This window comes from Nicotiana tomentosiformis, chromosome 7 (genome assembly GCF_000390325.3).
Source record: "Nicotiana tomentosiformis chromosome 7, ASM39032v3, whole genome shotgun sequence".
Lineage (NCBI taxonomy): Eukaryota > Viridiplantae > Streptophyta > Magnoliopsida > Solanales > Solanaceae > Nicotiana > Nicotiana tomentosiformis.
The window spans coordinates 30147933-30220021 of NC_090818.1; the positions used below are offsets into that span (position 1 = coordinate 30147933).

At 37.1% G+C, this 72089-nt stretch overlaps 1 protein-coding gene, 1 long non-coding RNA gene and 3 pseudogenes across 2 annotated transcripts; 1 reads left to right on the forward strand and 4 right to left on the reverse strand.

The window, feature by feature from the left end:
• Window positions 1-7008: 7008 nt before the first annotated feature.
• On the reverse strand, window positions 7009-10027 carry LOC104086165 (G-type lectin S-receptor-like serine/threonine-protein kinase SD2-5; annotated as a pseudogene).
• Window positions 10028-10957: 930 nt separating this feature from the next.
• On the reverse strand, window positions 10958-14242 carry LOC108943373 (G-type lectin S-receptor-like serine/threonine-protein kinase SD2-5; annotated as a pseudogene).
• Window positions 14243-21420: 7178 nt separating this feature from the next.
• Window positions 21421-23662, forward strand: LOC104100247 (splicing factor Cactin-like; annotated as a pseudogene).
• Window positions 23663-23852: 190 nt separating this feature from the next.
• On the reverse strand, window positions 23853-26728 carry LOC104100246 (G-type lectin S-receptor-like serine/threonine-protein kinase SD2-5). The gene has a single exon (XM_009607434.4). The coding sequence runs from the start codon at window positions 26551-26553 to the stop codon at window positions 24070-24072; it is 2484 nt and encodes an 827-aa protein (XP_009605729.1). The 5' UTR covers window positions 26554-26728; the 3' UTR covers window positions 23853-24069.
• Window positions 26729-52237: 25509 nt separating this feature from the next.
• On the reverse strand, window positions 52238-54444 carry LOC138895128 (uncharacterized). Its single transcript, XR_011409330.1, has 2 exons — window positions 54218-54444; window positions 52238-52476 (listed from the first exon to the last, which is right to left on the reverse strand). It is a non-coding gene; the product is annotated as an uncharacterized lncRNA (long non-coding RNA).
• Between the last annotated feature and the right edge of the window lie 17645 nt (window positions 54445-72089).

A 72089-nucleotide genomic window follows, 5' to 3' on the forward strand; every position in this document is an offset into this window, starting at 1 on the left:
GCAAACAATGACTATATGATTTGGAACATTTTTAATGTACACACATTTATCACATTCATTTATCTTAAAACCATTTGACAACATTGTTTGGTCAAATTTCGCATGCCATTGTTTGGGTGCTTGTTTTAGTCCGTAAAGAGACTTAACAAGTCTACATACCTTCTTTTCTTTACCTGGAACCACAAACCCTTCAGGTTGTTCCATGTAAATTTCTTCCTCCAACTCTCCATTTAAGAAGGCCGTCTTAACATCCATTTGATGAATTTCAAGACCATACACTGCAGCTAATGCTACTAACATCCGTATGGACGTAATTCTTGTAACTGGAGAGTATGTATCAAAGTAGTCTAGACCTTCTCGTTGTCTATACCCTTTGACTACGAGTCTTGCCTTGAATTTATCAATAGTGCCATCATTTTTGATTTTTCTCTTAAAAATCCATTTAGAACCCAAAGGTTTATTTCCAGGAGGAAGATCAACCAATTCCCATGTATGGTTGTTCAATATGGATTCTATTTCACTATTGACTGCCTCTTTCCAAAACAATGATTCCGAAGAAGTCATAGCTTCTTTAAATGTTTGAGGCTCATTCTCCAATAAGAAAGTCACAAAATCTGGTCCAAATGAAGTAGACGTTCTTTGACGTTTACTACGTCTTGGATCCTCCTGATTACATGTACTTTCTTTTGTTTCTTCCCGAGCTCGTTTAGATCCTTCACCAAACGACTCACATTCGTTTTTATACGGATATATATTTTCAAAGAACTCAGCATTATCTGATTCTATAACCGTATTATTATGAATGTCGGGATTTTCTGATTTATGAACCAGAAATCGATATGCTTTACTATTTGTCGCATATCCTATGAAAACACAATCAACGATTTTCGGTCCTATCTTTACCCTTTTGGGTTTAGGAACTTGCACTTTTGCCAAACACCCCACACTTTAAAATAATTCAAGTTGGGCTTCCTTCCTTTCCATTTTTCATATGGAATGGATTGTGTTTTGCTATGGGGCACTCGATTTAATATTCGATTAGCCGTAAGAATGGCTTCCCCCACAAGTTCTGTGGCAAACCAGAACTTATCAACAACGCGTTTATCATCTCCTTTAATGTGCGATTCTTTCTTTCCGCAATCCCATTAGATTGGGGCATGTAAGGGGCTGTTGTTTGATGAATAATTCCATATTCTAAACATATTTCTTCAAAAGGAGATTCATATTCACCACCCCTATCACTTCTTATCATTTTTACTTTCTTGTTAAGTTGCGTTTCAACTTCATTTTTATATTGCCTGAATGCGTCTATTGCTTCATCTTTACTATTCAGTAAGTAAACATAGCAATATCGAGTACCATCGTCAATAAAAGTTATGAAATACTTCTTTCCACCGCGAGATGGTATTGACTTCATATCACAAATATCTGTGTGAATTAAGTCTAAAGGATTTGAATTCCTTTCAACTGACTTATAAGGATGTTTAACATACTTAGATTCCACACATGTTTGACATTTTGATTTTTCGCATTCAAACTTAGGCAGTACTTCCAAGTTAATCATTTTCCGCAAGGTTTTATAATTGACATGACCCAAACGTACATGCCATAAATCATTTGACTCAAGTAAGTAAGAAGAAGCTGAAATATTATTATTGTTTTCCACAACCATTACATTCAGATTGAAAAGGCCCTCGGTGAGGTAACCTTTTCCTACAAATATTTCATTCTTACTTATGACAACCTTGTCGGACACAAAAACGCACTTAAACCGTGCTTAACAAGAAGTCCAGGAGAGACTAAATTCTTTCTCATTTTGGGAACATGAAGGACATTGTTCAAAGTCATGACCTTGCCAGAAGTCATTTTCAGAAATATCTTCCCATATCCTTCAACTTTTGCTGTTGAAGCATTTCCCATATAAACTGTCTCTCCGGGTCCAGCAGGAGCATAAGTAGCAAAAGCTTCTCTAACTGCACAAACATGGCGAGTGGCTCCAGAATCAAACCACCACTGTTTAGGATTTCCCACCAAGTTACATTCAGAAAGCATGGCACACAAGTTATCAACATCATCATGCTTTACTACCATGTTTGCTTGACCCTTTTCTTGTCTTTCTTCGGAGCACGATACTCCGTAGATTTGTGTTCGATTTTCCCACAGTTGTAGCAATTTCCACTGAACCGCTTCTTGCTTGGGTTGTATTTCGGAACAGAAGCTTTCTTCCTCTTTTTGTTATCTTCAACAATATTTGCTCCCATTATTGTTGAATTTCCATGGCCTCACCTTTCAGCAGCTTTATTGTCCTCTTCGATTCTCAACCGAACAATGAGATCTTCAAGGGACATTTCCTTTCGTTTGTGTTTCAAATAATTTTTGAAGTCCTTCCACAGCGGAGGCAACTTCTCAATCATTGCTGCTACTTGGAATGCTTCATTGATGACAAGACCTTCAGCAAGTAGATCATGAATAATCACTTGCAATTCCTGGACTTGGGTAATAACAGACTTGCTATCTACCATTTTGTAGTCCAAAAACTTTGCGGCAACGAATTTCTTCATCCCGGCATCTTCAGTTTTATTTTTCTTTTCAAGTGCATTCCACAATTCTTTTGACGTCTCCACGCCACTGTATACATTATACAGATTATCATCCACTCCGCTAAGAATATAATTCTTGCATAAAAAATCAGAATGCTTCCACGCTTCAATCACGACAAAACGTTCATTCTCTGGAGTTTTATCTGGCAGATGAGGAACATCTTCCTTGATGAACTTCTGTAGACATAACGTAGTTAATAGAAGAACATCTTCTGCTGCCAGCGCTTGAAATCAATCCCGGAAAATTTTTCGGGTTTTTCTGTCGGTGCCAACGCCGGTGTTCGGCTTGTCGATGCGTTGGCAGTCACCGTCGGAACAACTTGGTTTTCGCTTTCAGTTGTCATTTTTTCTGTAAAAGAATGACACAAACGTTTAATAAACGTTTTCAAACTGGAATAAAAATCACGTAGATTTTAATCTCCAACAAAACGCCACGAAGGCTTTACTCTCCAAAACGGGAGTGCACAAAACTACAAAGGTTTTAGTTTGCAAAATAATAAGAATAACACAAATACAGAAATAAATATTAAATTCCTTAAGATTGTTAGTCCCGCCAATATTGCTGTATTTGTAAATAATAATTCTGGAAAATATAAGTTATCGTAATGAAACAGTAATTAATTCGAGCCCACTGAATTCACAGTGTTTCCTTAAGGAATTTAATCCCCTCCTAGTGCCCAAGGTTATGGATTATTTCCTCCCAGGATAGAACGAATCACACACTGGTGTAGCGGTACTTCAAACCCCAGTGTTTCAGCGAACACAAAGTTCGGTAGCAAATCACACTTACAGTTGCTTTGTTTGAAGTTAAAACAATGCAGAACAAAGGAGTAGAAACTCAGAAAATCGTATGGAAATGCTGAGAGGAAGGAGTGCAATGTATAGCCAAAGTTGAGCGTTTTCAGTTTGGTTTGTATCTTTCTTCAACAGCTGCTGCACATATTTATAGCAGTCAGCTTTGAAGATGAACGAACCTCCACCCTCGTGGAGCATGCACTAGCTTGTTTGTGGAGCAAGCACTTGGCCATGGTGGGAAGAGCATTAGGCGACTGCTATTGCAGCTGGTGGTCAATACACGGATTGGAACATATCCGTTACAAATGCGGATAATCTTACGTTAATATTTACTATTAACAAATAAATTTGGTCCAAACAATTAATCAATCAATCGATCATTTGACCAAATCCGAAGCCGAAGCCGAAGCCGAGCCGAGCGAGCGACGACGACGGCGGCGCGAGGCTTGCTTTCTTCTTAACTCTTTAAGAGCTACAAGAAGAGCAATTATATATATACCCACCAAAAATCTTTTCCTCTTCCAATATGGGACATTGTCTCATTGTCAAGAGGAGGAAACTTAAAATTTTACTCAAAAATTTCATTTTCCCTCCATTTTCCATTCACCCTCATTTTAAGACTATTTCATCTTAAATAACAAAAACCTCAACAGTATACATACTAAGTACTATAGATGTCATCATAATAGAATACTCTCACAAGGAGGGGTTCAAGTGCCTTTTCGACCGTGGGATTCTGCATTTTAATTATCGTTATTGCCGCTGATGGAACCGAGGTAAGATCATTTTTTCGTACCATGGACTTCAAGGAAGCACAAGTTGTGTTGCCAAAGTTTAGGTTTTCTTGTTATCTAGTTCTTGTTATTCTTCTATTCCTGGTCAATGACGTGAATAATTGTGTAAACTGTGCATAATGTACTACTACGTTGTAAATCAGATTTCTTTTTTTGTGATTAACTTTCCTAATTGTTGAAGTCACTTATAAGAACTTTTAAAAGCTTGTTGTTTGTTTCTTCTTTATCTTCTTTTTTTCCGTCTGTGTATGGTGGTAGCCTCTTGTGAATGATTTTCATACACATTTGATAGTTGGGCATAGGGGTGGCAAGTGGGTCGGTCCGGGCCTTAAACGGGCCAAGTGAGTCGGTCTCGTGGGCCGCGGTCCCGGTCCTTAAATAAACGGGCTTAGCGGTCGTCCTGGGCCTTAAATAAATGGGCTTAGCAGTCCCGGGCTAAACGATCTTTTTGTAGGAACCGGCCCGTGATCGGGCCCACGAACTCATGGTCTTGGGCTAAATGGGTCGGGCCCGCGTGCTAAGTGGGTCCAACGGCTAAGTTGTGATTTGTTTTTAAAAATTAAATAAAAATTAGAGACAAAAAGATGTTAACAAAAATATCTAAGGCAATGCCTTGTAAATTTATTATAGAATTGTGACCTAATTTTTTAATTCAAATTTAAGGACAAAAATATTGTAAAAAGATATTCTTTATAATTTTATTATAGCAATAAAAAACATGGAAATATCTTTCTTAGTCTTCCTCCCCCTATGGAATGAGCACAACAAGGTGCTAATACCACCATTGAGAAGAAAAATGAACTAATCAAGATGTGCCAAAATACAAGTTACATAATACATACTAATTTTTGTTCATACAAGTTACATGCTATCTCTTACAAACTTCATAAATCCTTCAAGGTTCAGAGGAATTTCCGTTGGTGGTGGCGGAAAAGTAGCTTGGTCATTGCCGCTTCCATTGTCGGGCGAAGCAGCATCCTCAGCAAGTTCAGCTAGCATTTCTTAAGGAAGACATCTTAATTAATCAAGTAATAGCAAATAAATAAAACAAACAAAACTATAATATTAAGACTTAAAAGTTAGAACGAGTTTACCGATTTGACGAACAACTTGTTGAAAATTGATTATCGTTGAAGACTTCAATTCACCAACTTCACAAATTTTTCATAAATTGTAACAACCTCAATATTTTTTGACTATTTTTTGGAATAAAGTAAGCAATAGTAGCAAGTATAGAAGAAAATTAGAGAGAGATTGTGATAGATTGATATTGATTTTGTAAGAAAATGAAAGAATGAGGAGGTATTTATAGTTGAAAATAGGAAAAAAGTGTAATTATAAAATGTTTGGGGTTAAAATTAAGTTGGGGTGTTAAATGGCTATTTTTAAATAGCCAACGGCTATTTTTTAAATCCCAACAGCTCTTTTTTTAAATAGCCAAACGGCAAATGTTTTTTAAAAAAAAATATCCGTTAGGCCCGCCAAGGGACCGGTCCGCTCCTGGTCTCTTGGCGGGCCAAACGGGGCCGGTCCTAACGGTTCCTAGGTAAGAACCGGCCCACGAGACCGGCCCAAGCCCACTTCTAGCGGTCCTACCGGTCCCGCCCACTTAGCCCGCGGGCCCGGGCCGGTCCCGAGCCCGGACCGGCCCACTTGCCACCCTTAGTTGGGCAGAAGCCTGGAAAATGTGAAATAAAATTCTTGCTTTTGTTAAGCAGCAAACATGTAATTGCTGAGAGTTCTTTTGCATTGGAGATTTGGAGTGTGAAGAGCATTATAGAGTGGTGAATCATTTTGAAGCTAATCATATGTACAAATTACACCAAGTTGTGATAAGTGGATGGGAAAGGTTGAGGGACTTTGGTAGATTTGAGACATTTTTTAGATAAGTATGCTTTTCATAAATAATAAATAGAACTCTCACTTGGAAGGTTGCAATATTTTAATATTAAGTCATCGTTAAAGAAGTTTTACGAATAAGATGGTTAAGACATCTATTGCATCCAGGAAGTAAGAGTTTGTTGGTGCGAGTTGTCCTACGAGAGATGTACGTATTTATAAGTATGAAAAGGTAAGGTGAATGCAGCGGCAAAGTATTCACACCTCTTATGTCAAGGGTATAACTCGCTTAACATTCGAGGAATGTTATCTGTAATATGGCCATTATTTTGTCAAATGGAGTCCATCTCACATAAGCATAAGCATCTTTGCAAAGTGTAGACTTTGTTGGCAATATTCTTTGGGACCCAAAAATATTGCATTGTGTGTTGGACATCATTTGCATAAGTTGTATCTCTTCTTTTACACCTAAGAGGTCAAGACTTTTTTGCCTATAAAAGGGAAGGCCATTAGTTCATTTTATACACACCAACAAAACTTGTCTTCAATTCTTGTTTCTTCCTTTCTTCCTTTATTAAGAGTGTTTTGTATGAGAGTTAAATGTTGGGAAACACCTGTGTGAACCCTTTCTTTGGAGTGATCTTGTGAGGTTATTCTCTTAAGGTATTTGGGATTAATTAGAGTGTTTACTCTAATTTTGTACTCTCTTTTGTACTCTTATTGTTATAGTAAATTGCTCCTCTCCGCTTGTGGACGTAGGTCACTTTGACCGAACCACGTTAAATTTGTGTCTTCTTTATCTACTTTAGTTGTCGGCGTTATCAACTTCCATTGTCTTTGTTATTGTCATTATACCATTGTTTGGCTAAATTTCGCACTACTCGGGTTCCCGATCCTAACATTATCACTAGTGGGGGAGAATATAATAAATCTAATGTAATTGAGGATCCTCTACATGATAGTAATATGAAGCTCAAAAGTCTAATGCAGAACTTAGGAAAACATTACTTTTCTGAATTATAATGTCATACACCACAAAACATTATGCTAGATTGGAACTTTGCAACATCTGACATTACACAACCATAAATTGGTTCTTCGAAGACTAAAAATCTTAAAACATATTGTTTACCTTGGTCCAGATAAAACTGAAGGCAATTTTGAACTGATAGTGGCTTCCCTCTGTTGGTTGCTTGCCCCAACCTGAGGTACGTTAGTGAAGTTGTAATCCAAGTTGGTCTCAACCGACACCAAACCTTCCAGCGCCTTAACGACCAATGTCATGGAAGGCCTCTTTGTGAAATCTCCCTGTAGACACCACGCAGCAATGCTCATCATTTCTGTCACTGCTTCTCTGTGGAGCTGCATATCCTCGTTGTTTTTGTCAACCATATCCATGAGCTGCTCTTGTTCAGCTTTTCTCCTAAAAACACTAACCAAATGGACATCTTCTTCATCAGCTTGGGACCGATCCAAATTCTTTCTCCCAGAGAGGAGTTCCAAGAGCACAATTCCAAACGCATACACATCAACTTTCTCAGTGATTACTGAGCTCAGCCATTCAGGGGCAAGATACCCTGGTGTTCCTCTCATTCTAGTTACAACTTTGCTTTTGTCTTTCTCAATCAGTTTCGACAAACCAAAATCAGATATTTTAGCATTGAAATGTTGATCTAGAAGGATGTTTTGTGGTTTGATGTCCAAATGAATTATCTTCTGGCTGCATTCCTCATGAAGATAAGATAACCCTTTGGCAATATCTGATATTATCCTTTGCCTTGTAAGCCATGTAAGCCCATTTTCATGGCAAATCCACCTATCCAATGATCCATTTACCATATACTCATAGATTAGAAGCCTGTAACTTTTTTCGGCGCAAAATCCAATGAGTTTTACCAAATTGACATGGTGAATGCCACCAACTGTGTTTACTTCAGTTAAGAATGTATCCTTTACTTGACCTACACCATCCAGATGCTTCACAGCTATTTTGGTTCCATTACTCAGTGTTCCTTCATATACAGAGCCAAATCCTCCTTCCCCAAGCTTTGTGCTGAAATCTTTTGTAATTATTTTCAGCTCATTGTAAGAGAATCGAGTTAGCATTCCAGGTAAGATTGGTTCTATATCCAGAAAATCCCCAGCCTTGTGGGACTTATGTGTCCTCTTTTTGTAAATAACAAAGCAAGTAGTGATACTTAAAATGATACAGAACAAAACTGAAAGAGAAGATCCTATTATCACTTTATAAGGTCTTGATTTCCTTCCTCCAAAAATGATTGCAGACTGATTATGTGCCTTTGAGGAATTCTGCACCTTAAGAAATACTCTCTTGTCCATTCCGTCCTCATTGTCTACGAGAGAGAAGACTTCATTCAGTAACAAACAACTCCCTCTTCGATCTGTACCCCAATCATATTGAAAAGCTGCAGCTTTGCAAGAACAGTTACTCAGACAGGCCCTTTTGCAATCTTCCAACTTTTTCCCCTCAGGCCTAAATATGCTCGAACTTAGTTCATGACTGAACTGAAATGCAAAATATGCGGTATTCTTGAGCTCTACGAGACTATGATACTGTGGAGAATCACAAGAAATGGATGTTAGCTCTGTGCATCCAAGATCCGGTTTCCTCTCAGAAAATGGCCTGAATAAATTTTCCTCTGGCGGACAAGTACATTGCCCGTTATTTGAGCAAATGCTATATCTACCACAGACCATCGGGTACCCACAGTTTCTTATATCTGGCATCAAAATGTCAGATGCCTCTTTCCAATCAGGTTCGTCCCATTGGTATACCCTTAAATGTCCATCAGGCCCAAGCTTCATGAATTGAGCTGTCGATGTAGTAGGGTATTGTAAAGCAGTAAAGGTTTGACTGTCAAAACTGAAGTAAGGACTATAGGAATAAGTTGAAGTGTAGTAAAACTGAGGTGGGTCAGAATCTATGTAAGTGGCCCAGCTTCCATTGAGAACAGTAAGAGAAAGCAAACCTTGACTCCAATTGGATGCTGAAACACTTGCTATGAGCTTCTGCCCGCGAACCAAACTCTGCCCCGGAAGCAAAGAATCCGTTGGATGATCAAAAGACTGCCAAATTGAGCGTTTTCTCTTATCAAAGAGTGCGAGATTTCCTCTTTCTGTCAAGTTTAAGCCTGAAACGGATTTGCCAGTAGTATTAGTGGACTAACAAGACCAAGTTGCCATCTTGTCTTAGTTGCAAGGTTGCATTGGTTTTCACTGGATGGTTTCTGTTAGCTGACCAAACTAATTGGGGGAAATTTATCACATCATTCTGCATGTCGAATCTGTTCTGGAACAAGAGGACACCAAAAATGCATTTTGTAGCATTGTAATTGCAGTAGAAGCCACAGAGGAATTGTGGACTGGCATTTCTTCGCAGAAGTATGGGTGTCAAACGAGAGAAGTCGGTGGTGGAATTAACTAAAAGTGTCGGCCTGTTTGTCCAGAAAGTGGAAAGTCCGGCCGTGGAATTCAAAAGACTGGCATTTTCGTTCCAGGAAATTTGGGATATAGCAAACTGAGACGAACACAAGAGGAAATAAGTGAGGAGGACAGTAATATGTAGACTTTGTTCTGCAATCATTGCTTGTAAACGAAGCCAAATCTAAGAAAAAATTTGGAATCCTCTTTGCTTCATTAATGCCTGCTGTTGTGATTTTCTTTTGATTTACAGCTTCTCGTTGTGTAAAGAAAACTACAATAAAATCCTTACATCTTTGTCTCTGACTGTCTTTGCCCAGTCAACACGGAGAGGGGCCTCACAAAAACTTATTTAATGTCCTATTATCTAATTTATCTTCAAAATAAACTTTTGTGGACTTTTACACTCTTTCCAGCAGCACAGTGTTGACTAAGTATAATATGATAAATGACTTCTCATTTCATTTACCGAACTTTGAAAGAGTCATGCTCCAGATGACTATTACAAGTAAAGCATGATAATTGATTTATTAATTTAAAGAAACTTTGCATCTATTAAACTTCTAAATCCTCAAATTACATTTCTACCACAGATTGTGAACTGCTTAAAGATGTCCAACTTTATGCCAATGGAGTTGTTCTTCAAAGCTAACAAGAGAGTTGTTAAACACTCAGAGCTGCATATTTAGCTTGAAAATGTTTTCTTTTTCAACCTATGATAATTGAACTATAGATATTGCTTTTGGGATATCACTAGATGCCTGTAATTAAAATATTTAAGTTCTGTACCACCCAATAGTTTTAACTACTTGACCCGAGTTAGATCCCTACTAACATCAAACCCTCTTGTTTGCTCAGTCATTCAAATTGACTATTGTATTAGATAAATACTAATCCTATTTCTCATTTTCTCTAGTTCTTATTTCTTACAACATGTAAAAAGAAAAAGGGCCTTGCTTCACCAGAGCTTTGTTTGTTCAATTCATATAATAGTTTTTGCCAGCAAACAACAGGTTTGTAGAAGTATGATGTGACTCATTAGCTTGTTCGATCTCGATAAGAGCCAACTGTTTCTAACTAGTTGAACCGAGTTAGAATATTACTAACATCAAATCCTCATGTTAATTTGTTCAATCTTTTAACTGAGTATTGTATAAAAACAATACTAATCCTAGATTACTTAATTTTCTCTTCTATTGGTTTACATCCTGTAAACGGAAAGAAAAGGAGGGGGCGGGAGGTGGGTTCTTTCCCATGTTTAGCCTATTGAAGTGAGGTATCATGCCTTGCCCTTACGCATTGCACCTATTATTTTCCAGAGATCAATAAATTATTCCACCAAGGACTCCAAGAATCGTTATGATTTTCCAAACTCTGCTATTTCAGCTCACTCAAGATTATGCTGAAGTTTTAAATAATACAAAGAACTTGCTGTTAGTTATACTCTTTTCTCCTAGGAAAGCTTGTTTGCACCATGGTTTAAGAAGAGGCAAAGGTTGCTACTGAAATACATAAAATGGCTTTTGGAAGCAAATAACAAGTAGCTGTTAAAAGTTGTTGATAAATAACAAGTAGCTGTTATACTGAAATACATAAAATAGCTGTTAAAAGTTGATGATAAATACCAGTACTAACAATCACAAATCCGGTCATAAAAATTGAAATTATACTACTTTAACATTACAGATACAGTTTATAACAGAACGAAAAAGCAAGCGATGGAGGAGCTTAACCAGCAATTTACCTAGGTCCTGATAACTCTGATGGAACTGGTAAGCTGATACAAACCGCAGCTTCCCTTTCTTGATTATCTTCGGCAACTCTTCTTCTCAATGGTGGATATGGAAAATTGTAATCCAAGTCGGTTTCAGCAGCCACTAAACCCTGCAACACCTTAACTGCCAACGATATCGAAGGCCTTTTTGTGTAATCACTTTGTAAACACCATGCTGCAATCTTCATCATTTCCACAGCCTCTTCTCTGTGGAGCTGCATATCCTCACTGTTCTTGTCCACCATTTCCAAGAGTTGGGTCTCCTTTGATTTTCTATTGAACAAACTAAGCAAATGCATATCATCTTCATCTTGACGACGATCCAAATTCTTTCGGCCACATATGATCTCCAAGATCACAATCCCAAAGCTATGAACACCCGCTTTCTCAGTAATGACCGAGTTCAACCACTCTGGTGCTAAATAGCCAGGTGTTCCTCTCATTGTTGTAACTATCTTACTTTCATCTTTTCCCACGAGCTTTGATAACCCAAAATCTGATACTTTTGCATTGAAATTATGATCTAGAAGAATGTTCTGAGGCTTAATATCCAAATGAATAATTTTGTTGTTACAATCTTCATGTAAGTAAGCGAGGCCCTTGGCGACGTCTGATATGATTTTTTTCCTGACATCCCATATAAGAGAGTGTTCCTGATTTCCTTGAAAAATCCACCTATCTAAATAGACATTGGCCATGTATTCATAAACCAGAAGCCTGTGTGATTTCTCAGCACAGAATCCAACAAGTGTTACCAGATTGACATGGTGAATGCTACCTATTGTTGCTACCTCAGCTAAGAATGATTTCTTCACATTACCGAAACCTTGGAGACGCTTCACTGCTATTTTAGTGCCATCACTCATTGTTCCGTCAAATACAGAACCAAATCCTCCTTCCCCAAGTTTCTTACTGAAAGTTTCTGTCATAACAGTTACTTCCTCAAAGGAAAATCTGGTAGCATTCCTGGTACATGGTCAAGGAACTCCTCCTCCGCTTCCTCGAGTCCTTTTCTCCTTCTGGAACGAAAGGCAAAGCAAGTTAAAACCATGAAAATCAAACCAAACGAAGCTCCAATGGTGGACCCTACTATCATTCCGACATTTTTTGATTGCTTCTCTGAAGATACAAATGGTGGAGAGGCTTCTAGGTTAGAAGAGTTCTGCACCTTGACAAAAAGAGTGATCTTAGTGAGTGCTCCATCATTGTTCACGAGAGAAAACACTTGATTCGACAATAAGCAATCACCCATCGTGTTATCAGGACCACTAAATCGGAATTGAGCTGCTTTGCAAGAACAGTTGCTCAAGCAAGACCTTTTGCAATTTTCCAACTCTGTTTTGATACCATACTGCAGATTGAGGGGAATATAAGCCGTGTCCTCAAGCTCCATAAGAGCATGATACTTGGAATCTTCACAAGAAATAGGTGTGACAAGGACACACCCCTGGTTTGGCTGTCTGTAATTGATTTGCTGGAGAAAGTTTGTCTGATCAGCTGCAGTTTGAGGACAACTACACTGCACATTTCCACAAACAGCATAATTCCCACACACAGTTGGATACCCGCAGTCACCAATGGAGTCTGTCAATAGATCAGCAGCCTCTGTCCAAGATGATCGTTCCCAGTAATACACCCTTAAATGCCCATCACCTCCGAATTTCATGAATCGGGCATCTCGTTCGCTGTATTTCAAGATCATCCCTTTAGAAACACTCAAATTTACAAACTCGCTTAATCGAAAAAATTCTGAAGATTCATCCGTAACAAGCATTGAGAAATAGGATTGGCGTGGATTTGACTCAATGTATGCAAAAAGACCAACACTTCGAACATCAAATGTGAACAAACCTTCATTCCAGCTTGTTGCTGATATGCTGGATATCAGCTTCTGTCCGAGAGCCATTATTTGTCCAGGAACCAAAGAGCCTGTAGGATGATCAAAAGACTGCCAAATGGTGTCATTACTTTTGCCGAAAAGGACAAGATTTCCCATTTTTGTCAAGTTGAAGCCTGAAACAAGCTTTCCAAATGTTTTTATCTCAAAGTGCCATTTGAGTCCATCAAGAACACTCCATCTTGCCTAAGTTGAAAAGTTGAATCAACTCTAACTGGATTATTCCTATTTGCTGACCAAATTAATCTCGGATTATCCATATAAGGGTAAAGGATACTTGTGAATAAAAGGACACCAAAAACGCAAGCAGTGCCATTGTAATCACATAAGAAGCCACAGACAAACACAGTCCTGTTGCCTTCTTTCGAGAGGATGGGCGTCAGTTTGACTCCATCTGTGGAATTCACTACATAGGAGGGTCTATTGATCCAGGAAATGGAAGAATTTGTAATAAAAGTTTGAGAAGGTTCCCCGCTTATCAAATGTTGTGAAGAAAGGATGAGGAGACTAGCCATGAAAAAAGTGGCACAATACAGGCTATAATCAAGAACCATCAGACTGTTTTTAGAAAGAAGGCTCTGCTCGAGTGAAGTGGAAATCAACTCTTTGAAAGGAAGTCCAAAGATCCACCATTTGGTTCTAATTAATAATTGGAATTACGGAATACTTAAATTGGAAAGATATGGGAGGGCTTCCATTTGGTTCTTATTAACAAATCTATATATAGGCCAGCAAAGAAACAACTTAAGACATGAAAAATTAAACTAATATTATAGGCCGGTAAAGATAGTTAAATAACAAATCTTCTGGGTATTCATGAATCAATCAACATATATTTGTAATACTAAGACTATTGATGGTCAAGGATAAAAAAGGAATTAGTACAAAACTTAAAAGGAAAAGAAATCTAGCACATATACACTTAGTTAGAAGGACTTAAATTCCTTGTCAATGATCTTGTTATGGACTTGTTACACTTGTTCGAGCAGCTGCATCTGACTATAAGAAATGACTTACTCATTTCATTTACTACAACTTGTAAGCAATATCATGTTCACTGATGCCTTTTACAAGTAAGGCATGGAGATATTTTTAGTTCAAGAACGTCACAACCATTCAATTGCTAAATCGTCAATTAGTTACTATTAGCACATTATTTTCGGTTTCTCAATTTGCAGACACGACTAGATTGAAATTTTGCTGTGTCTGATTTTTATGCATGTGAGTTTGAAGGTATGAAAGGTACCTACGGTTTTCGTTTATCCCTAGTACTGAGAACTCCCAACACAGTCCTGGATGCACAATGTTATCAGTTAGTAAAAACGTTTTTTCGTAAATGGGTGCAGCGTACTGATGTTGGGCATATTTCGATATGTGTTGATGTTACTTTACCTATGTTTTAACCACTTTTTGATGTTATTTGACCTTTAAAATGCCCAACATGGTTTAATTATTGGTTTTATGACTAATTGAGTTGTGTGTGATGATTTAGGGTGTTTGGAGTGCAAAAATATGAAGAAAATGTGCTCTAGCTAGAGGAAGAGGGGTTGGATGCGTCGCATCCAATCTAGAAAAAATCAGATTTCGTGCACCCTTAGCAGTGAAGTCAGCCCATAGCATCCGCCTTAGCATCCGCACCTGGGCAAAGCTGAGATGGAGGAACAAAGGGTGGATGTGAAACTAGCATGCGAAGCTGAGAAGTGGAGGACGAGGTGGATGCGACGCATCCACCCCAGCATCAATCCCTAAAGCTGAGTCGGATTAGGAATAGGATAACTTTGGCCCACGACTTTTGTACGCAATATATAAGCCAAAAACGCCTCTTTTAGGTCATCTAACATATTGAGAAGAGGGAAAAAGCCACGACAAAGTTGTGGAGGCCGGAATTCATCAAGTTCCATCTTTCTCCCACCAAACTTAGTAATTTTTATGTTTCTTTGTATGATTTGTAGTTTGGCTACCATGTCTATATGGAGCTAAACTTCACGTTCTAGGGTTGTGGTTCTTTCATGACTATTGTTATTCGGATATTGATTTTGCCTTCTTGATTTATCATATTAGTTTATTTATTCAATCTTGCGCTTAATTATTTAATTGTTTGATCTCCAATTGAATATTATCTACGAATCTAGAATTGAACTCGAAAGTGGGAATTCTATATTGCAGATAGGATTGAGTAGAGCAAGTTCTTGAACTCGGGCATCGGGGAACGGATTCGTAGTTAGGATAGACATATACCTAATTGCCTTGCTTGGTTGATTTACAGGAATTATAAATGTGTTCTTGTTGATTCTAACTCCATAGACATATAGGTGTTAAGTTAGCTTGAATAGGCGAGCAAGAACTCGACAGATTCTTAGGAGCAATATTAACCCTGTCAACCAATAAGCTAGATAAATTAGTCGGTCAATTCAATTAAAGAATATAATAGGATTGTTAGATAGCCCATAACCCTAGATCGTTTTCATTACATTGATATCATAAAAATCTGCTCTTTCTCTGTTCAAAGTTCATTATTTATATTTTTTTATTTAATTAGTTTAGAATCAAATATTTTTAGGTTTAATTCTTGTTTAGATAATTAGGATAGTCTAATTTAGTTAATAGTTAATCATAAGTCCTCGTGGGTTCGACATCCGACTTTTAGTCACTTTATTACTTGACGACCGCGTATACTTGCGTGAGTGTGTTTGGTCGCAACAAGTTTTTGGCGCCGTTGCCGGGGACTTAGAAATTAGCTACGTGACTAAGTTAAGCTTTTATTAGATATTTGTTTTCAAGTTTTAATTTTCAGTTTGCCTGGTTTGTGTCAACGCAGGGTTTACTCTCGAATGCAGAGGAGTAGAAGTGCAAACAACCTCATTCCTCTTGATCCAGAAATCGAACGAACATTACATAGAGTGAGAAGGGAACACGAAGCTAGAACGAGAATAGAAAGAGATTTGGACATCGCAATCCAACCACAGCCAATAGATATGTGTGGTGGTCAAGGTGGTCATTGGGATGGTTGTCCTAATTCTTTTTATCCTTCTCTGAGCCCATATTATGATCTTTCTAACAGTGTTTGTGAGTTTGATAGGGGCAATGAAATGCAAGATATGGAACGTGATGCATATATTAGGGATATTTTGAGGCAAGTAGCAGAGCGGCAAGATGAACTCAAAAAAGATATGAAAAGAATGAGGGCAGCAATCACAAGAATGAAGGCAAATATGGAAGAATTGAATGAAGAGAGCGAGTACCAGCAAGAAGATAATTTTGAAAAAGTGGAGATTTTGAGCTATATGTCGCTGGTGGAACAATCCGAAAGATTAGAAATATATGAGGCTCAACGTGAGGAAATTACAAATGAGATGAGATACTTTATAGAAGGAAGAGCCGAATTGGGACAAGAGATCGATAAATTTGGCACTACTATTCACGACTTAGAGGCTCAATTGAATACAAAGGTTGATGCGTCTAACGCCCAACAAAACAGTAATGAGTTGTGTAAAGCTGAAAATGAGCTTATACGCCAAATTAAGGAGCTAAAAGTGAATAGCCAATCACTCGAGCATATTTTTGTTGATAATGCCCATGTTGAGAAAAGTACACTAGAGCCATGTGAGAAAGTAGATAATGTTATATTTGAAGATTCTTGTGTATGTAAATATGAGGATGTAAAGAGTAATACAATTCTAGAGTTAGGGCGTATTGGTCCTCATTCCAATCATTTTTCCACATTGTGTTTAGATAGTAAGATAGTAATCTAGCCATCTGAGCCTATGGGGGAGTCAAAGGGTGAGGATGAGAGTGCCTATATTCTTGAATTTGTTGTGCCAAAAAGCAAAAATTACATTCCTCATCTAAAGGCCGAGAAGTGTAGAGTGAAAAATTTATTACTTGGCCTGGTTATCATTGTAGCCCCACCACTGGAGCATAGCCGTAGACTGGATGCCATGTTTAGGGGCTCAATTCATAAGTTCGAGGTGGAGGCAAAAAGCGGTTCACGTCGTGCCGCGACGTTAAATCAGGTGTTTGTTGGGAGGCAACCCAGCTTTACTGCTTTCTTTTATTTTTGTTTATTTTTTATTTTATTTTATTTTTATTATTTTGTAGTATTTATTTTTGTTTTGTAGGATTATGAGCATAGGAAGCAAAGCCATTAGAAGAGTGCAAAAACGAGCTAGATGGTGAGGACTAAGTGTGGGGTGCCCACACAAAGGACGATGCCTGGGGAAGTCTGAGTACCTCGTGAGCCGCTATTGCTTCGGCCTTTGGCCTACCAGGGAGTCTCGTTTACCCTCTTATTATTTATAGTGTGCATTGAGGACATTGCAAAATTTAAAGTGTGGGGTGAGGAGATCGTTTGGATGAGTTTCTGTGCTATTTTAGCTTAGTTGTAGTACTCATTCTTAAGTGTAGTAGCTTTTGTGAAAGAAAAAAAAACGAAAAAGTAGAAAAATTGGACTTTTCCCGACGATTGATCTCCTAGACAGTTTTTTTGAGGGATTAAAGTCTAAACAAAAAATTAAAAATATGTCTTTTAGCTTTCTTTAGGTAGTAATAATTCCTTGCGGTTTTTCTTTGTGCCTCGGTTCTTTTCCATGGGATGTAGTTTGAACCGGGTAGCTTTTTGCTTTCCGTGTAGATTAGGAATTTAGGAAATAAAAGGAGGAAGAATGATGAACCTAAGCGCCCTTGACTTGTTTCATAATAGCATATTTATGCTTTGGCATGTGTAGTATCTCCCCTATATTTTGATATTAATCTTGATGCCTTTATATATTGGATAGCATGTTTTGTGATGACTATTTCTCGTTTTCTTGACTTGTGTTCACTTTGCGCTTAATGCTTAATATCTCGTGGCTCCGTGAATACTTGTATTATTTGAGAGTCGGAATGGGACCGTCCTTTAGTGAGTCATGTGCCATGTGTGGTGAGGTTTTTATGTAGTCCATGTATTGTACTTGTGTCTAGAACTTGCCCGGTATGTGAGTTGAAGCGAAATTTGAGGTGATGCTCGGTTTGAAAAATAATTTTAGGCTTTCTTTGATCTTTTTGAGCTTATTGCTTGTCATAAATAAAATTTATCCCTAGTTAACCATTTTGAGCCTATTGACTTTTATTTGGTACCCACATTACAAGCATATACCCTTTTTATTCTTAATTGATATTGTTTTGATTCTTTTACCTCTTAGAGCACTTTAATTGTTAGATGAGCGCTAAAATAAGTAAGAAGGGACTAAGTGTGGGGTGACTTTTGAGTGGAACCAATGAAAGGAAGAAAGATGCACCTGTTTTGTAAAATACTACACCACTAGCAGAAATTGAAATAAATAAAAAAAAAAGAAAAAATAGAAATGAATAAAATGTTGTTTTGTTCTTGCTAGTGGGTATGAACTAAAGTAGTGCTTAAAGAAGAAGAGACTGTTTTTTGGGGTGATATTGTTTGTGAAATTGAAGTGGTGTTGAAGAAAATACGCTTAAAGAAATTTTGTGATGTATTAAAGTGCTTAGGAGGGTGAGTCACTATTCCTTAAATATATCCTACCCGTCCCTTAGCCCACATTACAACCATGAAAAAGTGCTAATTGATTTTAGATCGAGTGAGCTTACATTAGTAGAGATTTACATTAAGGGCAAGCCTATGGTACCAATTGCATGCATGTAACTTCTTTGTGAGAGTGAGCGATTTTCTTTGATATATGTGAGTCATTAAAAATATATTTGATCATGAGATTCGAATGTGTGGATTGAACTCGCTCTCTTGTTCTTGTTGTAAGGGCATATGGTTTCACGATGGATAGGTAACGTTATTAGACTTCTCTATGATGTTGGGTGTTCAAGCCATGAGTGCATTGTGACATTGAGTCGGTTTTTGAGGTTAGGATTGTAGTGAGAATGTTGTTTTTGTTCGAATATTTTTTAAAGAATGACATAAATAAAGGGAAGTGTATGTGATGCATATTCTAGAGCCTAATTGTTACAAATAACCATGATCATATGTGTAGTGTGCTTTGAGTGATAAGAGCTTAATTTTATTTCGTCTACTATATTGATGGTTTGTTCGAGGACGAACAAAGGTTTAAGTGTGGGGTGGTGATGTTGGGCATATTTCGATATGTGTTGATATTACTTTACCATATTTTAATCGCTTTTTGATGCTATTTGATCTTTAAAATGCCCAACATGGTTTAATTATTGGTTTTATGACTAGTTGAGTTATGTGTGATGATTTAGGGTGTTTGGAGTGCAAAAATAAGGTTCTCTATCTAGAGGAAGAGGGGTTGGATGCGTCGCATCCAATCTAGAAAAAAATCAGATTTCGTGCACCCTTAGCAGTGAAGTCGGCCCATAGCATCCGCACCTGGGCAAAGCTGAGATGGAGGAACAAAGGGTGGATGCGAAGCATCCACCCTAGCATGCGAAGCTGAGAAGTGGAGGACGAGGTGGATGCGACGCATCCACCCCAGCATCAATCCCTGAAGCTGAGTCGGATTAGGTATAGGAGAACTTTGGCCCACGACTTTTGTACGCAATATATAAGCCAAAAATGCCTCTTTTAGGTCATCTAACATATTGGGAAGAGGGAAAAAGCCACGACAAAGCTGTGGAGGCCGGAATTCATCAAGTTCCATCTTTCTCCCACCAAACTTAGTAATTTTTATGTTTCTTTGTATGATTTGTTGTTTGGCTACCATATCTATATGGAGCTAAACTTCACGTTCTAGGGTTGTGGTTCTTTCATGACTATTCTTATTCGGATATTGATTTTGCCTTCTTGATTTATCATATTAGTTTATTTATTCAATCTTGCGCTTAATTATTTAATTGCTTGATCACCAATTGAATATTATCTACGAATCTAGAATTGAACTCGAAAGTGGGAATTCTATATTGCATATAGGATTGAGTAGAGCAAGTTCTTGAACTCAGGCATCGGGGAACGGATTTGTGGTTAGGATAGACATATACCTAATTGCCTTGCTTGGTTGATTTACAGGAATTATAAATGCGTTCTTGTTTATTCTAACTCCATAGACATATAGGTGTTAGGTTAGCTTGAATAGGCGAGCAAGAACTCGACATATTCTTAGGAGCAATATTAACCCTGTCAACCAATAAGCTAGATAAATTAGTCGGTCAATTCAATTAAAGAATACAATAGGATTGTTAGATAGCCCATAACCCTAGATCGTTTTCATTACATTGATATCATAAAAATCTGCTCTTTCTCGGTTCAAAGTTACTTATTTATATTTTTTTATTTAATTAGTTTAGAATCAAATATTTTTAGGTTTAATTCTTGATTAGATAATTAGGATAGTCTAATTTAGTTAATAGTTAATCATAAGTCCTCGTGGGTTCGACATCCGACTTTTAGTCACTTTATTACTTGACGGTCGCGTATACTTGCGTGTGCGTTTGGCCTCAACACGTACCTACATTAACTTAAAATTCTAATCTATAACATGTGTGGGAAAATTTTTCAAAATTCTCCTTTTTTTTTGGTGTTGTACTTTTTTTTTTTGTTGGTTTTGTACTTTAGATGGAGAAGAGGAAATGGTCTATCGGAAACAGTCTCTCTACCTTTACATGTCTACATACTCACTACTCTTCCCAAATATCACTTTGTGAGATTACACCTTGTCTATTGTTGTATGAAAAAGAGAACGCAGAATTTGAAGTATATTTGAGGTAAAAAAATGGAATAATACATAAATTACTCTCCAACTAATCTCTAATTTTCAATTATACACTTAAACTTTGCCACCAATGATCTCTATACTTGTCAGGAATAGAATTATTACCACCCTGAATACTAATACTTAAACTTTGCCACCAATGATCTCTATACTTGTCAGGAATATAATTATTACCACCCTGAATACTAATGTGGCAAAAATAGCATATTCACCCACACTAAAGCGCGTGGGGCTGGAAAAAGGACCAAAAATCTTAACTTTGTCTTCAACATTTTGCCAAGGAAGCCATTAAATTACCAAAACCACAAATGGGGCGGGGCAGGGCAAAATCTTAATGAGGCGGGGTGGGGCAAAGACTTAATGGGGCAGGGCGGGACGGGTCAGAAGCCGGAACATAACGGGCCAATCAAACTGAGTTTAGGCGTACGTTTAAGCGGTTGGTGGGCTACTATTTTGGTTAATTCTTCTATAAGAATGAAGAAACACATGCCTGCCCGAATACTTCTCATTCCGTCTTCTCCAACACTTTCCAAAACCGAAACGACGCCGTCTAAGTCCAGCAGACGACCTATTTTTCGCCGACGATTTTCCGATGACCCATCGGATTCCGACGTTGATTCCATCAGTCGACGAAAGAAAGAAGAAGAAGAAGAAGAAGAAAACGAGAAAGATCACTGAAGAAGTGTTGAGCTATGTATTTATGTATAGTAGTTAGTTACTACTTAGCTTAGCTGCAAGTCAATTAGTTGTTAGTTTAGCTTATTAGTTACAGAAGCTACACGTGTGTATGTATATAAGTTTGTACAGTACACCAATACAAATACACAATTCATTTTATCCAAAATATCTTCTCTCAGTCTTTCTCTCTCTATGAAGCTTCCAGAACTCCACCATTAGAGCTCGAGCTCGAGCTGGATTCATCTGCTGCATCTGCAGCTCAACAAGAAGAAATTGGCTAAGAAAGCCCAGAAGAAAGCCATGAAAGTTGCCAAGAAGTTGAAGTCCCAGAAAATTCCTGTATATTACTCCAACGCGACTCCAATTTAAGCGAAAATTTAGTGTGGAGGAAGAAAAAAAGCGAGACATTTCTCGCGGCCCCCTTGAAATATTCTCAATGAAAGCATAGAAGCAAAGGCAGCCAGAAAGAATAGCTGAAATTGAAAAAGTAAAGAGAAGGAGAGAAGAACTAGCAATTCAAAAAGCCCAACGCGAAGAGGAATTACAGTTGTTTGCTAGAGAGAGAGAGAGAGCACGAGCTGAGTTACAAGACTGGGAGAAGAAAGAAGAAAAGCTCCATTTCGATCAAAATCCGTACTGACATTCGCCTTCGTCAAGGCAAAAATCTAGAACTTTCTAGTGATTTCCATATAGAAATTAATGAACCGTATGTGGTGTTTTAATCTATTAAAGAAATGGAAGAGTTACAGGAGGATATTAAATTGCGTCTTGATATGGACAGGACGACGAAGACACGTGTACGGTATTGGGAGACGCATTTTATTGTTTGTAATTGGGAATTAGCTGAAGCTAGGAAAAGAGATGCTATAGGTCGAGCTCGAGTTCGTGGAGAGGAGTTGCCTCCTGAAGAAAGGGGTTTGCATTCGAGTATTGAAGGGGATGTGAAAGCTTATTTAGAAGGTAAAAGTTATGATGAATCAGAAGCAATGCAGTTACAAATTGAGTCACAGATGAAATCTGATAAAGTGGTTGAGTATTGGGAAGCTGTTCTTAAACGGCTTCAGGTTTTTAAGGCTAAGGCTTTATTGAAAGAAATGCACGCTAAAATGCTTCGTGAACATTTAGAGCACCTCGCAAAACCATCAGAGCTAGTTGAAGGCACGCTGCTGAAGATGGATCATGATCAAAAGGTTGCTCGAGCTATATATCAAGAACTAATCTTGAATGAAGAGTCTAAAGAGGATGAGGGTGAGGAGGAAGATGAAGAGGCTGATTCTTATTCGCCAGTGTTAAATCGTGGCGATGAGAAAGATGAAGGAATTGATCCTGAAGAGGATATAGTCATAGTCGAGAGGAATTAACGAATGGCTGTTATGGAAGGGAGACATGTCCAAGATAAGATATCTTTGCCAACAGCTCTAGAAGAGAGTTTCGAGAAGAAAGCATCGAAAGCTATGGGAGCAATGGAGGAAGGGGATGCTGAATTTGGCTCAAATGATGAAGTTAATCTTGATTCTTCACAGGTGTACTGGTGGCATGATAAGTATAAACCAAGGAAGCCTAAGTATCTTAACCGTGTTCATATTGGATACAAGTGGAACAACTATAACCAAGCTTATTATGATCACGATAACCCACCTCCAAAGCTTGTGCAGGGTTACATGTTCAGTATATTCTATCCGGATCTTGTTGACAAATCATAAGCTCCAACTTATTTCATCGACAAGGATGGAGATAGTGTTGATACTTGCATCATAAGGTTTCGTGCTGGTCCGCTTTATGAGGATATAGCTTTCCGAATTGTTAATACAGAATGGGACTACTCTCACAAGAAGGGTTCAAGTGCATTTTCGTCCGTGGAATTTTGCATTTATCTTTTAACTTCAAATGTTATCGCTATCGCCGCTGATAGAACTGGGGAAAGAGCATTTTGCCTTACCATGGACTTCAAGGAAGCAGAAAATGTGTTACCAAAGTTCAGGTTTTCTTGTTATCTAGTTCTCTTATTCTTCTATTCCTGGTTATTGTGACGTGAAGAATTGTGTGAAATGTCCATAATGTATTACGATGTAAATCAGATTTATTTTTTGTGATTAACATCCCTCAATGGTGAAGTCACTTCTGAAGACTTCTAAAAGCTAGTTGTTTGTGTCTTCTATTTCTTTCTTTTGCATATGTTGGTAGCCTCTTGCGAATTATTTTCATTTGATAATTAAGCAGCAGCCTGGAAAATATGAGAAATAAAATTCTTGCTGAAATGAAACAGCAGAATTGTAATTGCGGAGAATTTTTTGGCGTGGGAGTGTGAAGAGATTTATAGAACGGTGAATCGTTTAAGGCTAATCATCTGTACAAATTGCACTAAGTTCGTGATAGCATGTGTTTATTGAACAAACTTTGCATATATAATTTGAAGAAAACAGCAATAACTTCGTAAACATTGAAGAAGAAATTTACACAGCAGTATCCATTATCAAAAAAAGAAAAGAAATTTACACAGCAGTAAGCAAGCTGCACGTCTGGCAAAACTAGAATTAGCAAAATTTTCCATGGAGCTTTCTCCTCACCTTGGGCCTGATAGGACTGAGGGAAGTAAAGGAGTTGAATGTGCAAAAGTGATATTTGGTATTACGCTCACAATTTGTGGATTAAAGCTGTAATCTAGATTCTTTTCAACATCCAAAACACCTTCCATGGCCTTGACTACCATTGACATTGATGGCCTCTTTGTGTAATCATGTTGTAAACACCAGGCAGCAATCTGCATCGTCTTTATTACTTCTTCTTTGTACAACTGCATATCTTCACTATGCTTATCAATAAGATCCACCAGTTGCCCTTCCTCTGCCTTTTTCTTGAATAAGTTCAACATTACCTGTTGATCTTCAGACTCGGATGCCTCAAAATGTCTTCTTCCACTCAAAATTTCCAAGATTACAATGCCAAAGCTGTAGACATCTACCTTTTCTGTTATAGCTCCACTAAGCCATTCAGGAGCCAAATAACCAGGAGTGCCTCTCATTGTAGTCATCACTTGGCTCTGATTCCGATCAATTAGCTTTGAAAGCCCGAAGTCAGAGAGTTTAGCATTGTGCTTCTCATCTAGGAGTATGTTTGGGGGCTTAATATCCAAATGCAGAATCTTTTGCCTGCATTCTTCATGAAGGTAGGCTAATCCTTTGGCTATGTCTTGAATAATCTTCCTCCTGCAGTTCCAATCAAGAGTTTGCTCTTGTTTCCCATGGTAGATCCATTTTTCTAGTGATCCATTGCTCATAAACTCATAGACTAAAAGCCTATGAGATTTCTCAGCGCAGAAGCCAATTAGTTGCACCAAGTTTACATGATGTATGCTGCCAATCGTTTCAACCTCAGCTAAGAACGATTTTTTGACTTGGCCTATTCCATCAAGGCATTTCACTGCAATCATTGTGCCATCTTCTAAACACCCTTCAAAAACTGACCCGAATCCTCCTTGACCAAGCTTCTTGGTAAAGTTCTCAGTTGCAGCCTTTAGATCATCGTAAGAAAATCTAGTGGGCATTCCCGGCACGTGATCTAGATAATTTTCCTCGTCTTCACTGGCCTTTCTCTTCTTCCAGATTATGAAAACTGCAATTGCAATTAAGATGCCTAAGATGGCAAGTCCTATGACAGAGCCCAGAACAGCACCATTAACCCGCTTTTTCTCTTTAGCAGCAGCTGGTTCAGCTTCAACCTGTACTTTTATAAACGCATAGGAATCGTACCTTGTCTTATCCTTCTGATTATTCGCTAGTGAAAATATCTCGGATGGTAGGTAGCAGTCCCCCGTGGAAGAATTTAAACCACTACGAAATAAAGCAGCTTTACAGGAACAATTCCTCAAACATGCATCTTTACAGGCATTCATATCAGTATTTTTAATATCTGCAGTAAAGGTGAAATAGTCCACGTCTTGAAGTTCCAAAAATCTGTGGTTATTTAAAGCATTACAAGTAAGCCTTGTGACCTCAGCGCAACCCAGATTACCCTGCCTATCATCTATCTGTCTGAAATAGCTTGTTGAATTAGAGCTTGATTTGGGACAACTACACTGCCCCCTTGAGCAAATGCCGTATCTTCCACAGACCATGGGGTAATAGCACTCACCATTAAAACCTGTCAGGAGATCATCCACCTCATTCCACCGACTTTGCCACTCATACACTTTCAAGTGTCCATCAGATTCAAGTTTCATGTATTGGGCTGAGGATGCTGGAGGAATGGAAATCAGCGTCTGCGGATCATTGGAATTTGAGATTAAAGCTAAGCTTCCATTCAAATACATAACATAATTGGAGCCTCCACTAGTATTCAATACACTAATAGATCTTTCAAAGTATGTTTGGGGAGGATTTGACTCTACAAAAGCAACCAAATCATCATTGGTAGCAGAGAAAGAAAACAAACCTCCTTCAGTCCAGTTTGTTGTTGAAACACTTGCCGTTAGCTTCATCCCTGATACTAACTTCTGTCCTGGAACTAAAGAATCAGTTGGGTGATCAAAAGATTGCCAAACAGTTGCATTCTTGGAGTCAAACAGAACAAGATTTCCCTCGTCAGTCAAGTTTAAGCCAGCAACAGTTTTTCCAGCACTGTTTGTTGACCAAGCCAAGGTACCATCAGCATCTCTAAGCACTAAATCCCCTTCTGCTGTAAGCTGCAAAGTAGAATTGATCTTAACTGGTTTGTTCCTGTTAGCAGACCAAACAACTTGTGGGAATCCGATTGCGGGCATAGTAATTTGGGAAGCACTATTGGTTTGCACAATGAAGATGGCAAACAGGTAACTCTCACAATTGCCATTACAGTAGAAACCACAAGCATATCTTGGACCAAAAGTTCCTCTAAGTAGTATGGCCCTTACTATTGAGCCATCAATGAAATCCACTGAATGGGGTGCAGAAACACTGTTGACCCATGTTGTAGAAAGATTTGCCGTTGGATAATCCCAAGGTTGGCTGCTTATCAAATGAAAAGAACAACAAAGAATGAAGAAGAAAGGATTAATCTTGTATAAAGCCATGAACAACACTGGAACTTTTGAATTTAACAGAAGGCAAGTGCCTTTAGTTCATAATGAAAGGAAATCGAGTTGAATTTAAATTTAAGATCTTTGGTTGTTTGAAAGAGTCTAAACTCAGTTGCATGAAGCTATTAATTATGTTTTATTGAACCATGAATGCATGGCTGTCAACCTTTAATTTTCTATTGCAAATATGCAAAATATAATATGGTCAAGAAAGCATCAAGCACCTACTTTTTACAACTTGGAGAAATGGAGGACAAAGGGAACGCGTTGACCCAACCCATCTCGTACAAAGTTCACCTCCTCAACTTGGCTTATTGGCAAATAATAATAAAGTTATAATGCAGAGGAGATTTTGCAGCTTTTATTTTTATTTTTATTTTTATTTTTTAATATTTGTTGTGTTTTTGTGGCTGATTCTATCCGTTTTACTTTATTTTTTCTTTATGAATATTTAGGTGATTTCTTTCTATTTATCCAAGGATAGAGTTATTTTGTACATATGTTGATGAGAGGTAGCAGATACCCGTGAATAATTTTAGATACGCGCAAGTTGACCGGACACCAAGGTTATTAAAAAAAGTTCTAAGACAAAGCACCAAGCTTCGAGGCATGGTGCCAAAATTTTAAAAGTTAAATATATGTGTGTAGTTTATGAAAATACATTAAATTGTATAATATTTAAAAGCAAATTGTACAAAAAGTAATTGAAAAATTTAAGCATAATGACATATATATATATATATATATATATATATATATATATATATATATATATATATATATATATATATATATATATATATATATATATATATATATATATATATATTAAATCCCTAAATTTTAATTTATAGGCAAAAGCATATTATATAATTGGTAATTTAAATATTTAATAGAAAAAATTTAGAACGGGGGTGTGGACTGGACATTACAAGGCATAAATATGCATAGTGCATTTTAGAGTTAGACAGCAGAAGGCATAAATGGACGAACCTGGTGAAGTATAACTTAAAACCCATTGTAGTTATCGTGAAGCATTTAGAAAGGAAATACTCATCGTGTGTTTATACCAGATTATACTAATTTATCATGGTTAAGTGATTAATCAGATAAAGATATATAATATTAATCATAGTTCAATAAAAGAAGTGTATAACAAACACATGTCATGTATCTATTGATCTGGATAAACTTCTTGTACGGTATACCTATTTACCTTATTTTGAACAATTTTGTGTGCAACATTACTTTACTCGTCACATTTGCTGAATCTCGAGTCACAATTTTGGCTTCTAAAACATTGTCTCTCATGATAAATATTCCAACATGCAATTTTTATTCACTTGATACTGTTCAGATTTTTCTTCTTTAATCACGTTGCCTATTTCTCCTTTTTTGACCAAAAATTTCAAAAAAGAAAATAGCAGCTTCTTCATGGGTTTCCAGATTGACGTGTAACGTTCATGCCCACTGGAAGTTTGCTGGATAAAATTATAGAATCAGTAATCAATTTGCAGGTGTGAAAGAAGCAGTAGTGTCGTCAAAATTTTGACAAAAAGTTCAAATTTCGATCATAAATGTTTCGAGTTATAATTTTCAAAAAAATAAAAAAGACCATTTCAAAATTCAAATAGTAGGTTTAGTTTAATAAAATATTCACCTTTTCAAAATCAACTCGTAAAAGATTGTCGTGTACTGGAGATTGTTTTTCGTGGAATTCAGTCAACATTGTAATTAATAACATTGTGTTTATTTCTTAGGGAGAAAAAATTTCCCTGGATAACTTAAAAGAGTAAGATAACACATGGCCATTTGACCAATTTATTCACTGAACAATATTATTTTTGGGCAATACATAAAATTCCTCCTGAACTTTGCTCGATTTATAATTAACTAGTACATCTAAATTCTAAAGTATATTGTGTTTTGTATTACCTTCCAACTTCTCCTTAAATGTCTATCGCTAATTGCGCCAGGTGGCATTGTGGGCACATAAGAGCCAAATTACTTTACTTTACTATTATTATTAATTATTAATAAGCGGGAATTTAAGCTGCCTCCGGTTACAAAGAGAGCTGCATCCGGTTACTATTTGGATCATAAGCGTATCTACGTAATTACGGTGAAATGGAACAACGCTATAGGCTAAAAGAGAAAATTTTGAAGTGTTGACCGATTGAAACTTGGTGACATGCAATCCTCATGAGGGCCCACCATAACCCCTTTAACTCTTCCTTCTTCCTCACTCTTCATTAATCACGTGTTGTCATTATTGTTGGGCCCCATTTAAGCTCATCACATTCACAATCATTAAATACGTGGAGCAGCAGTTTGTAATGGCTGACAAATTAGCTTTTAAAAGAAAAGTGTAGATAAAAATAACTACTGCTATTTCTTCCTGGAGCAACTAGCTGTAATGAGAAGGGATTCAACAAAAATAAACGACAGCGGTTACACGTGATTATTCAAAAGTGTCTTATCAAGTTATTCATCAAAAAATCCATAATTTTCTCTAAACACAAAAAAGAAAAAACAAGTGAATTCTTCAAAGAAACTCCTAAAGTGCTACGATTTATTTAATTAATAATAATAAATATTTACTTTCGATTAAAAAAAAGTTTGACAGGTGTTATTTGCAATACTTTTTTTAAAGAGAAAAGCTAATACATCAATCCTTAAAAGAACGCCCGATTTTTTTTTTTTTTGCAAGCAAACGATGTTCAAAATAGTGTTTGGCAGAGGTGGACTACGAATGTAGCATTCGGGCAGTCGATTTATCAGAATTCAATACTTTCGTTTACAAAACCTAAATTAATGTTTAAAAAATTAATAAAATTATAATAAATAATAGGTCTAAACCCACACTTTTAAGAAAATAATAGATTAAAAAATTAGCCCGTCCATAATTTTTTTTGTTTGTAAACCTACAATAAGAGCACTGCAACCACTACAAGAAAAGGTGTAATTTGTGGAAGTTTTTTCTTAATTTTGTGACGGTTTTGGACCCCCACAAATTGAATTGTAGGGGTTTTAAGAAACGCCATGGTTATCATCGCCACAAGGCTTTTTGTGACAGTTTTAAAGAACCCCCATGACGACCTCGGCAAATTAAATTTGTAATTAGTGGGGGTTTGAAAGTCAATTAAGAGCGGGTTATAACCTCCTTTATATAATTTTAATGCTAAAAATAATAATTTGCGGGGCTTTGTAATTGTCACAATACGATCTGTGATTTTAAAAAAATAATTTTGTGACAATGCATAACCTTCACAATATTAGCTTTAGGTTACTAATAATTAATTAGTTGGGGTCTATAATCGTCACAATATAATCTCTTTTATAAATTTTGATTTGGGGGGATTAATTACCCTCACGAGTTGAATATTGAAATGCTCTTTCTTCTCATTAAGTATTGCATGATTAAATAAGATCAAGCTTGTATCATCATACGCATAAACAAACAAATAAATTATTTAATAAATAATATTCATTATACAACATAAATCAAATTTCATTAAAACATCCACAATAGCAACAGTCACAAATTCACTGCAAATCATACTAAAACAGTATAAACTAAAGTAGCTCCTAAACATTACTACTTAAAATCCATAAAAGCAACAGTGGTTCCACATTAAATAAATAATATTCTAAGTATTTGCTTATTGATTCAGCTGGTAGCTGCTGCCCGATGATCCTCTTACATCCACCAGTGAAGTAGGTTCACTCTCTGCATCATCACTAGGCTGAAACAATAAAAAGCATATTCGGATGAAAAATCTGACCATAATACCAAATTTTGAATGCTTCCTTAAAGCCATGATTATCTAGCTATGACCAAGATGAGCATATCCTCGTTACAATTCACGTGCCTAATAATAATGCTTATGGCATTCTGTTAGACAAGAAGCTATTGTATCCTAAGAGATATAATTTCTATACATGGAAGATTCTCAAGTTAGATCATACATATAAATGGCAATGCTTTCCTAAGTGACAGAAAATAAGAAGAATTTATACCAGTATCTCCCTACTACATATGAAGGCATGTTTCAGATTCTTCAATCAACCATGCTCAAGCATGTACAATATTCTAAATGTGGTACGCAACTTAGCATCGTCAAGAATCAAATGTACAGTAATACATTTTACAGTTATCTATTATGCATCCTTCTTACGGATAACAAATTCCATCAGAAAATTTGTTTAAGATCAATCCAAATTGACAACCTTGCTTTGTGTTTCCCTGGTGGGGATGACAGAAGGATTACCTCTCGTTGTAGCAATAGCAATTGCGTATTGGAAAGGGAAGATAGTATCAAACAAGGACTATTCCAAAGTTAATATAGCATTGCTCCTCGCGACAGAGTCGTCAGTTACTATTATTTGTTCCGCAAAGACTGGCTGGTTAGCACAGCAGAATCATCAGGAGGTTGTCAAAGGTGTTGTTGAAACTTTCACAGAAGGCGAAATGAAGATCATATTTGTCTCAGAAGATGATGTTGATGAACTTAAAAACATCGTCTGTGAAGCTGAGTTGGTTAATAACCCTGACTCGGACGATACTCTAGTGGTTAAAGGTGAGTATTTTCATCAATTCAGTGATAAGGAAAGGATGGAGAAAGTAGATAGAATCTGCATAATGGAAAATTCCTCCCTACTCACAAGCTGCTTCTTGTAAAGTGTTTGAAGCTAAAAGGCAAAGTGGTTTATGTGCTTGGCGAATGCATAGCTGATGGTTCTAACCAAACCAAATTAAAAGATAACACAGAAGATATATACACAAAGTACAGAACTTCTAATATTCTTCTTACCTGTGGTTGAGGAGCAAACAAACCAGCAAATTGCTTAGGAACTCTTCCTTCCTTTAATATCACGTAAGCTTTCAGTGTAGTTAAGGTGCTGGCTAATTAGGACTTCAGATGAGTGACCTCTTGTTGCAAATAGCTGAAAGTTGCAGATGATGCGCCGAAGCTAGATGAAGAATGGTTCAGCTCATTAAGTCGTTGCTTGATATTCTTGAATGTATTTGAAGGAGTTGCTCCCATACCCATACATCGTACCCTCCCAGAATGCTCTGCCCCTAACACCTTGCCAATAATATCATCTGGGAAAATTTCAGATTCATTGCTATTACCTTAAGTCGATTCAATTTGTTCCTACAAACAGAGAAATTATCAATTACTATTTACGGAAAGTAATTAGATTGAGATGCAAAATGTTAAATAGAACTACAAATTATGTCAGAAAAACACACCACAGCTGAACTTACCACTATAATCCTTGCCTCATCATTTACAAATGATCCATCCTTTCTCCTATAAGTTTTGATAAACATCTTTCTCCGAGTAGGATTTTTCCCAGTTTCCAAAAACTAAGAAAGAGATAAATTAAATAGATTATAATAAAACATTTAAATTAAAGAACAAGTAAAACTATTAAGTTAACATGAATACCATCTCATGTCGCCGTCTCGAGTTAGCTTTGGAACCGCCAGTGTGAGGTATTGTTTGCTTGCAGTGAATTTCTTTATTTCTTCTACAACTTTCCTAACAACAAAATAATAACAACTTAAAAAGTTAGTCTAGTATTTAATCATAACGACATCAAACTCTATTCAGATAATCAGAATCTTACAATTGTTGATGATTTTAGACGATAAGCAACAAAACCAGCCCACTGATCTCTATTTATACCCGATGGCACATTGCTTAAAAGTTCAGTTCTACTTTTGGTTGAGTCATAAAATTCATCCCACAATCTATGTCTATGTGTAGCCCATTTCTTGTTCAAACTAGCATTGCAATATCTGTATGCAATGGCATTAGTAGTCCTAAAAAAGAACCGAGGCTTCAAATGAAAAAGAAAAATAAAGTTAGTTTTCTATATAATAATAAAAATCTAGTTACAATAAATAGATATATGTGTAATACCTTTAGCATTGTTTCAAAGCAGTCTTCCTTGTATTTTTTAGGAATGCCTGACGGTCCTGACCACATGTCAAAACTAATTGGGAAGAAATTACCATCAATAGCTAGTAATCCACAATATCTAGCGAGCAACCCTTGCGCTTCCCCATATGCTGCATCGTAGTTATCAAAGTCCACAATGATGCGTTCTCCGATAGGTAGGTTGTTGACCTCATTGACCTTGATCTTATTGTGCTTAGTAATGTTGTTTGTGTCTTTAATAAAAAGACAACTTAGTCAACCAAAAGGAAAAATATCATAAATTTATAAAGTGAAATAAACATACATATAAGGTATATACCTATTGCCTCTACTTTCCAATATTGTGTAGATTCACGTCCAGGATGGCGCATGAACATTGCACTTGGATTAGAAGGTTGAGTTGGAGCTTGTTCTTGTTGTGGGGGACTTCATCAACTACTGAGGAACTTGCAGGAGCATATGGGGGAGCTTGTAACGAAGTTAAGGGCTCTATAGCAAGTGACGGGGCTGGAGTTGTTGATGATGAAGAACGTCCATGAGCTGATTTTAATGGATTTTGGAAACGTTTAACCTTTGGCATGGCTGCATATTCATAAGAAAAAAAATTGGTGAATTAAATATGATCTAGTGCACTGAGATGAAGCGAACTTGGAACTATGGTAGAACTTTAATTACCGAAAAATTCTACAAAATTGTCATTTTCCCTATTTTATTCAAACAAAGGAAAGGACAAAGAACAACAGAGTAGGGAAGGAAAGGATGGCCTGTCAGCGACTTAGACATGGGAAATTAAGCACAACATAAACATTAAAGATGTTTAAAACTAAAGAAAAATACTACAATTATTAATTATGAAACTTCTTAAAGTGCTTCTGTTTGGTATTAGTAGAATATAACTTAGTTTTAACCCTTTTCTAAAAATATAAAAAGATTACTACACAAATGCAAAGAGGATTTCTTAATGACCAGAACAAACAGAGATTTAACTCTCTAAAACGAATGGATCGATTGCTACAAACAACATCAGAGAAAAGATGACTACACAAAATTATCCACTAATCATCCAACAAACACAGTCTGCAAACCATTTTAATTCTATCGTACAACCTATTCATAGTAAAATCTGATGAAGAAACGAGCCAAATTCTATTTACCAATACTCTGTATTTTAGGCGAAAAAAGAGAGGGTAACTTTCAAGTTGTAAACTGTGCAAAACTGAAAATCCCAACTCTATGTACATGCAAGTCAACTTCTATTCAATCATGGTTTTAATATAATATATCAATAAACGAAAATCATTATAGGCATTGATTAGTTTGCGTATACAAACAAAAAGATCCGGCTTGAGCTCGATCAAATTGTAGTAAAGCTCGATTGAGCTCAGCTCGGCTCCATAAAATATAAAGTTCGATCAATACACTTAATGATTAGACGTATGTGAATTTTTCCTGTTGATATTAAATTAACCTATTTTTAAAAAAGAGGCCATGGCTATGCTAGATCCCATTTCATTCTAAATTCGGTTTGACTCGGTTAAATATCATGCACGATTTAGCTAGCTCAGCTAGGCTCGTTTGGTTCGATTAATCATGTAACCTTTTACAAAAAAAACATTCAATCATTATGCTCAATTGCTAAGTAGTAAATCAAAAATCAACAAATGTTAATTCAATAGTTAATTTTAAAAGTAGTAATCATTTATTTATTAATCAATCAGTTTAACATGAAATGTTAACCACACTCTGTCTTAGATTAAACTTAAATTATCCCGTTCTTAACTTAATCTCTAAAATTACTTTTTGTCATGTTTTATTAAATCATGATCATAGAGAAAATTTAAATTTAATTATCCTTTAAATTAATATAATATATCAATAAACGGAAATCATTATGGGCATCGCCTAGTTTCCGGACACAATAAAAAAGAGCCGACTCGAGCTCGGTCAAATTGTAGTAAAGCTTGGTTGAGCTCAGCTCGGCTTCATAAGATACAAAGTTCAATCGATACACTTGATGATTAGATGTATGTGTAATGTCCTGACTTGTTATTTTATAAATTAACTCCCCGTTCAGTGACTTAAGGTTCCGAACAACTTTGTAATATGTATTATGACTTGCGTGTGTAGTCGAGTTTAGTTTTCGGAAGATTCGGAATTAAAATAAAAGAACAATCCTCATTTTTGAACCTTAAATGAAAAGAGTTGACGGGAGTTTGATTTTTGAGCAAACGACTCTGGAATGGAGTTTTGATGATGTCAATAGCTTTGTACGGTGATTTCGGACTTAGGTGTATGTCCGGATTTGGATTTGGAAGTTCGTAGGGCAATTTGGCATATTTCGGCAAAAAGTTGGAAAATGAAGTTGTTGAAATATTTAGGGGTGTTAATGGTTCGGTTCGGCCGGTAAATTTATAAATTGCGTACCATACCAATTTTTCGGTTATTCTATTATGTATAACCAAAATTAGATTTTTCGAAACCGTCCCTTCGGTATCGGTACAGTTCAGTTAATTTTCGGTATTTTTTTAAATGTTATATAAAAGTCACTATTAAAAGTAGAATGCAATAAAATACGTACTTTTATAGGACTTAGCAAAATTCTCTAAACATTTTTACTGTTTAAAAAGTGATAAATTAAGAAAACATGAAAGATGACGAGAGTATAGATCCATCAACTATTCTACAACATCGTAAAAACAAAATTAGCAAATACAAAAAATATATATAAATCACATGGGTAAAAAGATATTAACCAAGTTGGGACTCAAGAATAAAGTTTATAGAAGATTAATATTCAAAAAGATAAATCTAAATCATATAAAAGAAAATATATTCAACCATATTGTAGTTTGCTACCCAAATCGCTAGAATACCTTGTATCTTACTAGTAAATATGCTGAAAATAATTTAGTTTTAATAAGAGTAGCATAATAGGTTTGAGAATTAGGATTTTGTGTTTAATTACTTGTGGCTTGTAATTGTTTTCATAATTTCAACGCCCAAGGAAAAATTTAATATTTTATTATTTTTAAACTTAATATATAGATATATTTTTCACATGTAAATTTATTCGGTACGGTTTGGTAATTTTTCGGTATATTTTTATAAAATAAAAAACATACCCTAATTATCGGTACGGTTATATATTTTTATAAAAATCTACGGTTTTATTAAAAGAAACCTAAAAATTGGATCGGTATGGTACAGTTCGGTCGGTTTTTAAATATCCATTGACACCCCTAGAAATATTCATAAATTCGACCGTAAGTCGATTGGTTGATAGCGAGGTCGGATTTCGATTCCGAAAATTGGAACAACTCAATTACGTCATTTATGACTTGTGTGGAAGATTTAATTTGATATACTTCCCGGATTGATTTGATACGTTTCGACACAAAATATAGAAGTTGAAAGATTTGAAAACTCAGAATTCGATTCGATACGCGATTCGGAATTTCGGCGTTGTTTGACATAGTTTGGAGCCTCGACTAAGTTCGTATTGATTTTGGGACGTATTGGTATAATTGGTTAGGGTCCCGAGGGCCTCAGGTGAATTTCGGAAGGTTAACGGATTGGATTTCGGACAATGGGAGCTGCTGAAATTTCTGTTGTTTTGGACAGCAGCTGGTGCATTCGCATCTACGGCAGCTGTTATAGTTTTGTATTGCTGTAATAAACAATTGAACTTTCTGAAATATATAAAAAAAAATAGAAAGTTAGTAATACTTGTTTAACGAAATAAATTCTGGAAAACAGTATAGGAATAAATCGAGCCCACTGAATAAACAGTGTGTCCTTAAGGAAATTATTCCCCTCAAGAACTCGAGGTGCTAGAATATATCCTCCCAGGATAGAACGATTTAACTCACCGGAGTGTTGATACCAAAACGCCGGTGAACAGCGAGCCACTCGAACGCTGTAAAACACACTGGAATTTTTGTGCAGAAGTAGAAGAAGAAGAAGAAGAAGAAGAAGCTCAGAAAATTTCGTAAGGAAAGATTCTGGGATTCAAACTCTATTATAGAGTTGCTAGCATTATTTCTGAAAAGGTTTGCAACCTTTCAAAAATAGCCATGCCTGTTGGAACAGGGTTGTTTGAAATATTGCGGAAAAATGGATTAAAAATAATTCGGGAAAGAAAACGGGCCTAACCGGACCGGGTCGCAGGTCATAGGTTATTTCGGATTAAATTTTTCGTTAATTATTTAATTATTTAATTAAATAATTGAAAGAAATTTTGTCCAAAAAGATTAATCAACCAATCTTTGACCAAATTCGAATTCGAATCCGAAGCCAAAGCCGAAGCCAAGCCGAGCGAGCGACGACGATGACGATGTGAGGCTTACCTTCTTCTTAACTCTTTAAGAGCTAGAAGAAGAGCAATTATATATATACCCATGAAAAGCCTTTTCTTCCTCCAATATGGGACAATGTCCCTTTGCCAAGGAGATAAACTCAAATATTTTATTTTTCCTCCATTTTTCATTCACCCTCTTTAAACTACACAAGCTTAAAATCCCAACAATCCCCCACACGAATGGGGAATGGCTATAAAATAAAGGAATGCACGGACGCGTGTGTGTTTTACATGCAAGAATTAAATGCATCTAGATAAGTAAGTTTCCCTTTGAACTTTCCGTATTGAACTTATATCGGATATACTCGGTCAATCGGTAGATTTGATATCTTTGAACCGTCGAGCTTTGTTGTATACCTAGACAACACACAGTAAATCCTTAACCATCTATGGTTCTTACGGTTGTATTTGTTTCAGCCATGAACACCGCCTGGTTTCATGAGTGCTTAGAGAATGGGCCTTTACTTTCATTCCCCTTGAAGCGGCTTACACTTCCCACTCACATAGGTGATTTCTAAACATGTAATCCTATAGACACACTATCTGGTCATATCCTGCCAGACTTAGCAAATCATTAAAAAATCTTTAAGCTTTGTTGACTCATCAAAAAGCCTTAATGCTTTACCTCGATTTCTGAACATTGTCTTCATCACGAGAATGGGGTGAGTTATTTCACAATGTTGAACCGTCATTCATAACTTTGTTTGATCTCTTTGAACCTAGCTCGTGGGATCTCCAGTATGCTAGGTAGAGTTACCGCCATTATGACTTGTCCTAGACCTTAACCCCATTCCCTTTGATGATCTTTCAACTGCCTCTCTAGATAAGATTTTTGTAAGTGGATCCCACATGTTATCTCTTGACTTTACGTAGTCAATTGTGATAACACCACTAGAGAGTAGTTGTCTAACGGTATTATCTCTCCGTCTTATATGACGAGATTTTCCGTTATACATAACGCTCCCTGCCCTGCCTATTGCCGCTTGACTATCACAATGTTTACAAATAGGTGCCAAAGGTTTGGGCCAAAATGGAATATCTTCCAAGAAATTCCGGAGCCATTCAGCTTCTTCACCGGCCTTATCTAAAGCTATGAATTCAGATTCCATTGTAGAACGGGTGTTGCATGTTTGTTTGGATGATTTTCAAGACACTGCTCCACCCCCAATTATGAAAACATATCCACTCGTGTATTTAACTTCAGATGACCCAGTGATCCAATTTGCATCACTATATCCCTCGATCACAGCGGGATATTTGTTATAATGCAAAGCGTAATTTTGGGTATGTTTGAGATACCCCAAAACTCGTTTCATTGCCATCCAATGTATGTGATTGGGATTACTTGTAAACTGACTCAGTTTACTAATAGCACATATTATATCTGGTCGCGTACAATTCATGATATACATCAAACTTTCCAATACTCTTGCATAGTCCAGTTGTGAGTCACTTTCACCTTAATTATTTTGAAGTGCATAACTCACGTCAATTGGAGTCTTGACAATTTTGAAATCCAAATACTTGAACTTGTCAAGTACCTTTTCAATGTAGTGAGACTGTGATAATGCTAGCCCTTATGGAGTCTTATGAATTCTGATTCCTAAGATCACATCAGCAACTCCTAAGTCATTCATATTGAATTTGCTAGCTAACATGCGCTTAGTAGCATTTATATCTGCCATGTTTTTCCTCATTATCAACATGTCATCAACATATAAACAAACAATGACTTCATGACCTGGAGTGTTTTTAATGTAAACACATTTGTCGCACTCATTGATTTTAAACCCACTTGCCAACATTGTTTGGTCAAATTTGGCATGCCATTGCTTGGGTGCTTTTTTAAGTCCATAAAGCGATTTAACAAGTTTGCACACTTTCTTTTCTTTACTAGGAACCACAAAACCCTCAGGTTGTTCCATGTAAATCTCTTCCTCTAATTCTCCATTTAAGAAAGTTGTTTTAACATCCATTTGATGGATTTCAAGACCATACACGGCCGCTAGTGCCACTAATACCCTAATAGATGTTATCCTCATTACTGGCGAGTAAGTGTCAAAGTAATCAAGGTCTTTCTTTTGTCTATAACCTTTGACAACAAGTCTTGCCTTATTTTGTCAATAGTGCCATCAGTTTTCACTTTACGTTTAAAGATCCATTTCGAACCTAAAGGCTTATTTCCCGGAGGAAGATCTACCAATTCCCATGTATGGTTATCCAAAATTGATTGAATCTCACTATTGACTGCCTCTTTCCAAAATGCTGAATCAGAAGATGACATAGCTGCTTTAAAATTTTGAGGCTCATTTTCAAGCAAGAATGTCACAAAATCTGGTCCAAAGTAAGTAGATGTTCTTTGACGTTTGCTACGCCTTGATCTTCTATACTTGGAGTATTTTCCTTTGGTTCTTCCCGAGGTCGTTTAGGTCTTTCACTTAACGACTCACATTCAGTTTTATACGGATAGATGCTTTCAAATAATTCAGCATTATCTGATTCCATTACCGTATTAACCTGAATTTCGGGATTATCGGATTTATGAACCAAAAACCGACATGCTTTACTGTTTGTAGCATATCCAATGAAAATGCAATCAATAGTTTTTGGTCCGATTTTAACCCTTTTAGGTAAAGGAACTTGTACCTTTGCTAGACACCCCCACACTTTGAAATATTTCAAGTTGGGTTTTCTTCCTTTCCATTTTTCATATGGAATAGATTGCATTTTATTGTGGGGTACTCTGTTAAGTATTCGGTTAGCTGTAAGGATAGCTTCGCCCCACAAACTCTGCGGTAATCTGGAACATATTAATAAAGAATTCATCATTTCCTTTAATGTCTGATTTTTCCTTTTCGCAATTTCATTGGATTGAGGTGTGTAAGGTGTAGTAGTTTGATGGATAATTCCATATTCCGAACATATTTCTGCAAATGGAAATTCATATTCTCTACCCCTATCACTTCTAATCATTTTGATCTTTTTATTCAATTGATTCTCCACTTCATTCTTGTATTGCTTAAATGCTTCAATTGCTTCATCCTTACTATTAAGAAAATAAACATAACAATATCGAGTGCAGTCGTCAATAAAAGTAATAAAATACTTTTCCCACCTCGAGATGGTGTTGACTTCATATCACAAATGTCAGTATGAATTAAGTCTAAAGGATATGAATTCCTTTCAATAGACTTATAAGGATGTTTTACAAACTTAGACTCAATACATATTTGACATTTTGATTTATTACACTCGAATTTAGGCAATACTTCTAAATTAATTAAATTCCGCAAGGTTTTGTAATTGACATGTCCTAAACGAATATGCCATAAATCATTTGACTCCAGTAAATAAGAAGAAGCTGAAATTTTATTCATACTATCAACAACCATTACATTTAGTTTGAAGAGGCCTTCTGTGAGGTAGCCCTTTCCAACATACATTTCATTCTTGCTTACAACAACTTTATCAGAAACAAATACATATTTGAATCCATTCTTAACAAGCAAAGAAGTAGAAACTAAATTTTTCCTAATAGTTGGAACATGAAAACATTGTTGAGCGTTAACACCTTGCCGGAAGTCATCTTCAGGAATATATTCCAATAACCTTCAATCTTGGCTGTTGCAGTATTTCCCATGGAAAGCTCTTCTTCGGGACCAGCAGTAGAGTAAGTCGCAAATGCTTCCTTGACAGCACAAACATGTCGAGTTGCTCTAGAGTCAATCCACCACTCCTTCGGATTTCCAACTAGGTTGCATTCCGAAAGCATTGTACACAGATCATCAATGTCATCATTCTTCTCCACTATGTTGGCCTGTCCCTTCTTCTTATACTTTTTCGGGAGACGTCAATCAGGGGCTTTGTGACCGATTTTTCCACAATTGTAGCAGCTGCCCTTGAATTTCTTTTTGCTCTGCTCCTCAGTCTGTCTAGAAGACCTCTTTCTCTTCTTAATTTTTGAAGCAGTCTCCTCAACGATATTAGCTCCCATGATCGTTGAATTTCCACGAGACTTCTTCTCGGCTATTTTGTTGTCTTCCTCAATCTTGAGACGAATCACAAGATCTTCCAACTTCATTTCTTTGCGCTTGTGCTTAAGATAGTTCTTGAAATCTCTCTACGAAGGAGTCAATTTTTCAATCATTGCATCCACTTGAAACTCTTCATTCACGACCATACCTTCAGCAATAAGGTCATGAAAAATAAGTTGAAGCTCCTGAACTTGGGTTCCAATAGTTTTGCTGTCTATCATTTTATAGTCTAGAAACTTGGCAACCACAAACTTCTTCAAGCATGCATCTTCAGTCTTGTACTTCTTCTCAACTGCGTCCCATAATTCTTTCGAAGTATTCATCGCACTGTACACATTGTACAAGTCATCCTCTAAAGCGCTTAAGATATAGCCTTTGCAAAGAAAATCTACCTGCTTCCACGCCTCAACAATCATGAATTTCTCGTTGTCGGGCTTGTCCGCAGCAGGCACTGGAGGTTCTTCACTAGTGAATTTCTGCATACCAAGTGTGGTAAGCCAGAAGAACACCCTTTGCTGCCATCCTTTGAAGTTGGCTCCGGAAAATTTCCCCTGTTTCTCTACCGGTGGAATAACAGTCCGGCTAGACGAGGCTATCGTCGTTGCCACAATAGTCAAAGAAGAATGTCCGTTATCAATTTCCATTTCTCACTGTAAACAACAGAAGAGTTCAATTAATGGCAAAACCAGAACAGTAAACAATACTGTTATTAATAACAAACAATATGTATAATAAATAAAACCTAAATTTTAATATACTGTTTCACAGAAAACGATGAAGTTTTTATGTTCTTCAAATCGTTTTCTAAATTTCAATACTCTGATGAAATTTTTATATTTTCAAATTAGAATAGTAAAATTTAGAAGGAGTAGAAAATCACACATGTTTTAATCTCCACAAACAAAATACAGAATAAAAAAAATTTCTTTAAGATTGTTATAGTTCTGTATTGCTGTAATAAACAATTAAACTTTCTGAAATATATAAACAAAACAGAAAGTTAGTAATACTTATTTAACAAAATAAATTCTGGAAAAACAGTATAGGAATAAATCGAGCCCACTGAATACACAGTGTGTCCTTAAGGAAATTATTCCCCTCAAGTACCCGAGGTGCTGGAATATATCCTCCACGGATAGAATGATTTAACTCACCGGAGTGTTGGTACCAAAACGCCGGTGAACAACGAGCCACTCGAAGGCTGTAAAACACACTGAAATTTTTGTGCAGAAGAAGAAGAAGCAGAAGCTCAGAAAATTTCGTAAGGAAAGATTCTGGGATTCAAACTATATTTATAGAGTTGCTAGCATTGTTTCTGAAAAGGTTTGCAACCTTTCAGAAATAGCCATGGTTGTTGGAACAGGGTTGTTTGAAATATTGCGGGAAAATGGATTTAAAATAATCCGGAAAAGAAAACGGGCCTGACCGGACCGGATCGCGGGTTATTCCAGATTGAATTTTTTTTAATTATTTAATTAATTGATTAAATAATTGAAAGGAATTTTGTCCAAAAAGATCAATCAATCAATCAATCTTTGAGCAAATCCAAATCCGAAGCCGAAGTAGAAATCGAGCCGAGCGAGCAACGACGACGATGATGATGCGAGGCTTGCCTTTTTCTTAACTCTTGAAGAGCTAGAAGACGAGCAATTATATATATACCCATCAAAAGCCTTTTCTTCCTCCAATATGGGACAATATCCCTTTGCCAAGGAGGGAAACTCAAATATTTCATTTTTCTTCCATTTCTCATTCACCCTCTTTAAGCTACACAAGCTTAAAATCCCAACAATCCCCCACACGAATGGGGAATGGCTATAAAATAAAGGAATGCACGGACGCGTGTGTGTTTTACATGCAAGAATTAAATGCATCTAGATAAGTAAGTTTCCCTTTGAACTTTCCGTATTGAACTTATATCGGATATACTCGGTCAATCGGTAGATTTGATATCTTTAAACCGTCGAGCTTTGTTGTATACCTAGACAACACACAATCAATCCTTAACTATCTATGGTTCTCACGGTTGTGTTCGTTTCAGCCATGAACACCGCCTGGTTTCATGAGTGCTTAGAGAATGGGCATTTACTTTCATTCCCCTTGAAGCGGCTTACACTTCACACTCACATAGGTGATTTCTAAACGTGTAATCCTATAGACACACTATCTGGTCATATCCTGCCAGACTTAGCAAATCATTAAAAAACCTTTAAGCTTTGTTGACTCATCAAAAAGCCTTAATGCTTTACCTCGATTTCTGAACATTGTCTTCATCACGAGAATGGGTTGAGTTATTTGACAATGTTGAACCGTCATTCATAACTTTGTTTGATCTCTTTGAACCTAGCTCGTGGGATCTCCAGTCTGCTAGGTAGAGTTACCGTCATGATGACTTGTCCTAGACCTTAACCCCATTCCCTTTGATGATCTTTCAACTGGCTCTCTAGATAGGCCTTTTTTAAGTGGATCCGACACATTATCTCTCGACTTTACGTAGTCAATTGTGATAACACCACTAGAGAGTAGTTGTCTAACGGTATTGTGTCTCTGTCATATATGACGAGATTTTCCGTTATACATAACGCTCCCTGCCCTGCCTATTGTCGCTTGACTATCACAATGTATACAAATAGGTGCCAAAGGTTTGGGCCAAAATGGAATATCTTCCAAGAAATTTCGGAGCCATTCAGCTTCTTCACCGGCCTTATCTAAAGCTATGAATTCAGATTCCATTGTAGAACGGGCGATGCATGTTTGTTTGGATGATTTTCAAGACACTGTTCCACCCCCAATTGTGAAAACATATACACTCGTGGATTTAACTTCAGATTATCCGGTGATCTAATTTGCATCACTATATCCCTCGATCACTGAGGGATATTTGTTATAATGCAAAGCGTAATTTTGGGTATGTTTGAGATACCCCAAAACTCGTTTCATTGCCATCCAATGTATGTGATTGGGATTACTTGTAAACTGACTCAGTTTACTAATAGCACATGTTATATCTGGTCGCGTACAATTCATGATATACATCAAACTTCCCAATACTCTTGCATAGTCCAGTTGTGAGTCACTTTCACCTTAATTCTTTTGAAGTGCATAACTCACGTCAATTGGAGTCTTGACAATTTTGAAATCCAAATACTTGAACTTGTCAAGTACCTTTTCAATGTAGTGAGACTGTGATAATGCTAGACCTTGTGGAGTCTTATGAATTCTGATTCCTAAGATCACATCAGCAACTCCTAAGGCTTTCATATCGAATTTACTAGCCAACATGCGCTTAGTAGCATTTATATCTGCCATGTTTTTCCTCATTTTCAACATGTCATCAACATATAAACAAACAATGACTTCATGACCTGGAGTGTTTTTAATGTAAACACATTTGTCGCACTCATTGATTTTAAACCCACTTGCCAACATTGTTTGGTCAAATTTGGCATGCTATTGTTTGGGTGCTTGTTTAAGTCCATAAAGCGACTTAACAAGTTTGCACACTTTCTTTTCTTTACTTGGAACCACAGAACCCTCTGGTTGTTCCATGTAAATCTCTTCCTCTAATTCTCTATTTAAGAAAGTTGTTTTTACATCCATTTGATGGATTTCAAGACCATACACGGCCGCTAGTTCCACTAACACCCTAATAGATGTTATCCTCGTTACTGGCGAGTAAGTGTCAAAGTAATCAAGGCCTTCCTTTTGTCTATAACCTTTGACAACAAGTCTTGCCTTATATTTGTCAATAGTGCCATCAGCTTTCACTATCCGTTTAAAGATCTATTTCGAACCCAAAGGCTTATTTCCCGGAGGAAGATCTACCAATTCCCATGTATGGTTATCCAAAATTGATTGAATCTCACTGTTGACTGCCTCTTTCCAAAATGCTGAATCAGAAGATGACATAGTTGCTTTAAAAGGTTGAGGCTCATTTTCAAGCAACAATGTCACAAAATCTGGTCCAAAGGAAGTAGATGTTCTTTGACGTTTGCTATGCCTTGGATATTCTATAGTTTGAGTATTTTCCTTTGGTTCTTCCCGAGGTCATTTAGGTCTTTCACTTATCGACTCACATTCAGTTTTATACGGATAGATACTTTCAAAGAACTCAGCATTATCTAATTCCATTACCGTATTAACGTGAATTTTGGGATTATCGGATTTATGAACCAAAAACCGACATGCTTTACTATTTGTAGCATATCCAATGAAAACGCAATCAACAGTTTTTGGTCCGATTTTAACCCTTTTAGGTAAAGGAACTTGTACCTTTGCTAGACACCCCCACACTTTGAAATATTTCAAGTTGGGTTTTCTTCCTTTCCATTTTTCATATGGAATAAATTGCGTTTTGCTGTGGGGTACACTGTTAAGTATTCGGTTAGCTGTAAGGATAGCTTCGCCCCACAAACTCTGCGGTAATCCGGAACTTATTAATAAAGAATTCATCATTTCCTTTAATGTCCGATTTTTTCTTTCCGCAATTCCATTGGATTGAGGTGTGTAAGGTGCAGTAGTTTGATGGATAATTCCATATTCCAAATATATTTCTGCAAATGGAAATTCATATTCTCAACCCCTATCACTTCTAATCATTTTGATCTTTTTATTCAATTGATTGTCCACTTCATTCTTGTATTGCTTAAATGCTTCAATTGCTTCATCCTTACTATTAAGCAAATAAACATAACAATATCGAGTGCAGTCGTCAATAAAAGTAATAAAATACTTTTTCCCATCTCGAGATGGTGTCGACTTCATATCACAAATGTCAGTATGAATTAAGTCTAAAGGATTTGAATTCCTTTCAATAGACTTATAAGGATGTTTTACAAACTTAGAGTCAATACATATTTGACATTTTGATTTATTACACTCGAATTTAGGCAATACTTCTAAATTAATTAACTTCCGCAAGGTTGTGTAATTGACATGTCCTAAACGAATATGCCATAAATCATTTGACTCCAGTAAATAAGAAGAAGCTGAAATTTTATTCATACTGTCCACAACCATTACATTTAGTTTGAAGAGGCCCTCTGTGAGGTAGCCCTTTCCAACATACATTTCATTCTTGCTTACAACAACTTTATCAGAAACAAATACACATTTGAATCCATTCTTAACTAGCAAAGAAGTAGAAACTAAATTCTGCCTAATAGTAGGAACATGAAGAATGTTGTTGAGCGTTAACACCTTGCCGGAAGTAGTCTTCAGGAATATCTTCCCATAACCTTCAATCTTGGTTGTTGCAGTATTTCCCATGGAAAGCTCTTCTTCGGGACCAGCAGTAGAGTAAGTCGCAAATGCTTCCTTGACAGCACAAATATGTCGAGTGGCTCCAGAGTCAATCCACCACTCCTTCGGATTTCCAACTAGGTTGCACTCCGAAAGCATTGCACACAGATCATCAATGTCATCATTCTTCTCCACTATGTTGGCCTGTCCTTTCTTCTTATACTTTTTCGGGAGACGACAATCAGGGGCTTTGTGACCGGGTTTTCCACAATTGTAGCAGCTGCCATTGAATTTCTTTTTGTTCTGCTCCTTAGTCTGTCCAGAAGACCTCTTTCTCTTCTTACTTTTTGGAGCACTCTCCTCAACGATATTAGCTCCCATGATCGTTGAATTTCCATGAGACTTCTTCTCGGCTATTTTGTTGTCTTCCTCAATCTTGAGATGAATCACAAGATCTTCCAACTTTATTTCTTTGCGCTTGTGCTTAAGATAGTTCTTGAAATCTCTCCACGAAGGAGGCAATTTTTCAATCATTGTAGCCACTTGAAATGGTTCATTCACGACCATACCTTCAGCAATAAGGTCATGAAAAATAAGTTGAAGCTCCTGACCTTGGGTTCCAACAGTTTTGTTGTCTATCATTTAATAGTCTAGAAACTTGGAAACCACGAACTTCTTCAAGCATGCATCTTCAGTCTTGTTCTTCTTCTCAAGTGCGTCCCATAATTCTTTCGAAATATTCATCGCCGAAGCCGAAGTCGAGCCGAGCGAGCGACGACGACGACGGCGCGAGGCTTGCCTTCTTATTAACTCTTTAAGAGCTAGAAGAAGAGCAATTATATATATACCCATCAAAAGCCTTTTCTTCCTCCAATATGGGACAATGTCCCTTTGCCAAGGAGAAAAACTCAAATATTTTATTTTTTCTCCATTTCTCATTCACTCTCTTTAAGCTACACAAGCTTAAAATCCCAACAACCCCCACATGAATGGGAAATGTTTTACATCAAGAATTAATTGCATCTCGATAAGTAGGTTTCCCTTTGAACTTTCCGTAGTGAACTTATATCGGATATACTCAGTCAATCGGTAGATTTGATATCTTTGAACCGTCGAGCTTTGTTGTATACCTAGACAACATAAGTCACACAATCAATCCTTAACCATCTATTGTTCTTACGGTTGTGTTCGTTTCAACCATGAACACCGCCTGGTTTCATGAGTGTTTAGAAAATGGGCCTTTACTTTCATTCTCCTTGAAGCAGCTTACACTTCACACTCACATAGGTGATTTCTAAACATGTAATCCTATAGACACACTATCTGGTCATATCCTGTCAGACTTAGCAAATCATTAAAAAACCTTTAAGCTTTGTTGACTTATCAAAAAGCCTTAATGCTTTACCTCGATTTCTGAACATTGTCTTCATCACGAGAATGGGTTGATTTATTTGATAATGTTGAACCGTCATTTATAACTTTGTTTGATCTCTTTGAACCTAGCTCGTGGGATCTCCAGTCTGCTAGGTAGAGTTACCGCCAGGATGACTTGTCCTAGACCTTAACCCCATTCCCTTTGATGATCTATCAACTGCCTCTCTAGATAGGTCTTTTGTAAATGGACCCGACACGTTATCTCTTGACTTTACGTAGTCAATTGTGATAACACCACTAGAGAGTAGTTGTCTAACAGTATTGTGTCTCCGTCGTATATGACGAGATTTTCCGTTATACATAACGCTCCCTGCCCTGCCTATTGCCGCTTGACTATCATAATGTATACAAATAGGTGCCAAAGGTTTGGGCCAAAATGGAATATCTTCCAAGAAATTTCGGAGCCATTCAGCTTCTTCACCGGCCTTATCTAAAGCTATGAATTCAGATTCCATTGTAGAACGGGCGATGCATATTTGTTTGGATGATTTCCAAGACACTGCTCCACCCCCAATTGTGAAAACATATCCACTCGTGGATTTAACTTCAGATGATCCAGTGATCCAATTTGTATCACTATATCCCTCGATCACGGAGTGATATTTGTTATAATGCAAAGCGTAATTTTGGGCATGTTTGAGATACCCCAAAACTCGTTTCATTGCCATCCAATGTATGTGATTGGGATTACTTGTAAACTGACCCAGAATAGTAAAATTCAGAAGGAGTAGAAAACCACACATGTTTTAATCTCCACAAACAAAATACCGAATAAAAAAAATTTCCTTAAGATTGTTATAGTTCTGTATTGCTGTAATAAACAATTAAACTTTCTGAAATATATAAACAAAACAGAAAGTTAGTAACACTTGTTTAACTAAATAAATTCTGGAAAAACAGTATAGGAATAAATCGAGCCCACTGAATACACAGTGTGTCCTTAAGGAAATTATTCCCCTCAAGTACCAGAGGTGCTGGAACATATCCTCCTAGGATAGAACGATTTAACTCACCGAAGTGTTAGTACCAAAACGCCGGTGAACAGCGACCCACTCGAAGGTTTTAAAACACACTGAAATTTTTGTGTAGAAGAAGAAGAAGAAGCTCAGAAAATTTCGTAAGGAAAGATTCTGGGATTCAAACTCTATTTATAGAATTGCTGGCATTGTTTCTGAAAAGGTTTGCAACCTTTCAGAAACAGCCATGGCTGTTGGAACAGGGTTGATTGAAATATTGCGGGAAAATGGATTTAAAATAATCCGGGAAAGAAAACGGGTCTGACCGGACCGGGTCGCGGGTCATGGATTATTCCAGATTAAATTTTTTGTTAATAATTTAATTAATTAATTAAATAATTGAAAGGAATTTTGTCCAAAAAGATTAATCAATAAAGCCGAAGCCGAGCGACGACGACGACGACGACGACGACGCGAGGCTTGCCTTCTTCTTAACTCTTTAAGAGCTAGAAGAAGAGCAATTATATATATACACCCATCAAAAGCCTTTTCTTCCTCCAATATGGGACAATGTACCTTTGCCAAGGAGGGAAACTCAAATATTTCATTTTTCCTCCATTTCTCATTCACCCTCTTTAAGCTACACAAGCTTAAAATCCCAACAGCAGCTTCATCACAGAAGCGACTTCACAGAAGTGAGCCAGCTCCCCGCATAAGCGAAATTGGGCAGGGCTGGAAAGGCATCGCAGAAGCGATTTGCGGAGATGCGGCATTCTGTCCGCAGGTGCGAGCTTGGGCTAGGCAGTGTGGATCGCAGAAGCGCGACTCTTGCTCGCAGAAGCGAGCCACAGATGGGACCAATTGTTCCGCAGAAGCGGAACTGGACAGAATATTTAGGACCAAAAATTCACCAAATATCCCAAAAATAAAACGCAGAGTATAACAACACCCACAGCATCACTCTTTGCAGTACTGATCAGTAGTAGTTCACAACAATTTGTTTGATTCAGAGATAAGAAAGACTGGTTTTTGAAGAAAACCCAAATGAAGAAACCAACAAAACTCTTGAAGAATGTCAACAGAGTGGACACCCAAAAGAGAAAACTAAGTAAGAATTCGATAAAAGAGATGTTTCTTTAGGAAAATAGAGTCATACTGAAGGCTTTATATAGGGCCAACGGAAGGACACTAACTGCTAAAAGACACCCTATCCAATAGACTCAATTCATCCAAAGCAGGCTGGAATCTATATATATATATATATATATATATATATATATATATATATATATATATATAAAATTGAAGGGCATAGGAGAAGTGATGTGGCACTCTCTTATGCCAGAATTTCAATTTATCTATTTTCTTATTTTTAAACCTTTTTCTATTATTTTGCTTTCTTTCCTCTTATTTGTAAAACTTTTGCTGTTTCAATTAAAAACTCAAAAGTCACGCCCCTTCCATTAGAACTCTTTTAATTACACTGCCTCTGTTCGATTAAGAAGTCAAAAGCCGTGCCTCTTCATTAATAACTACACCTCCGTATGTTACTCTTCTTTCCCATATGCCATAAATCAGTTTATCCTCTTTTCATAGGGTCATGCCGGGAAAAAAATATAATAGAAACTGCAATTACATATGATACCTCTCTACTTCACTTTCGCTATCAAATAAAACTTGTTTATTGATATACTAGGGCCAAAGAGTGTTGACATGGCACTTCTTATAGACTAGGAAATGTATTTATCTTTCTCAAGTTTTTGGGATTTTCTCTATTTTAATACAAGATTCTATATCTATTAAACTTAAAAAACGAGATTCTAATTGCAGTTCCATAATAAATATAGAAAGAGAAAGGCGTTTTTTTTCAAAACGAACAAATGCTACGATTGTAACGGTGCAAGCATTACACAGTATAATGATGCAACGGTTGTAACGTTTCAGTGTTTTTGAAACGGTGTATTTAAGAAATATTTAAAGTAGCCCATATGAAAATGTATCCAAAAAGACAAGAAATACCATATATTTATGCATAAGAAATTCATCCTCCATCCAGTAAGCCGGTATACACTAGGATCAACCAAAACCCCAACATCCCTTAGGCTTCCAATCGTTCTTCTTTTGGACACCATTAGGAGATGCTTCGAAATTGGCAATCATATTTTCTATTATGTTCTATGATGGCCAGACTTCTTTGAAATATCAGGCCTCCAATGCTTTCTACAATAAAGTGCTTCTAAGCTTGGTATTGTAAATTTATCGGTTTTTTCTTGTGTTGGCTTGATGAAATAATACTATGTTTGATTGTATAAAGTATGTAAAATGTTAGTGGAGTAGTTCTTTTGCAATTTATGATAGCTTTGAATGGTAATTAATTTGATATCTAATGATATGTGGTTTAATCAGTTTACAAAACTGTAAGCTTGCTATTTCGCTGTCTTCATCACTGAGATGTAATAACGTATGACATATTTTCTTTGTTTCTATAGATTTTTACTGTGATGATTATGTCCAGTTATGTAAAAATTCACATTTGAATATAGCAGGCTTCTTTCCTTCTTTTTTTCACCAACTTATGTTAAAATGTCCAAAAATCCTCTATTAAATGTTTAGAGTCTCATCCGATTCCTTATAATGTATGTTTATTTGTATGTAATGTCTCTCTGCTTGAAATTTCAGCCTGTAGGAAAGTTAAATTCGAGGGCGTTTAGTGCTATATGAAAAACAAGACTGGAGAGCCGTACTTTCAAGGAGAAATTGCAAAGTGTCAGATTCAAAAAGTGAAGCAGAAGTAGGAATATTTCTTCGGGTTCTAAGGAGGTTGATAGTAATGATATATCGAATTACACGTGGGTTTGAGAGGGTACTTGTGACGAATTTATTTTCTCAGAGAGAAAATTTAGACTTAGAAATCTGCCGACTTGAAATACTCAATAAGACAATAATAAATACTCCTATGAAAATTTGATACTCCAGCGGTTTCCGCTAGAAGAAAGCATGATAAAAGCTTATAACTACAGAAATTGCTATTAACAGTAAAACTCATTTCCTATTGCGAAAGGACACCATTTCCAAATAAAGGATATAAAGGTTAGCAAAAAATAAATAGACAACTACAAAGAAAAGAATAAATATAAAGAGAAGATATGAATAAGGAAAGAGAAAGAAAAACCAAAAGAATAGATTTGTGAATTTTCAGTTTGACTTAATTCTGTCATTGAAGACGTTATTAACATTGTTTTCTTCTTTAATTTTGTCGTAATTTGATTAATTACTTTTTCCCCCTATTTTAAAATTTCAACGAATGGAGAAAATTATATATTCAAGACATTTCTGTATACACATATATAGAAAATAAAGAACCATTTTTCTAAACAAATATACATGTAACCAAATTGTTTACTAAGCAAAGAAAATATATCAATTGTAAGTTTATGATATAGTTTAATAATTTCGTATGTATGTCTCGCCTATATTTTTTTTGTTTTCTAACTTTTATGTATTCAGATATTTTTTCCTGTTAACAAGAAATTCAATATATGTATGAACTACTTTTTTTTTTTTCTTTAAGACCGAGCGAAGCGCGGCAAATTCACTAGTATCAATATAAACCAAATTCCAATAACCATTAAAACTACTCAAATCTCGGATAACTAAGATGTGTGACTTGCATTTGAAAAAACATAATATATTTCACCAAAAGCATAATAAACAAAAACCTACTATACAAATTGGTTATCGTTTGAAGCCAATGAGTCAACACAGAAAAGAAATATACACTATTTGAATCCAAAACCTAGTGTCATTTTGATTCTAATGACTAGTGTCAACAAATATCCATAATACAAAGTAGTAGTAGTAGTTAGCCTATTAACATTTCTCTAACTCTTGATCGTAATGAAGTCTTCCATATTGCTAAATCTCTAAACATCATAGCGTATGCCCTGAAATGATAAAATAAAACAAATGTCATACATAGTTCATGAATGTTAAACCAAACGAAGATAACGATCATAAATAACAGGCAACAGTACGAGGTTTTAGTTTTATAGCAAGTAAATGAATACCATAGAGAATTCTTCCTTAGGTTGAAGTCACATGCTCTCTGAATAACCCAACTCCATACTTAGCAAATGGATTAATATCAAGATAACGACATTTCTAAGATCTAGCAGCAAAGTGTCATTAACTGAATAAGCTATTTAGCACAGGACCATGATGTAGCACATAGTTTACGAGATTAATTCAAAGTTTATCTCTTAAATTTTCATTTCTAGTCAAAAGTCAGTGTTTAACATAATGAAGTAGCATACGATTTACCTGATTAACACAGAGGCCTACATCTCGCCTGTATAAGTCAGCATATTTGTTCATGGACACACCACTATCATATTAACAAACATAAAGTAAAAGAAAATGAAGAACCAAATAGCATCTTAAATAACTCAATGTGATGCATATAGGAAAATCTAGCAACAGCCTTAAGATAATTGGGTAAACAAATGGCAAGGAAATTTTAAGTTCAAAAACATCAGAATATCTAGATGCATAAGGTAAGCAGAAAACAAATTTGACCATCTCACAATTTCTAGCCATGGAAACCAGTAAATTTAAAGATTGCAGGAGCAACATGAGATGATTGACTTGGATATAACAATTCCATGTAGGCATACCATATCAAAAATAGTAGTTCACACTTATAAAAAGAGGGGTCACCGGCACTCGAAAAGTTTCGTAAGAATTTGGTGTATATGTCTTTAGAAAATAATACTAATATATTAGTCGTGGCACCCTATGTACATATCAAATTTTGGTTGAATGCAAAAGTGTCCCCGCAACGCGGCTAGAAGCAAATTTCTAAAACTAAGAGATATTAGGTCACAGTCACAAATTCCTAATCAAGTGGCTTAATCAATCTACCGCATGGACAATGAAGTTCCAAAATATAGTAAACACATGAGAAGACAGAAACTTGTAAGAATAGGAATTGTAAGAAAAGACAGAAACTTATAAGAAACTATCTGAGCTTCATTGATCCAGTAAGTATCCTATCTTCTATTCTATTTTCTCTAATTTTCACCTCCAAAATTTCCCAAACTGTTGTTCTATTTTGTTTGTGCTACAGATATTACAATCCCATATTTATTACAGTACATCTATTCTTATAAAACACTGCAATGATGATTTGCAGATATAAATTTTCATTACATACTTCCATTTTACCGTTCTTCTCTGTTCGGGATAATATCTTCATGTACAAATAAAAAACATAGATGATGAATAACAAACGGCTTAATAGCCTCATTTATCTCAAAGGTGTTTCTATTTGAAATTTAACATGTGAAATAACTGTAATCAAACTCATAAATAAAGGAATTAAAACTACTCAACCTATGAATGTCTGAAACTAATATATCATCTTTCAAAAACTTAAGGAACTACTCTGAAACACCAAACTCAATAGTATTATTGTTCTAGTGACAATCTCTGTTGTGACATTGTATCAAATGCCAAATAGGCTTCTTAAGGTAATGTAATATAAACAAATAAAATCAAACCAAGTCACAAGCAATATAGTGTAAACAAGTGAATCAGATATGAACTCTATCGCCTATGGTTATTTCTGAACATACTTTTAAACAAAATAAATGAAGTAAGCACTGCTTAATTATGCAATAGTGTTACCTTTTGATAAAGCACCATATAAAGTAAGTTTTCTATTCAGACATGTTTGCATCTGCTGCTAAGTTAGTAACAACATTATCAGATGGTCTGTAGCCAGTTGTATATACTCATCTCCATGGTCAAAAAACTGTTCAAGTTCTTGCTCTTGGTAAGGCTCATTCTCATATACTTCATCTTCCACTACTTCTTCTCCCATTTCATACAAATCTCTTGGCTTTAGATGCACAGCAACACTCCACCTTTTATTGACTACATCATCCACATAATATACCATTTGCGCTTGAGATGCTTCGATATAAGGCTCATGTTCTTCACGTTCGCCAGTATGAATCACTCTATCAAAATTAACACAATTAAAACTCCTGTTGGAAAGAAGAAACCAGAAACAATATCCTAATTCTAACAATCTGTGGACATTTACTTAGAGATATAGAAAAAGGGTGAAGAAGAAGAAGAAGAAGAAGAATGGAAAAGAATGTCGTGCATATTAGTGTTTAGAATATAGGGGACATAATTAATGGGTTAGGGGACATAAATTAATGAAGTTAGTAAGATAATTATAATATAAGGAGACATAGGTTAGTGGGTTAGTGTGGGAGGAATAAATATATATGTAAGTGTATAATATATACATGTGCAAAGCTCAATGTAAACAACACACGGAAGATTGGTCTTTTGAATCAGATTTTTTTCTTCAATTTCGTACATGGTATCAGAGCAATAAGCTCGATCCAACAGTTCAACCATCAAGTCAATTTACATCAGATTCACCATCATAATCAGTAACCTAAAATGTCTGAAATAACCATTACGTATACTGGTGATACGAGCAATGCTGCAAAATCAGTCAGCTATGATGCCAATCACCCTTATCATCTCAACAACTCTGATTCACCTGGAATGACTCTAGTCAACACTATGTTTGATGGAAGAGGATACCCAGGGTGGAGGAGATCTATTCTCCTGTCTTTGTCAGCCAAGAAGAAACTTGGTTTCATCAATGGAGCATGTCTATCTCCAGATCTGAAATCTCCAGACCATGAACAATGGAGTTGTGTGAATGACATAGTCATCTCTTGGATCCTAAATGCTCTCTCAAAGGATATTGCAGATAGTGTGATATACTCCAAAATTGCAAAAAAAACTTTGGGACAGCTTGGAGCAGAGATTTGGGAGATCAAATGGAGCCAAGCTTTATCATCTGCAGAAGGAGTTATCAGGTTTAGTACAGGGAAACAGTGACATTGCAGCATACTTCACTAAGCTCAAACGACTGTGGGATGAATTAGATGCTTTAAATGTTATCATATATTGTTCATGTGTTTGTGTTTGTGAAGGAAAGACAAAGTTGACTAAGTCTCTTGAGGATCAGAGATTGATCCAATTCCTAATGGGATTAAATGACATCTATGCACAAGCAAGAGGAAATATCCTCATGATGAACCCTTTGCCTAGCATGGATGTTGCTTATTCACTTCTCTTGCAGGATGAAAATCAAAGAGAAGTTTATGCAAATGCACATTTTAATTCTGAATCAGTATCATTCATGGCAGCTGGAGAGGCCAAGCAGCCTAATTCACAACTTCTAGCTGATTTTGCAGCTTTTATGATCACAGGACAAGGAAAAAATTATCAGAAACTTAGAAGCCAAACACAAAGAGGAGCAGCCATATCACCCAAATATAACAACTCAGGGCAAAAGTTTTTTAAACTTCAGCAAAGGTTTAAAGGGAAAAAGAAGTACAATCCAAATGTGTCTTGTACTTATTGTGGAAAAGCAAGACATACACAAGAGGATTGCTATAGAATTATTGGATTTTCAGAAGATTTTGAGTTCACCAATCACAAAGGTCAGCAGACTCAAATTAAAGAAAATGCAGTCCTAATACATGAGGAACGTGAGAATTCAGCAGGACAAAGCACTGAGCTCAACAACAGTAATTTTGGACAGCAACTCAGCAAGGAACAAATTGCAGAAATGATGCACATGTATAAGCAGGCAAAGTTAGCACAAGCAGGAAATACAGGAATCAATGCTAATGCAGTTGCTGGTACTATTCTAAAATACTCAGGTTCAGTATTTACTAGTCTAAAATTAGACACCTGGATCATTGATTCCGGTGCCTCAGAGCATATGTGTTTTGATCCTAATTCTTTCCTGTTTCTAACTCCACTTCCTGTACCTTTGAATATCAGTTTACCTAACTCTTTCAAGGTGATTGTTACTCATATAGGGAGTATTTCTATTCTGCCAGGTAATATCCTGAACAATATGTTACATGTTCCAGATTTCAAATATAACTTATTATCAGTTAATAGGTTTTGTGTTCAGTTCAAGTATGATGTCCTATTCACATCTATTAGGTGTGTGTTGCAGGGCCTTTTAATGAAGAGTCCACAAGTTTTTGGTGAAGTTAGAGAGGGACTCTACTTATTGGAACTAAGTAGCCTTAAGTCTAAGGGGCTATTCAGTAGTAATGTACCTTCAATTCCGAAAGAAAGAAATTCTGTTTCAAAGTCTGTTTCTTTTTGTAGTCCAGTTCAAGTTAATAGTACTCCTGATGTTAAACTTTGGCATGTAAGATTGGGACACCTTCCATTTTCAGCAATGAAACATTTAGATTTCCTTCATTGTAAGCCAAATTTTGAGTTTATCTGTGATGTTTGTCATAAGGCTAAGCAAACCAGGAATCCTTTTCCTATCGTAGCATAAAATCCAAGCATATATTTGAACTTATACATGTAGACACATGGGGACCATATAAGTCAAATACTTATAACGGATTTAGATATTTCCTAACTATAGTAGATGACTATAGCAAAGGAACATGGACATTTTTATTAAGTGCAAAAAGCAATGCTTTTCCTATGCTTAAATCTTTTCTGTCTATGGTTGAAAGACAATTAAATGTGAAAGTCAGAATGATAAGATCTGACAATGCATTAGAATTGGGAAAAGGTACACAAGAGGCAGCTTTCCTAGCTTCAGAAGGAATTCTACACCAACTATCTTGTGTAGCAACCCCTCAACAGAATGGAATTGTTGAAAGGAAGCATAGATACCTCTTAGAGATTGCAAGAGGGTTAATGTCTCAATCCAAGCTACACATGTCATATTGGGGTGAATCTATCCTAACTGCCACACATCTTATTAATAGGATGCCTTCTAGTGTACTTAAAGGAAAGACACCATATGAGGTTTTATTTCAAGAGAAACCCAAGTATGATCATTTAAGGAATTTTGGATGCCTCTGTTATGCTTCTACAATATCCCAGGGAAGAGGCAAGTTCGATGATAGGGCAACTGCTTGTGTTTTGCTTGGTTATCCGCTTCATCAGAAGGGATATAAGCTATTGGAATTGTCCACGGGAAGAGTATTTGTGTCAAGGGATGTGAAATTTCATGAATCGCACTTTCCTTTTGTTGAAACCAGCACATCACAACATCCTATATTCCCAAGCTCAACATTTACTACAGAACCCACATATTCACCTTCATCACAGGATCAATCCTCACCCATCTCTTTAGAACCTGAAGTTTGTGATATTTTCTCCTTACCATCACCAAGTTCTTCATATACTCCCTCTCATCACCAATTGTCTACTACCCCAATTCCTTTTCAGTCTATCCTAGATACACCACACACTACCTCGCCTGTTTCTATACCCAAGCAACCTACACGATTGAGAAAGTCAGGAAGAGTTTCCAATCAACCAACCTACTTGAAATATTATGTATGCAGTAATATCATGTTCACAAATGTAGCAACACCTTGTTTCACTCAACCAAGTTAGCCTAGGGAATTCTGTTTCTTTTCTCTGTCACCCAATAATCAACATGTGTTGCAATCCCTCTCTACTGTCACAGAGCCTAACAATTTTGGACAAGCTTGTCAACATCCATGTTGGATAGAAGCTATGAATTCAGAGCTTAAATCTCTAGAAGACAACCACACATGGGATGTGGTTAAATTACCTAAAGGAAACAAGGCTCTACCTTGCAAATGGGTGTACAAGGTAAAGCATTTGTCGGATGGAAGAATTGAAAGGTTGAAGGCAAGGCTGGTGGTCAGGGGGGATGTACAAAGAGAAGGAATAGATTATAGTGAGACTTTTTCACCAATGGTAAAAATGACAACCATAAGGTGTTTACTCACTATTGCAGCCAAAAGAGATTGGAATGTGTGTCAATTAGATGTCAACAATGCATTTTTACATGGGGATCTACAAGAGGAGGTGTATATGAGGTTTCCAGCAGGCTTAACATCTCCTAGTCCTAAGCATATTTGTTTACTAAGGAAGTCATTGTATGGTTTAAAACAAGCTTCCAGGCAATGGTATGCTAGGCTTGCAGGAGCTTTGAGTTTTAAAGGGTATTCTTCATCATTAAACGATTACTCACTATTTTTTAAACGGACAGGAAACCTAATTTCTATCCTAGCTATCTATGTAGATGACATACTGCTTACTGGAGATGACTTGGAAGAAATTCAGCATATCAAGGGTTTTCTAAACAGTGAATTCAAGGTAAAAAATCTAGGAGACATACATTATTTTTTAGGGATGGAAATTCTGCGAGAAAAAGAAGGTTTTATTGTAAGCCAAAGGAGATTTACCCTAGATATGCTGGAGGAATTCGATGTATCTCATTTGCCTCGAGTCAGTTCTCCTCTTGATCCTTCCTCCAAGTTTCAAGCTGATGATGGGCACCCTTTGCAATATCCAACAATATTTCGTCATCTGGTTGGCAAGTTAAACTATCTCACTAACACTCGGCCTGACCTTTCTTTCGCAGTCCTTACCCTTAGTCAATACATGCAAAAATCATGTAAGTCTCATTTCTCTGCTGCCTTACGAGTGCTCAAATATTTGAGCTATGATCCAGGACAAGGAATACTTCTCTCAGCAAAACACTCATTCTCCTTGCTTGCATTTTACGATGCTGATTGGTCCTCTTGCAAGGATTCTAGGAGGTCCGTAAGTGGATTTTTTATCACACTAGGAGGAGCACCCATTTCCTGGAAATCAAAGAAACAAGTATCAATCTCTCTATCTTCTGCAGAGGCAGAATACAGATCAATGAGAAGAGTAACTGCAGAACTTACATGGTTAGTTCGACTTCTTGAAGATCTCTCTGCACCAGTAAGTCTTCCCATACCTCTTCACTCTGACAGCAAGGCAGCCATTCATATCGCCCGTAACCCCGTCTTCCACGAACGCACAAAACATGTAGAAATTGACTGTCATTTTGTGTGTCAACAGTTCCTTTCCGGTTTAATTACTCTTTCTTTTGTTCCATCTAAAGACCAACTGGCGGATCTCTTCACAAAGCCACTTTCTGGGGTTTCTCACTCCGAGATTTTGAGCAAGTTAGGGGTCACAAAGTTACCCTCCAACTTGAGGGGTGATGTTAGGAAGAAGAAACCAGAAATAATATCCTAATTCTAACAATCTCTGGACATTTACTTAGAGATATAGAAGAAGGGTGAAGAAGAAGAAGAAGAAGAAGAATGGAAAAGAATGTCGTGCATATTAGTGTTTAGAATATAGGAGACATAATTAATGGGTTAGGGGACATAAATTAATGGGGTTAGTAAGATAATTATAATATAAGAAGACATAGGTTAGTGGGTTAGTGTGGGAGGAATAAATATATATGTAAGTGTATAATATATACATATGCAAAGCTCAATGTAAACAACACACGGAATATTGGTCTTCTGAATCAGATTTTTTTCTTCAATTTCGTACAACTCCAACGATCCTTTTTATACCCTCTATCTCGAGTAGTGTCAGCCCATATACATTTGAAAAGAACCACCTTGAACCAACCATTATAATTAATCTCAATTATATCTTCTAACTTTCCATAATATGGTAAGTCAGCTTGCTGTAAATTTCTGTCAACACTGCTTGCAACACCTGATGTGTTAGAGGTTAAAAAAACTCCACTATTCTGTGTTTTCAGACCTTTTTCTCGATCCAAAGTTTGAAATTTGAACCCATTAATGTTATATGCAGTAAATCTTCTTGCATTTACCGATGGACCTCGTGCTAGAAATTTTAGATCAGTAGACATTGTGTCCATTATGTCTGGATTCAGAGGACATTTCAGAAGGCTCCGTGACATTTGGGTCATCACGAACACGCCTAGGTCTATTGAACCTTGTCTCGATATCCTCCATATACCGAGAACAAAAGGTAAGAGCCTCCGCTATAGAAGCTTCTGCTTGTGCCTTATTCCGCACAAAGGACTTAAAATGGCCTAATTCCCTATAAAAATAATAGGCACTAAGTATATAAACTATTTAAATTGACCCAGAATATATATGGATTTACATTAGAAATGCTAATGATTTACCTCTCCGCAAGATACATATGTCGATACTGCACTGGACCTCCGAGTTTTGCTTCCTGTACTAGATGGACAGTTAAATGAACCATGACTGTAAAAAAATAATGGAGGAAATAGTATTTCTAGGTGGCAAAGTGTAAGTTCAATGCGCTCTTGGAGCTTATCAAGATCTGAAAGGTTCAAGCTTTTACTAGAGAGGGCTCTGAAAAATGAACAGAATAAAACCAAAAACTGCAGTTACATGGTCTGGCAACACATTACGGATCGCCAATGGTAGCAATTGCTCAATAATAATGTGACAATCATGGCTTTTCAATCCAAAAATCTTTTTTTGTTCCAAATCAACACATCTATAAATGTTACTTGAGTAACCATCTGGTACTACAACATTCTTCAAAGTTGTAAGAAACAACTTTTTGGTATCACGCTCATTATCATGTGTAGGCGGCATAAATGAAAATACAGCAAGGTGATATGTTCCATTATCATCCGGCCAAAGATCACGCTTTATGCCCATTTCTCTTAAATCCTTCCGGGCATTAATATTGTCTTTTGATTTTGATTTATCATGGAGCAATGTATATATGATATTGTCGCATACGTTTTTTTCAATATGCATAAAATCTAAATTATGACGCAATAAGTTGGACTCCCAATATGGAAGTTTAAAGAATATACTTCTCTTATTCCATTGCTTAGTTAGCCGTCTTGATATTTTCCCACTACCATTCAACTCTACTCCTCTTCCTTCTTCTATTTGCCTCAAAATATCAGATCCTGATAGTTTTAATGGTGGATTTCGTTCCTCTGTGCTTTCGTTAAAGTGAACTCGATTCAATCTAAATCTATGATTTCTTTTCAGAAAGCGCCGATGACCAATAAAGCACCACTTTTTACCGTGATGAAGACGACAAGGTTATGTGTCGAAGTTACAAGTTGGGCAAGCAAATCCAGTCACTGCAAGAAAGTGTGAAAATTGCAATAAATTTTTTCGTTGCCATATATTGGATATTGTTGCAAAAAGTACTTTTGGCAACAACCAAAAAGTTGTTGCATGCCGTTGCAATAAATGTTGATGGGAAAAGTTTTTGCAATAACAAAATTGTCATTGCCAAAAGCTGACTTAACGTAACAAGAAATATTATTGCCATAAATTATATTTTGACTATAAACTTGTGGCTTATAAAAATATTTAGCAACAAAAATTATTGTTGCGATAAATTATTATTATTTCGCAACAATACTACTTGTGGCAAAATATTGGCAGGAGGGTATTTAATAATCTGTTATAAAGACTTTTCGCAACAAGTATTGTTGTGGGCACAAACCACTTTTTGCCAACAATATTATATATTCTGTTGTAGAGCTAGCAATAATAAATGTGTAGTTGCTACATACACAAATCACATTTTCTTTTAAACTATCACACACACACACACACACACACACACACACACATATATATATATATATATATATATATATATATATATATATATATATATATATATATGTGATATATATTTGCAAAAATCAATACAACTGATGCACTAAGTATTTACATACTTTCAAAAACTAAATACTACTAAAACACATGTTCTTACTTAAAAATAAAAACAAGAGCATCTATAGGGTCATAATTTCTAATCTAATAACAACCCAAAAGTAAATCTTCTTCTAGTAGCTTGAGCATTAGATGAACCATATTGTCAGCTATGTTGGTTTATTCATCCTCATCCTGCAAAATAAGATAAATTATAATTATATTTTTTATAAAAGAAAATTATAAAGTACACAAGTACAGATCAAAAAAAGAAATATTTGGGCACCAATGAATGATATAAAAAGATTCTTATAACCAAAGCTAAAGCTAAGAAATTATCAAGTAAGAACTTGCACCATGTAACCCAGGAAAGTCACTTATTGTGTGTTCCAGCCAGATAGGATACCTAACCCAGGAAAGTCACTAATTGTCCACATAAGTGTTGCTCGCATTCTAAAAGCTTCATTCGATGAGGATTCAAAGGTTTCCACACTATCATGTTATATCTAAGTTTCAATGATGACAAGTATACAAAACTAATACATGTGTATAAAACTAATACCTATCTACTCTTGGCTGTAGAGATCAAAGCATCCGGCCCTTCGAACAAAAAGAAAGGGAAGCAGAAACTCAATTCAAACAAAGATCAAAAAGAAGGGACAAAAATAATGGGAGACAAGTTGGGTGGGAAACACATCATAGTGGGAGACAATTGGAAGTGATGCCTCTTACCATCAAGCACTCCTTGGATTAATTAAATCTACCCCACCAACTGAAAACCATTTGACATGCGCTCATCTCGTCAAGAAAGTATGAAGCATCTCGGCATGGAAACGACATGGAACAAAGTACTCCATGATTTAAAATATTCAGCCCATCTCTCTTAAAGAAATCAAAGACACCCTGCTCTAATCCAACACTCATCTCTCTTGAAAGAATCAAAGACACCTTGCTGGAATCAGACATAATCACACAACAATACTTGCCTATAAAGTCACTGACGAACTCAAGGAGTATAGTGCGTAACTACAAACACTGTCTTCTAAGTCTCTCTAAATCTAAGTACAAATACTATATTCTTGAGTCTACAAGTATCATAAAAGATAGAAGGAGTTAGAACACAAAAGAGAGTTGTGTCAACATCCAGAAATCATTGTTGCTAAACATCGTTGGTGGTGAGCGAGCCAAAACCATCACTGTTGTAATTCTTTATCAAGATTTAAAAGAACCCTTTGTGACCCAAGGGAAACTGGACGTAAGTACCACACCGGTACTGAACCAGTATAAAAAATGTTGTGCCTTGTGTCGCTTTTAAATTCATTGCATTCATCTCTATCTTATCTGTGTACTGTACGAAAGCTAGTCGACTAAACTAAATCTTAGTCAACTAAGTTTTTAATAGTCCACAATTCACCCCCCTCTTGTACTTTCACATCATTCCATAGCTGACGTAATTCTTTCACGAGGGGTTACAAGTATACATCAATATTATTTCCAGGCATCTGCTTGCCTGGAATGATCATTGATAGGATAAAGGAGGTGTGCTTCATACACATCCAAGCACTACTAGAAATACGCTAAAAACCGACCAAAGTTGGTCGGTTATGGCCAATTACTGACCACAACGCGACCATTAAGGTGTGGATGGTGTTTTGATAGTCAGAATGGCTTACTGACCAAAGTTGGTCGAAAATTACCGACCAACGTTGGTCGGCAGCCTAAAAAGACTATCTGACAATTTTAATTACTTACCGACCAACTTTGGTCGGAATCATATTTTATTAATTTAATTTTACCTAAAAGTTGGTCGGTTTAACTAAATTATATTTTTTTATTAATTATTAAAATTTAAAAAAAATGACCAACTTTGGTCGGTAATGGAAAATATATATATATTTAAAATATTTAAAATTAAATATTACCGACCAACGTTGGTCGGTAACCTCAACAATGCAGGAAAAATACCGACCAATGAATAATACTGGGGCTGTAGTCAAAGCTGTCTTGAGCTTCTGAAAGATCTCCTCACACTCCTCGGTCCACCTGAACGGAGCACCCTTCTGGGTCAGCCTGGTCATAGGTGCTGCAATGGATGAAAATAAATGAAAATCCCTCCACAAAGAGACGGTAATACCCCGCCAAACCAAGGAAACTGCGGATCTCCGTAGCTGATGACGGTCTAGGACAACTCTGCACTGCCTCCACCTTCTTCGGATCTACCTTGATCCCATCACAAGTCACTATGTGGCCCAAGATTGCCCTTGAATCAAGCTAGAATTCACACTTTAGAAAAAAATTCATACAATTTTTTCTCCCTCAAAGTCTGAAGCACGGTCCTCAGGTGCTGCTCATGATCTTCCCGAAACCGGGAATATACTAGGATGTCGTCAATAAACACAATGACGAAGGAATCAAGATAAGGCCGGAACACATTGTGCATCAAATGCATAAAGGTTGTTGGGGCATTGGACAACCCAAATGACATGACAAGAAACTCATAGTGACCATATCTGGTCCTGAAAGCAGTCTTCGGGATATCCGACTCCCCAATCTTCAACTGATGATAACCTGAACGTAAGTCAATCTTGAAAAATACTCTGGCACCCTGTAACTGATCAAATAAGTCATCAATACAAGGCAATGGATACCTGTTCTTCACTGTGATTTTGTTCAACTGGCGGTAATCAATACACATCCGCATAGAACAATCCTTCTTCTTCACAAATAAGACAGGAGCATCCCAAGGTAACACACTGGGCCGAATGAAGCCCTTATCAAGCAACTCCTGTAACTTCTCCTTCAACTCCTTTAATTCAGGAGGAGCCATACGAAATGGAGGGATAGAGATGGGCTGAGTGCCCGGCAACAAATGAATGCCAAAATCAATATCTCTGTCGGGCGGCATGCTTGGAAGATCAGCTGGAAACATATCTGGAAAGTCCCTCACTACTGGAACTGACTCAACTGTAGAGGCATCAATACTGACATCTCTCACATAGGCCAAATACGCATCACACCCCTTCTCAACCATTCGCTGAGCCTTAAGAAATGAAATGACCCTGCGGGAAGTATACTCTAAGGTACCTCTCCACTCTAATCTCGGCATGCCTGGCATAGCCAGCGTCATGGTCTTAGTGTGACAATCAAGAATAGCATAATGGGGCGACAGCCAGTCCATGCCCAAGATAACATCAAAATCTACCATACTGAGTAATAACAAATCGACCCTGGTCTCAAAACCACTAAGAGCAATCAAACACGACCGATATACGCGGTCCACAATGAGAGAATCTCCCACGGGAGTAGATACATAAACAGGGAAACTCAAAGAATCTCGAGATATCCCCACATGTGGAGCAAAATAAGAAGACGTATATGAATACGTAGAGCCTGGGTTAAATAATACTGATGCATCCCTATGACAGACATGGACGATACCTGTGATGACTGAATCTGAAGAAACGGCCTCTGAACGGGCTGGAAGGGCATAGTAACTGGCCTGGCCTCCCTCTCTAGGGAGACCTCGACCTCCCCGACCTCCACCTCGAGCTAGATGAGGAGGTGGGGTGGCAGCTGGTGCTGGAAGAATGGCCGGAGGACCCGGTGGAGCATGTGGAGGCTGATAAGTCTGTGAAGGTGTACCTCTCCTGGCTCTGGGGCAATCTCTAACCATGTGACAAGTGTCACCACATTCAAAACAACCTCTCGGAGGAGCGACGACTGAGACTGACTCGAACCTGGCCTGCTGGACTAGCCGGTAATAACACCTCGAGTAGGAGGCATACTGGATACTGGCGGTGCGTAATAGGGTTCCTGAGCTCTAGGAGGAGCTGGAACACCGCTGGCTGCTGGAAGAGCTGAATGAACAGGGCGACTCACAAAACCCCTACTATAGCGTGTTGCTGGTGCATGAGCTCCTGAATAATGACCAGTCTCTCGAGACCTCTTGGCCTCTCTATCCTCTCTGTTCCGGGCAAACATGCCCTCCACTCTCCTGGCAATGCTCACTGCCTGCTGATAAGTGATGTCCATCTCCAACTCCCTAGCCATACTGGTCCGAATACTGGGGTGGAGTCCCTCAATGAAGTGACAAACCCTCTCTCTGACTGTAGCAACCAGAGCCGGTGCATGTCGAGCTAACTTACTGAAACAGACTGCATACTCCAACATAGTCATAGCACCGTGACGCAACTGCTCAAACTCTGCACGCCAAGCATCCCTGAGGCTCTGAGGAACATACTCACGTAAGAACATCTCTGAAAACTGAGTCCAAGTGAGTGAGGCTGCCTCGTCCGGACTACTCAGCTCATAGGCACGCCACCACTGATATGCTGCTCCCCTCAGCTGGAAAACGGTGAAAAAAACCCCACTCGTCTCCACAATGCCCATAGTGCGGAGAATACGATGACATTCCTCAAGAAAACCCAGAGCATCATATGAAGATAGTCCGCTGAAAGTTGGTGGGTGGTACTTCTTGTATCTCTTAAGTCTGAGCTACTCTGCATCAAAAGCAGCTACCCTGATCTCATGATGAACCGGAGCCACTGGGGGATAAGAATATACTCTGGGTCTGATCAACCTGGACCCTCTGCTCAGGAGTGCGGGAGTCTGTGCCCCTCCCCCGGCCTGTGATGTAGTGATAGCTATCAGAAATAGTCCAGCCTGAGCCAGAGTGTTGAACATGCTCATGAACTGAGCTAAAGTCTCCTGGAGGGCTGGAGTAGGAATTAGGATCTCCGGTGATGGCCCTCCAGCTGGAGCTGCTGGGGGCTCCTCTGACGCAGCTCTCGCAGGTGCTCGGGCTGCACCGCATGGTCGTCCTTTACCCCGACCCCGGCCTCTTGCGGCTCTGACAGGGGGCTCGAGTGCTTGATCGTCGGTCCTCCCGGTACGGGTCCTCACCATTTGTGAGAAAGAATAGAATAGAGTTTTTAGAATTTTGTTGTCAATAACTCGCACGATAAGGAAATCAAAGGAATATGATTGTTCTTAATAGTTACATAGCCTCCCGAAGATAAGTACGGACGTCTCCGCACCGATCCGCGAGACTCTAATAAATCGGCTTGTGACTCGCGATTTCTATGAACCTAGTGCTCTGATACCAACTTGTCACGACCCAAATTAACCCTCCGTAAGGTGTCGTGATGGTACCTAGTCTTTACGACTAGGTAAGCCTAATATTACGAAAAATATAAAGAAAATACAACATTTATAAAGATCAACAGTATATTGTGAATAGCCAAGAGTAGTACCACTCGGCATATACAAAATAATTTTCCAAGACCCGGAATATCACGAAGTCACAAGCTGCTATAATATATGTAGCTCTATACAAAAGTCTGAAGATAATAAAGAAAGTCTCTAGGCGAGGGAGTAGAAGGGGACTCCGAAGATCTGCGGACGCAAGCAGTAGTACCTTGAAGCCTCCTAAAATCAGCAACACGCACTAACCCCGGGGTTGATAGCTCGCACCTGGATCTGCACATGAAAACATGTGCAGGGAAGGGCATGAGTACACCACAATGGTACCCAGTAAGTGCCAAGCCTAACCTCGGTCGAGTAGTGACGAGGTCAGGCCAAGGCCCTACCGGAGTAAATATAATAAATTAAACAGTAAGAGATGTAAGTAAAATTTATGGTTACACAGTTAAAGAAATTCTCGAAAATTTAACAGTTAAGGGAGCTCTCGGCTCAGAACAAGGTAAACACAGTGGGAAATCTCTCGGGATACCGTCCCGTAGTTCCAAATGAATATGCAGTATAGGGGAATCTCCCAAAATACGTCCGTAGTCCCCAAGTAAATATGCAGTGATGGGGGATCTCCCGGAATATGTCCGTAGTCCCAAAATAAATATGCAAGACAAGGGAATCTCCTGGAATACGTCCGTAGTCCCAATTTAAATATGCAACGCAAAATGAAATGGCAGGTATGTCATCGAGTTATACAGTTTATACTGAACACAGATAAGTAAAGTAGGGACTTAACTAAGCATGGCACACAGAATGTCAAACAGGAAGTTAAAACACGTAAGCATGCTTCTCTAGTCTAAGTTTAACAATTAAACGTATTAGTGCAATTTAATAAGAAAAAGCAGTTTATGATTTAGAAAGGAAAAATGGGATTTTTGCAATAATAGCCTGTGTACGTACTCGTCACCTCACGTACACGGCGCCCACACATCAATTAATATTAAACATCCTAAGGGTAAGTCCCCAACACAAGATTAGGCAAGTCACTTACCTCGAACCGCTCAAATCAACTCGATATCACGTTCTTGCCACGAGTATCGGACTCCAAATGGCCTAAATCTATTCAAATTAATTGCACAATGTAAATATAACTACAAGTAACTAATTTAGCTAATTAATTCGAAGCTAAAGCGTGAAATTAGGGAAAACGCCCAAAAGGTTTCCCCGGACCCACGTCTCAGAATCGGGTAAAAATTACAAATTTTGAACACCCATTAACTCACGAGTTCACTCGAACAAAAATCATCTAAATCCGACGTCAAATTCCCATTCAAATCTCAGATTTTCAATTGGGGAACCTTTTCCCCCATTTCCAAACTTCTACCCTCAAATTCCTTAATTAGACGAGGAAAACAATAATAGATTAATGTATTATGATCAAAATAGAGTTAGAATTAGTTACCCAATAGTTCTCCTTCAAAATCCCTCAAGAAATCGTCTCCCACCGAGCTCTAAATCGAATTGGTGAAAAATGAGGAATGAACCCTCGAAGCTGCCTCTTCAACCCAGCGATTTCCGCACATGCGGTCACGCACCTGCGGAAAAACTCATCGCAGGTGCGTAGGTCACTTATCCGGGCTGGGGCCACATCTGCGGGCAATTCCTCTCACCTGCGGATACCACACCTGCAGTCCCAATCGGCGCATCTGCGCATTTCACTAAGGCAGCCAGGCTCCGCACTTGCGCCCATGCTTCGCACCTGCGGGCTCGCAAGTGCGGTCAAACTTGCGCACATGCGCTCCATCACCAGCCCCACCAGTTCCGCATCTGTGCACTCCCTCCGCACATGCGGCTCTCGCACCTGCAACCTCCCTTCCGCAGGTGCGAAACACCAGAACCAACAAAGGCACCAGATTTTTCCTAAGTCAAAATTCATTCCGTTAAGCATCCGAAACACACCCAAGGCCCCCGAGACCTCAACCAAACATACCAACCAATCCTAAAACACCATATGAACTTAGTCGAGCCTTCAAACCACATCGAACAACACCAAAAATCATGAATTAAGCACATATTCAAGCCTAAGAATTTAAAATTTTCCAAATTCTACAAACGACACCGAACCATATCAACTCTAGTCCGAATGACCTCAAATTTTACACACAGGTCACAAATGACACTACGAACCTACAACCATTTTCGGAATTCCATTCCGAGCTCGATATCAAAATTTTCACTATCGGCCGAAATCACTGAAAAACTAACTTTCGCCAATTCAAGCCTAAATCTACTACAGACCTCCAAAACATATTCCGGACACGCTCCTAACCCCAAAATCACACAACGGAGCTAACAGAATTCCATTCCAGATTCATCTTCACACAGTTCTGACTACGGTCCAAATTTTAAGACTTAAGCTCCCATTTAGGGACTAAGTGTCCCAAAACACTCCGGAACTTAAAACCATTCATCCCGAAAAGTCACAATAGCATAAATAGATATGGTAAAAGCAGTTAATAGGGGTTCAGGGCTCTAACTCTCAAAACGACCGGCTGGGTCGTTACAGAGACTAACCTCGACGAAGTAGTGACGAAGCTAAGGCGGGTCACTTACATTAACCTGTACGCAATAATAATAATAACAACAATAATAGAAATAATTCTGGTGATTCATTTTAACAGTTGAAACCAACTCAGCAGTCATAACCAATCATTATTTCAATCAATTTCCGTTGCAGTGTGCAACCTGCTCCCACAACATATTCGTTTTCAATCCTCCCATATATTTATTTTAATCAAGTATATATAGACTTTTAAATAAGTCTGTTGCGGCGTGCAACCCGATCCTCCAAAATAGACTTTTAAACAAGTCTATTGTGGCGTACAACCCGATCCTCCAATATGGACTTTTAAACAAGTCTGTTGCGGCGTACAACCAGATCCTCCAATATGGACTTTTAAACAAGTCAGTTGTGGCGTGCAACCCGATCCTCCAATATGGAGTTTTATACAAGTATGTTGCGGCGTGAAATCCGATCCTCCAATATGGACTTTTAAACAAGTCTGTTGCGGTGTGCAACCCTATCCTCCAATATGGATATATTTACTTTCATTTCCATTGCGGCGTGCAACCCGTTCCCCCAATATATAACTTTAAACAACTCATAAATGTAAATAAAAATTACTCCAATAAATACCACGTCCAATGCGAAACTATTAAGCATCAAGGCACACAATAATTATAATTAATTTATGAAACAAACAATGACAAGTAGCAAATAATAGTGGAAATCAGAGAGAAAATAGGCATTATAATATTTAATATGCTAAATGTCAAGTAGCAATTAATGCACATAAATTAAATAAACACGTAACAATTATTACAGGAATTCAAGAATTAATATTTGGTAATTAATAGGAGAGAAATAATTATTATAACAATTAATTTATGTATTAAAACAAATCTAGAATTTTCAAATAATTATGCAAATAATTAATTTGACGACGTATAAACACTCGTCACCTCGTCTATACGCCGTTCACATGCATTTCACATAACAAATAATTTAAGAGTTTTATTCCCTCAACTCAAGGTTAACCACGACACGTACCTCGCTTCGCAACGAATTTCAAGATTCCAATAAACCTTTGCCTCGCGAATTCGTGTCCGAAAGCTTCATATCTAGTCACAACAATTCAATATACTCAACACTAATCGTAGAAATTAATTCCATATGAATTTACTAATTTTACGGATTAAAATCCAAAATTCATGTTAAAGTTCGACAGTGGGACCCACGTATCGAATCCCGAAAAAACTCACAAAATCTGAACACCCGTTCCGATACGAGTTCAACCGTACAAAAAATATCGAATTTCGATATCGGATTAACCTTCAAATCTTCATTTTACATTTTTGGAAAATTTTACAAAAATCTGATTTTTCTTCCATAAATTCACGGATTCATAATGTAAATGAGTATGGAATCATGAAATATAATCAATGAAGGATAAGGAACACTTACCCCAATGTTTACCCGTGAAAATTGTCACGACCCAATTTCACCTATAGGTCGTGATGGCGCCCAACACTACAGCTAGGCAAATCAACTTAATAAATTAAGCATACATTGACAAAATTTAAAACCAAGAAAAATAATAAAACACCAAATTCTACCAATGTGTGTGCCAAGACCTAGTGTCACAAGTGTATGAGCATCTAATAGATTATACAAAGCCTCAAATACTGTCTGAAATAAAATAGACAGAATGGAAAATATAAGGAGAGACACTAGTAGCTGCAGAACGGCTCAGAAAGACAGCTCACCACTATGCCCCTGGATAACGTGAGTGTAAGACGATAGGTCCCCCACTAGTACTTGCCTCAGGTCCTGCACAAAAAGTACAGCAAGTGTAGTATGAGTACGTAAACAACGTGTACCCAGTAAGTATCAAGCCTAATCTTGAAGTGGTAGAGACGAGATGGCCAACTTTGACACTCACTATGGGTCAATAATAATAACTGAAATACAACTAGAATATCTAAATCAGCATGATGCACAGAATTTACAATAATTTATTTAACCAGCGAAAATAATCATATTCCTTCAAATGCAATAATTCTCAATATATTAATTAAATTCCTTAAATTCAAATAATTTCCAATTTATCAATTAATCTCATTTACAGGAATAACCATTAATTCCTTAACAAGAAGGAATAATAATTCATTAAATTTCAAGGATTCTCTAATTTATCAATTAGCTTCGCAAGCTTGAAATAACT

What these genes read in the sequence shown, in the direction of transcription:
- LOC104100246 (XM_009607434.4), bottom strand. Translation starts at nt 26,553, where the DNA reads ATGGCTTTATACAAGATTAATCCTTTCTTCTTCATTCTTTGTTGTTCT.